Source organism: Pinus tabuliformis, chromosome X (assembly GCF_031772625.1).
Source record: "Pinus tabuliformis cultivar Carrire ecotype Pingquan chromosome X, CPIR1, whole genome shotgun sequence".
Lineage (NCBI taxonomy): Eukaryota > Viridiplantae > Streptophyta > Pinopsida > Pinales > Pinaceae > Pinus > Pinus tabuliformis.
Window position 1 is genome coordinate 1,549,103,144 of NC_142308.1, and position 72,089 is coordinate 1,549,175,232.

A 72,089-nucleotide genomic window follows, 5' to 3' on the forward strand; every position below is an offset into this window, starting at 1 on the left:
GGGGTAAACTTAGAATCCCACAATTCCTTATGGTAGACATGAATGCAAGGGATTCGGTATAGTACACTTCAAACCCATGAGAGGAAATCTGGAAGCAAAACAGATTGCATCAATGACATAAGAAACTAAAAAGAAAGGAGGATAAAATCCTCTGAGAGGGAGTTCTTTTAGGTCAGTAATTCCAAATAACAGAGGCTCCATAATAGTGGCATTAGTGGCTGCATCTAATATGGGTAGCCACTCGAATGAAAACTTGTTGATATCAGGCCTTCCAAATAGCCTACATAGCATTGCAGTAGCAAAACAATATGGAGAGGAGAGGGAACCAATATTTTACATACCATGTTTGTCCCTTTTTAATGGTTTTTCCTTTGCTAACCATCTTTTGGTACATTCCGCCAAATCTTCATTTTCTTTAGTGAATTTCTCCATGAAGTGCTTGTTGTAGCTAGCCTACGACTCTAGTAAATGATACATAAGTCTTAAATCCTATGGGGTAAATTAGCAAATAAGATCCTGGTCTCGAGACTTGAATTGCCTATCTATTATACCAGTGTTATCTAATACCCACTTGACTATGTCTATATAGGGAAGTATCTTGGGCCTTGCTGCTATGCGGTGTAGGAATGAGCATGCAAGTTCAGTAAGTGATGCTTCGGATGACCCGCGTGCATCAGCTGTAACTGTAACTTCCATAAATCTGAGGTTTTCTTCTTCTAGCAGACTGTACGTGCCTTCCCAAGTGGATATGTTGGCTTCTCTAGTAAAGGTGGTTTCTGTGAATAAGGGCGTCATCTCTGTTTTCTCAGCAACCGGAGCTTTTCCCTTCTCTCTCGTTACGTTCTGCACACTGGTGTGTATATTATTCTACTTGTCACTCCTGCAAGTTCACAAGTAAGGAACGAATAATGGTAAGTGATAAGGTGACAAGAAAACTCTTTAATTTTGAAATCATATCAAATATATCACCCTACGTGAAAAAACCTTTCGATCAGATGTAAATCTTTTCTCATAAATAACCATCAATAAACCACTAAGTTGACATTAATGCCCATAACTTGGTATCAGATTATGAGAAATATTTCATTGAACGATGAGCCATGTTGATCTGCGATAAAGAGATTTTTCAGTTTGCTTCACAATATCACAGATTGCAATATCGCTAATCTTTCTCGTTATCAATCATTAATTTCTTTATGCGACTACGAGATGTGATTTGCGAGATGCTTTATGGCATATCATAAGGTCGGGATATTTTATCTTAAGTGATGGTGTGACATATGAAATTTGCATCATGCAATGAGTCTTGTAAGGAGCATGATCTCGCATCATCGCATTTTCACAATTTTGAAAGTTTCATTATGTGCTATCATCCTCTGGCCTTTTGCGATGCGATTTTTATTGTTAAGAGAACGATTTTATTTCAAACTTATCATAATACTTAAGATTTTGGGTTTGTAAATGTTTTTCTAAGCTTATGATAGTGTGTTTTCTTCGAAGGGAAATATAGGTGCTAGTTTTTATTTTTTTAAGAAGGGTCCCTATTTATTTAGAGTTATTACTAATACTAAATAAAATGGGGGGTTGTTGCTGGCCACAGCAGTTGGCGATTCACTAGGAAGAACCAGTTATCTCTATTTATCTTTTGAATTTTCTAAAATTTCCAAAACAGAAATGTTTTAAGGACAATCAAACTTTATTTTAGAAATATAAAGTGCATCATGCTCATAGCCATTAACAATAGTTTGTTTCTTCCATGCAAATTTTGATTATTTTCTTCCCAAAGCTAGTCATTGCATAAACATCAATCACTACTTTGTTTATATAGATAAAAACAAAGACATCTCTATAGATCAGTTTTAAGTATGCTCATTTGTCGTAGGTAGAGCCTATGCTGCCAGCAGGCATTCATAGCCTCGACAAGGTTACCAGTTACCCAGCAATGACCTTGTATCCTACTTTGAGAAGTATACAATTTTCGAAGATAAATCCATATTCACACTTACTTCTTTCATTTTATTTTAATTCTTAAAGAACAATGTCTTGGTTTGGTGTCCAAAGTTTGACAGTGCCATTCACTTGATTTATAACTTGCTGAACAAGCTGGCTCGTGATTAGACCCCTTGTCTTTTGATTGCAACAATCTTGAGTCATTGCCCTATTTTGGTATGCAGTTTTGGCAATGCCAGCTAGTTATAATCTCTATGATCATGATAAGTTGGCTCTTGATGAGACCTATTATTCTTTAAGTCCATAGTGCATCATTGGATTAATATTTGAAACTTGTAATTCCCTAGGTGGGGAGGAAGTCATTGGTTCCTTAAGAATAGCTCTGGATGACAATTATAGAGTTTTTTGAAGACAACTTTTCTACAGAGAACCTTCGTTTTGTTATTGATGTTTTTCATTGACTGATATGAAACAAATTCCCACTAAAGTTTGTTTTTGTCAAAATTCGTGAGGCTGAAACTAGTAAAATTTTCAGGCTTATATCATTTGACTATATCTTTCAATAATAATGATTAATTTTGTAAATCAGTTCTATTTATACAAGCGAAAAACAAAATTTAAAAGAAACACTAATCTTTTTTGTGAAATCCAAAGGTAACCATTTACAACCTGTTTTATTATCAAAATAAAGATATAAATAATAATTTACAGGTAAAGACTCTCTTTTCCCCACTAAATCTTGCAACATGAATGTTGATGGACCTATAATTTCAACAATTTGGAATGGTCCAAGCCACATTCGTTGGAATTTAGAATGCTTGCCTTTTTCTTTGTGATCCTTATCCCATTTCAATACTAAATCTCCAATTTGAAAGTCCTTCCTAGATACCATGTTTGAATCAAAGGAAGCCTTTAATAATGCTTCATGATGAGCATGTGTAATTTTAGCCTGTTCTCGTTGCTCTTCTAGCTTAAGAATCTGCAGTTGTCTTAGTTGTAACAATGAGGATGGTGTTTCCTCAATAAATTGAACTAAGGCCAAAGAAGGAATTGCTAGATGAGTTGGGAGAACTACTTCTGTCCCATAAACTAAATTAAAGGGAGAAGTGCTAATGGAAGCCTTTTCAGTTATTCAGTCTACCCACAGAGCATACATCAAAGGTTTGTGCCAATTTTTATGATTCTAATCAATAGTTCACTTAATGATCCTAATTAGGTTTTTATTTCTTGACTCGACCAACCCGTTCCCTTGTGGGTAGTAATTGGCAGAATACTTAAGCTTAAAACCCATTTTAAGTGCAAATTCAATCATAGCATTGCCAGAAATTATGATGCATTATCAAACATTAACGTAGAAGGTAAGCCAAACCTGGTAATTATGAACTAATCTATGAAATTGATGATATGTTCAGCATTATTTGCCTTGAGAGGAATTGCTTCTACCCATTTAGTAAAATAATCTGTAGCCGTAAGGATGTACCTATGCTATTTAGAAGAGTGAAGAACGATCTCACCTATTATATACAATCCCCATTCATCAAATGGTTGATCAATATTGACTGGTTGCAATGGAAATGATGGTTTCTTTTGTCTCCTAGCAGCAGTTTGACAAACTTGACATTTATTTACATAGCTATGTTAATATTTAAATAATGTAGGCCAATAGTACCCTGCGCGCAAAATTTTTGTGAGCTGTTGCATCTCCTACATAATGTCCACTTGCTGGTCCATCATGGAGTTCCTGCAACACTTTTCAGCTTCATATTTCTCAAGACATCGAGTAAGAATAGAATCATAGTTTATCCTAAAAAGTACATCGTTTACAAGTTGATATTGCTTGGATTTCAATCTTAGGGCTCTTTTCTTTGTATAATTCAGATTTGAAGGAGCATATACATTTTTTAAATCAAACATGATATTAGTATATCTTGATTCAATATCGTTTAGTCTTACCTCATACATTCGTACCTCTTGATTAGGAGATGGTATTTCAAAAATAAGCAATGCTCCAGCCAACATCTTGTAAAAGCCTTGACCTTTTACAATATTTGCTATCTTGATCTCAACATCGTATTCTTATAGGACAGTGACCTAATTTTCTCTCTTTTCACCCACGTCTTTCTGCACTAAGAGATTCCTTGCTGCTGGAAACAACACTATTATCTTTGTATGGGTTTTCAAAAGAAAGGGTCTAAAGTATTTGATTGCTTTGAAAACATCATAATCTTGTTTCTCAACGTCCGAATAATTTAATTCAGCTCCTTGAAAATTTGAACTAAAGAAGGCAATTGGGGCTTCTACTTTATCTTGATTGGTTTGTGTGAGTATTGTAGCATATGACTTCTCAAAGGTAAATGTATAAAAAATGAAAGGATCAAAGAAATTTGGAGTTGCTAGGGATGGGGCATTAATAATCGCTTGCTTAATCAAATTGAACGCTTCATAGTCTGCCTGACCCCATTTGAAAAGTGAGTTTTTCTTGATCATTGCTTGTAATGGTGACACAATTCTTGAGAAGTCTGGTACAAATCTTTTAAAAAAAATAATTTGGCCAAGGAAGGATTGCACTGCTTCCTTATTATGTGGTAAGGATATTTTGGAAATTTCCTTAATCCTATCTAGATCAATATGGATTCCAAATTTAGACACTGTAAATCCAAGAAGTTTTCCTTCACTTAATGCAAAAAAGGACTTTTTTGGATTAAGTGAAATCCCATACCTTTGACAATGTTGAAAGATCTGCTTTAAGTCTCTGAGGTGATTACCACGTTTCTTAGAATATACTGTTATGTCATCCAAGTAAATCACCACTGATTTGTTGACTAATCCTTTAAATGTGATATCCATGGCCCTTTGAAATCTGGCACCGCATTAATAATACCAAAAGGCATCTTTTGATATGCATAACTACCCCATTTGGTTCTGAATGTGGTTTTTAACTGATCGTCAGGATGAACCAAAACTTGGTTGTAACCAGAGAAACGATCTAAAAAGGACATCAATTCTAATCCTGCAACCGCTTGCAAAATTTGTTCCATAAGAGGCAGAGGAAAATTATCCTTTTGGCAGGCTTTGTTAACATTTCGAAAGTCAATACAAATTTGAATGTCTCCATTTTTCTTTCTGACTGGAACCAAGTTGGAAACCCATCTAGAATGTCGAACGGGAAAAATAATTTTGGCTTTCAACAATTTATTGAGCTTAGACATAATTTGACTTTCTAGATTAGGATGGATTTTCCTCAGCTTTTGTTGGACTGGTTTTTCATCAGCTATCATCGGGATAGTATGCTGAATGATTGAAGTGTCGTGAGTCATAATGTCATCGTAATTCTAGGCAAAGAAACTTTTATACCGTTTTAGGAGCCGAACAAAGGCTAATTTTCCTTCTGGGGCTAGGCCAAGGCCTAAGTTGACATTATATGGCTTTGCATCTGTTCCTAGATTTACTAATTCATAGTTTAGAGTTGAACTCTGAAGTTTTGAATTGGTAGACCTTTTGAGTCTATCTTTCAAATCGTATAGGTCTTCCAACTTGACTACAGATTTTGGTATGGCATTGTTAGTGCTCCCTTGTTGTAACTGTTTTTCATGTTGGTCCTCATCAATTATCTGATTAGTGTAACATCCTTCTGATGTCAGGAAAATTACAATATCACGGTCATCGTTAAAAATTCTCCAGTTGGTAACATTATCAGGGATGGAGGGCCTAAAGATCAATTTGATTGAGAATCTATCTGGGGTATAGTCCTCTAAGGGAATGAGATTGGAAGCTACATTAGCCAGGAGGTCAGCACTAGCATTTTGGAGTCTAGGAACGCATGCAATATTGAATGTTATAAATTGTTCAGTCAAATTTTGCGCTAAAGATTAATAATGCTTTAAATGACCTGATAGACAATGTATAGTATTTCGTACCTACTTAATAACAATCTTAGAGTCTCTAAAGAGTTGTAGATACTTGATGTCTAGTCTGATTGCCTTGTACAACCCTTGTACTAGAGCTTCGTATTCTACAGTGTTGTTTGTGCAATCGAACTTGAGTCTGCAAGTTAGCATAGTTTTATTTCCTTCTCGACTAACTAATACACATCCTGCTCCTACTCCATCATTAGACTTGGAACTATGAAAAAATAATTTCCAAGACAAAGAGCTATTTACATGATTATCTACAAAATTAACGCATTTAGAACTATCTGTTTGGGGGAAGTTTTCTACTTGAGACAAAACACAATGTTCTAAAGAAGGCTAAGCAAGGAAAATTTTAAGGATGGAAAATTTTCTTGAAGTTTAAAACATTGGCGAATCTCACTAATCCCTAATATGCAAATTATAAATGTTTATTGATATATTTGTAAAATTAATCAAATTTATATTTATTTTATATATAGTCTCTCTATAATGTTGTCGATTCTTAAGGTAAAATAATTTTATATTCTAAAATTTGGGCGAATCTTCTTTTATAAAATTGGAAATTGGCGAAGATTTTTTGTGGAAAAATCATGGAAAATTAGCCCACTGGGCGAACATTAGCCCCTAAAATTTTCCATGAGGCTAAGTATGATCATTAAAATTTCCTAAGAAAGAGTCAACATAATAGTTGCCAATTATATTGTTGTTGTATTCTATAGATGCATTTTCTCCTTCCAGTTCTGTCACTATGTATTTTTGATGTCTTTCTCACTCAGACTTCATCTGATTTGGTTTACCATTGTAAGGGAGCCACATATGTGACCAATCGATTGTAAAGTATCCATGAAGCTTTTAAGACCAATCCCTGCTGAGAATTAAACCATAGAATTCAAGAATACTAAAATATCAATGACTTGACATACCTTTGGATTTGATGAGAGCCTTATGGTCACTTGATTTAGTTCACTAATTACTTCAACCTGTGATCGGTCCAGCTGAACAATGCATAATGAAAATTTTTGAGGTTGGATGTTTAACTTTTCACAAATTGTTTTAGACAAAATATTAGATGAAGCACTTGAATCTACCAAACAATTATGCAAATTCTTATTGAAAATTTCGTAAGTAAGAAGGAGTGGAGGAGTATGGGATTTTGACCTACCTCCAGTTAAAGCAATATCATGTGGGTCCACTTTATTTTCCATATTAGTTGAAGGTCTTCCCATCTCATGAGAAGCTTGTGAGATTACAATGGCAAGAAGAGGTGCAATAGATATTGCATGTAACTCTTTCAAAAGTAATTTCTGTTGATGTTTCAATTTGCTCAATTCATGAAAAGTAATGTTAGCCCTAGTCTTTTTCATGTCTTCAACGATATTATACTCCATCACATTAGAAACAATTAGTTTTTTAGATGGAGTTGACGAATCAGATTGGACTGGGCTTGTTTGAGTCGCTTTTGGTGATGATTTCTTACCTGCGACTTTATCCTTGGATATCTAGTTTGCGCTCTTCTGTTTGGAACTAGGCTGTGGAGGATCGAGTTGATTTCTACTTCTGGTACTGATTGGCGATGCCTCTTGATCCTCTTCATCTGGAAGAATGAAGTCCCACATTCCCTGTAGCTCTACAACTTCATCTTCATCAATAGATTCTTCATTGGAAGCTTCCTCTTTGTCTCCTTCTGATTCTACATTCATTATGGCATTTGGAGGCTTTGAATTAGTTAAAGGATTTTTCTATAAGGCTTGTAGGGTTTCTTAGAAGAAGTCTCTGCTTTCTGTCTTTTAATGTCAACCATTTCGTTAGACATGGTTTTTAAAACTTTCTGCAATCCTTATAAATCAAATGGGTCCTTTAATTGCTTTTTCTTAGGGTCATCTTCAAAAGTAACCTTCTTAGATTTTCTCTCATCAACAACATTTTTCTTTTCTAAAGCTAAGATACACTTTTCTACCATTATCGCTTCCTTCATGTTTTCAGCCAATGTTGTCTCGGCATCCCTATCAAGAAATATTGCTATGTTCGATGGTAGAGCAGATATGTACCATTCACTTTGAACTTCTTTGCTAGGCTTGGATGAGGTGAGAATTTTATTCAAAAGCTTGTTGAAACGTGAGTTAAAATCTCTGATAGGTTCTCTTGATTCAGTCTTAAGATTCGATAAATCATTGATCAATGTTACCATAGACCTATCATCACCGAACTTTGTCAATAACTGCTCTTCGAAAATGAACTAACTAGTAATGGACCCCAAAGGTAATGAAAAAAACCAGGACCCGGCTACTGCTTGCAAAGTATAAGTAAAATGTCTAACAGAAGCATCTTCATTTGTAACACCCTTTAAATTTATTGATAACATAAATTTATTTATGTGTTCTTCTACTAGCATGCCTACTTCAGGGTTAAACTTGGGCAGCCATTTTTCAAGATGGGCTGGTAATTGACTCAAGGGTGCATGCATTGAGACTAACCCATGATTATTCAATGGGTTTTGAACCATCATTGAACTACAAATAGAGGAAAGCGAATATGAAGTTCATTCTGGTTGGGAAGAAGAGGATATTATAGTTCCATATGGTTGAGAAGCAGATATTGAAGTTCCAGTACCTTGTTGTATGACAATTTGGAGTGGGGGAGTGGATGGTTGACTTTTCAATGGAGAAGATGAAATGGATGATGATGATGAAAGAGTCTCACTATCAGACCCTTGACGTGTCTTCCTTGCTCTTTTCCTTTTAGGTAGAGGTAACTCAGTCGGTTTGATACCAAACTTCTCACTCTATAATTTGGTACGAGGATGAGAAGGATTGTATTGTGAGGTCACACTACCTTGAGATAATTCGGATTTTTGCGGTGATATGGAAAATCCTGGAAGTTTATGGATCAAAGACTCATCTTTAGGAGGTTTGATAGTAGATCTATCTGAAATGTTTGGTTTTATGGTAGTGGTTGTTGTTTTCTCAACTTCTCGCTTAAGATTTAAAGACTCAGAATGTGATGGAGAAGTTGGGGGAGATGATGAGGGCGATTTACTCTCAGAATGGTGTTTAGATTTAGATTTGCTAGCCATTCATAGTTTTGGCCCTCCTTCTAGTGCCAAATATGTTGAAGTCCCGAAGATCGGGTCTACAACAAGGGGGATACCCGCCCGGTCTGGGCCTTGAAAGCAGTTCCTTTTCCATTTGGGATGGTGGGTCCGACTGGGGGTAATGGGACCAATTTCCCAATTTGTTTGTGATGATGCTAAGGGTTTATGTTTACTTTTCTAAAAGTTTCTAAATAAAATGCTTTTAATCTAATCCTAATCTAAAACATGCAGTTTTATTCTAATAAACATAAACATCTAATTCTAAACCATCAGGAGACTAACTCTTCACTTATACAATGTAAAATAGTTTCTAACATAAATTGGTAATAAAGATCATTCAATTGCTATGAGAAAAGAATTCATTAAAAGTGAATTATCTTGTATAAGAAATTAGCTGAAACAATTGTGAGAATCATATCGCATAACAAGTTATTCATACATTAAGCATAAACAAAATAGTCACCACTATGCAAAAGTGCCAAATGATAACTTAAAACATTCAAGCTTTCATATATAAACAACTAAACATAACATATTACTGGACACATAAGCAAAAATCATTAAGAGATGAAATTACCATCGATAACAAGTCCTACTCATGAGCTTCAGTAATATAGATTTATCTTCTCATGATTAAATATCTACTAAGAGTATAGAAATGCATTTCAGTAGAATACATTAAACACAAAGATCAATAAATCGTGTTCCATCCATTCATCAAAACCTCTTGAGAGGGTGTCGAATTGCATGTTCTGAAGAAATGTTTTTGACAAATTTCTGGACCCCTCTCTAAATGCATGAGAGGGGTTTAAATACTACTAACTAAAGACTAAAAATAGTTTATTACAAAAGTATAGGAGGCGGTTTAAATGACCATCCTCATCTAAGGCAAAAATAAATCAAAAATAAAACTAAAACTGTATGTAAAAATTAACTATGCATCTGTTCTTTGAGATTGCAAGCATTCAACATCGGCTTCAGGAGCGTTAATTGGCCAACCTCCAATTTTAGTTGTCCTACCAAAATAGAATCAGCAAGAACTGGTGCTATCCTTTTGGGGGAATTCGTAAGGCATTTAAGAGTCATATATGACTGTGCGGTTTAACCAAGTATTGGTAGTAAGAGTCCCAGTTCAACTTAGTTAACTTCTTAATTAACTCTACCCTTTCTTTAGCTCTCCGTCTCTAGCTTATCTGCGGTTTCCGTGCTTTTGGGCGAAATCCTGGAGTGGTTTCTGATATCAGATTTGCTCTATGTAGATTTTCATTGATAGAATCAATGACATTGCTCGCTACTATCACTGCTTCTTCCGCTGCCTGTTCTACCTTTTTTATCTGTGCATCCCACTTATTGAACAACATTTCTTTATGTGATTCATTGATCCTGATTAACTCTGCTTTCTTGCCTTCCTCTAATTCCTGCCATTTCAAATAATCAGAAGTCTTCTTATCAGTTGAATCATAATGGAGCCACCAATCCATGACTTTACTGGTAATTTTGTAGCTCATCTCGCAATGAGAACTCCATTGCGATATTCTTTGGCAGAGTGCATCTTGCTATTGCAAGAGTTGGTCATTCAAGTCAAGGGCTTCTGAGAAACATTATGTGACTTTGGGGACATATTTATGCATTTCTAAAATGGCCTCTAATTGATGTTCCTTTTTGGCCAAATTTCTTTGATACCCCAGCTGCATCTGTTGAATGTCCCATTGTAATTTTTCCAAATTTTCTTCCGCTTCCCAGTTAGTACTGGCCTGCTGTAACTCTTGCTACAAAAATAGGATTTTTTTCTTCTTTATCCTTAAGCAATAGTTGTACTCCAGATGCTTTATCAATAGTAGCAGAAGCATAGGCTCCTGCGATCAGGGATAACTTAGTCAAATTTTCTGTAGGATCAGTGGTAGGGTCTCGCTAAAGGACATCTAGCTGCTCTGCCTCAGGTGAGAGTACGCTGTCTGATTTTCATTTCTTTCTATGTATTCTTACCACTGCTTTGTGCTGTGGACTGTAAAATACATCTACAGTAGGGATCTATTCTATCTTCAACATTATTTCAAATGATGGGGCTATGTGAATATGCTCCTTTTCTAGAGCGTTAACGACTGTTTCAATGACCATTCCTATCATTATATGTGCGATATTCTCAGGTGTCTTCATGTTTTTCTTCTCAATATTGATTAATTCATTAAATGTTTCCCACTCTTTCTCCAGCTCAGTTCTTACTGGCTTTGTTGGTTGGATGAGAGGAGCGGGAACCTTCACTTATGTTGGTGAAAAAACTTGTTGCTTTGAGCTCTCTTTAGATTGGGCCGTATCCCTGACTGATCCTTCACTTTTATTACGGTCACTCTCCGACCGTTTATACTTTTCTGGTGATTCTTTTCCAGACTTAGATTTGGACTTGTCTATCCCCGAGCTTCCACTTATACTGATGCTAGGAGTGGGATCCCTTATTGGTTCTAAGCACAACTTGTCTAAGGGAAGGTTTGCCAATCACCATTCTCTGTAGAGTTTGAACTCTTGGAATTCCATTGGGCCAAACTGGATTTGGGCCATGTGTAAAATGTCTTTAAGTGTGCTCTTCTTCTGGAAAATTTCGTCAAAGCGATCATATTATTTAGTGAATACCTTTATTTTAACAGTCGTAGTAAAGTTCTTTATTACATCAAAGGGATCAAACTGTCTCCCTAGAAATTTAAACAATCACAGACTCAGCATGTTGTATACCTCGTGACCTAAATGAAACATCAAAAAGGCCCCACAAGCCAAAGGGAATTTTGGCCAAATGGCCTTTTTCTTGTCTTTTAATTCTTTGCTCATTCCTCCAACCCCGTAGGTTTGGTAGGCTATTTCACGGGCCATTAACTTATTAGGAACATACAATGGAAGTACATGAGGGGAAGAAATGCTTCCAAATACTCTGATATAAGTAAAAAACTCTTCTCCAAACCATCTTCACACAGGGAGAATATCAATTTCAGCTTCGGGAGAAAACCTTAGGGCATCTTTATTATACAACATTTTCTGAAGGCGTAACATAACTCCATGGAAAATTCTATAAAAATATGGGTTAAACTTAGAATCCCACAATTCCTTATGGTAGACGTGAATGGGCAAGGGATTTTGTATAGTCCACTTCCAACCCATGAGAGGAAATCTGGAAATAGAGTAGATTGCATTCATGACATAAGCAGCTAAAAAGAAAGGAGGATAAATCCTCTGAGAAGGAGATCTTTTAGACCAATAACTCCAAACAGCGGAGCCTAAGTTATCAGACAATATTTTGGCCCATTCCATAATAGTGGCATTAGTGGCTGCATCTAATAGGGGTAGCCACTCGGATGAAAACTTGTTGATATCAAGCCTTCCAAATAGCCTACATAGCATTGAAATAACAAAACAATACGTAGAGGAGAGGGAACCAGTACTGTACATACCATGTTTTCCCCTTCTTAATTGTTCTTCCTTTGCTAACCAGATTTTCGTACATTCTGCCAAATCTTCATTTTCTTTGGTGAATTTCTCCACAAATTGCTTGTTGTAGCTGGCCTGTGGCTCTAGTAAATGATACATAAGTGTTAAATCCTGTGGGGTAAATGAACCAATAAGCTCCTGGTCCAAAGACTTGAATTGCCTATATGTTATATCAGCTTTGTCTAATACCCACTTGACCATGTCTATATAGGGAAGTATCTTAGGCCTTGCTCCTATGCGGTGCAAGAATGAGCATGCAAGTTTAGTAAGTGATGCTTCGGATGACCTGCGTGCATCATCTATAACTGCAACTTCCATAACTCTGGGGTTTTCTTCTTCTAGAAAATTGTACATGTCTTCCCAAGCAGATAAGCTGGCTTCTCTAGTACAGGTGGTGTCTGTGAATAAGGGTGTCATCTCTATTTTCTCAGCAATCGGAGTTTTTCCCTTCTTTCCCATTACGATCTGCACAATGGTCTGTATATCATTCTGCTTGCCGCTCCTTCAGGTGCACAAGTAAGGAACGAATAATGGTAAGTGATAAGGTGACGCGAAAGCTCTTTAATTTCAAAATCATATCAAATATATCACCCTACACGAAACAACCTATTGATCAAATGTAAATCTTTACTCATAAATGACCATCAATAAACCACTAAGTTGACATTAATGCCCATAACTCGGTATTGGATTACGAGAAATATTTCATTGAATGATGAGCCCTGTTGATCTGCGATAAAACGATTTTTCGATTTGCTTCGCAATATCGTAGATCACAATATCGCTAATCCTTCTCGTTATCAATCATTTATATCTTTATGCGATTGCGAGATGCGATTTGTGAGATGCTTTATCGCATATCACAAGGTCGGGATATTTTATCTTAAGTGGTGGTGTGACATATGAAATCTACGTCATGCGATGAGTCATGTAAGGAGCATGATCTCGCATCATCGTGTTTTCACAATTTCGAAATTTTCTTTATGTGTTGTCATCCTTTACCCTTTTGCCATGCAATGTTTATTGTTAAGAGAACCATTTTATTTGAAACTTATCATAATACTTAAGATTTTAGGTTTGTAAATGTTTCCCTAAGCTTATGATAGTGTGTTTTATTCCAAGAGAAATATAGGAGTTAGTTTTTATTTTTTTAGAAGGGTCCCTATTTATTTATTTATTTATTTGCTTTTTTGTTGATAGGGGAATCGACAACTGGGGTAGCCTCACAACTCACGTAAGACGGGGTCAATTCTGGTTGCTACAACAATAACCCCTGGGAGAATGCGCCCGACCCTCTCCACAGCTCTGGGTTAGTTTGGGGGATTTGGACTCGTGACCTTCAGTACGGAGACCACCTTTGTAACGAACTTCACCACAATGTGATTACCAACTGGCCTACCCCCAAGGGGCTTAGGGTCCTGTTATAGACATTTTCGGGCACTGCAACCCCAATCATATATGTCCATAAACCAAGGGCTTTCGAGTCCCTAAAAGTGTTGTTTCATGCCCTAAAGGAACAAGGTCAGCTGATTACATCATCTCCCAGAAGTTCTCCAGAGGAAACTACTCAGAACTGGTCAAAACTGGACCATATAGGTTGCTTAGTGCTAAGGGTGTGATGCATCTCACCTGCCTAGTGTAAAAGGTGTGATGCATATTGGAAAACCCTACTGTTGGGTGCGATGGGTGAGAATGGACAAATGGTAGAGACAGTTTGGGAGGTGGATGATCATAGAATCTTCAAGAAACTTCTCCTGTGACACTTGCCTCTCTGAATTCGCCCAGGGATGTGTAAGATACCATCAATCTCCAAGTGGAATGAAGAACTATCAGAGAGAAGACACTAATCAAAATCCCATAAGTTGACTTACCTCCCTACAATCATCTATATATGGATCCCTCATCCGAGAGATCCAGAGGTTGGAATTTTGTATCTTGTAAGGAAGTGTTGTTGGTTTCCTGGTGGAATATCATAGTGTTGGGTGATCTAAGCTTTTCATGAGGTGAAGAAGGGCTTTCATGTTAGGAGGATGATGTTGGGTCAGATCAATGGGTTGTAATCCTCTCTTCTATATTTATATCAATAAATCTATTCAAGTTATTCTCCACATTCTTGTATGTCTGATGATATATGCATTTCTATGGTCAATATATATCTGGTCCTATATCATTTATAATTGTAGATCTCTACACTTTGAAGGTATTATGCTGCTTTGACTTTACATGTACTCTTTGAAGTGGAGTGGTCGAGGGAGAAGTGGCAAAGACCTGTCGGTGAGGAGAAGGAACAAGCAAAGAACCAAGCGCAAGATCGAGGTTGGTATTCTTTGATCCTCTCTTATCTACTTCTCATAAAGGAAAACGAAAGTAAATTTAATCTGTTTGTTTCTAAGATAGCTACCCATCTTAGTGGGACTAGCAGCTCTGCATAGACACTAGATTTCTCGATAAAAAAATGGCGACTCCATTGGGGAGCGAATAGATTTTTTGCTTATCTATACTTGTTTGCTTTATAAACTTACAGATGGAGCCTGAAGTTAAGCCAGCTAGCCTTCGAACTGAATTTTCTATGCAAGTGCAAAGTAGATCAATGTTGCTTTAGTCTATCTCCAGGTTTTGTTTATAAACTGAACAATTGATTTGCAAACATCCTAATTTCCCTAGTGGTGGCTCTAGTAACCTCATTAGATCAGCCCCTATGATTTCTATAAATTGACTATCATTAGCTCGGCCTAAATCCCTGAACTAAGCTGCAAACTATGACCAAGAACCAAGTTGAAGTATCGTCCCTGGACCATTGCACTTTCTCCTCTTGGGAATCTGGATGCATCGCACCTCTTGTGTGCAGTAGGTGCACTGCATCGTACTTTCCCTGTGTTGCAGGTGCGCTAATCAGATAAGACCTCTTCTGCTTCCAGATTTTGGTTTCTTTGTTCACTCTCTTCAGCTTTATTCAGGAGTTTTGCTATTTGTGATCAGTATATCACTGTGGAAACTCCCTTCCTTTGCATGATTCTGCCTCCATAGTACAAAGAATTGTGAATGTTTTGATGTATTGTGCGCCATTTACAGTTCTCTTTTACAAAATGTAGCGTAATCAAGCTGTCGTCTTTTGATTTGGAAGTGTTGCAAGTGTCGTTTTCAATCAAAGAAAAAATTCTATTGTTATTGATGGTCGATTATATGGTTACTCTTGTATTTGATTTGAATTAGTAGTTTTTCAAGTGTCGAAAGCAGTTTTCAATTCAAAGTCGCAAAGTCACGTCATTATCTTCCTTTCGTTTTGAAGAGAAATTTGTTAGTACTATCGCTTTGAAAAGATAATTCACATTTGTGCTTAGCATTCTTCTTGTCATTCACACATTAAGAAGGCCAAAAACAAATACATGCATGTACATTTGCATTTATACTGCTTGTTGGTTTGATTTAGAACAATGCATCTAGTGTGTGCTCTCTGCTCTATGTTGAAAGAATATCATCTCTCTTTCATTAGTAGCTAGGATTTTCATTGCAAAAAGAAGATTAAACGATTGTTTATCATCTTAGATTGAATTTTAGGAATTGTATATCTACATCACACGGTGAACCTGAAAGAAAAATTTCTTAATAAAGATCAACTGTAAAATAAATTCAATGAACATAAAAATGCTTTGGAACCTAATACACAACATTTAGAAGTCTAGGCTAGAGACGTATTCTGGCGTCGCAAAGCCTAGTAACTATTTCTTTCATTGTTGTTTGGGTGATTCCTCCTCTTTGAGATGACAAGTGCCAGTACGGACTTGTGCTCCCACGTACCATCGAGTATATATTGGGAGACCACAATAGGTTATATCCTTTATCCATAGGAAGTCGTGTCTGCTGCCCTATAGATTGCAATGCACTAAACACAACATTCAGGAAGATTGATTGCCATACCGTAAAAAGTATTCTGCAATTTTGCAATTGGTTTCGTAATCCCTCTGTCTAGATTTCTAGAGTAGTCTCTTTCGTTCCTTTTCAGACTCCCTAAAAGAAAAGGTCCATCTGAGCACTTGTCACTTTAGGCTCATTAAAAATCGAAGTCAACTAGAGTCATCTTTTGTTTTTTCTGGACGCTTAAAAATTGAAAAACAAGTAGTGTCAAAGCGTCTAAAATTTATTTTAATCGGAATAACATCACTATTCCCGTGTTGGTCTTAGGTTGAGGAAAATGGTGTCCACCAACCAAGGATTTCCCCTTGGGAGAAATCCAGGTCCTTTCTCCTCTTGGGGAGATGTTGGTGCACCTCATATGGCCACATTGTCACTTGTAGTATTGACGATTGGCTTGCCAATATTGCTCTTCTCAACCTCTGTCGTTCAAAACACTGTGATTCCTGAATAGCCAAGTCAACAACTAGATGATACTAAAGTTACCCCCCAACCTTATACTTTGTCCGATTCTCCCTCTCCTCCTTCCTCTTCGCTTGATGAAGCTGGTAAAGCAAAAAATCAAGTAACTAAGAAGGAGAGGAAGGGGAAGGAGAAGAAGGAAAAGAAGAAGAAGGAGCCAAAGGCAAAAAGGGGTAATCGTGCATCGTCTAGCGAAAATCCACACACTTCACCGTCCAAGCCTAAATCTACATGTGTCATTTGCAAAGGAGATCACTATCATTGAGAATGTCCTTGTATCCCTCAATCTTAAGGGACTCGTCTCCTCGTTTGCACAATCCAGTGTCATCAACCTCTGAAAATCATGTTGAAAGTATACCATCAACTAGTGAAAGCGAACCATTTGGACAGAAAAGGAAACCTAAATTTCCTTGTAAACTATATAGGCGATCACGTCGTCCACCGTTGTCCCTTCCTAGATGAAGAAAAGAGAGTCTTGGATAACCGTCCCACTTCACCGCTGCAGCTTCCTCTTGGATACAAGAAACTCTCGCCGAGTCCATCTCTAGTTGAAAATCTGACCAACACAACTTTGTGGTCGATTGAAACATCTATCATTGAAGATAAACCCACTAAATCCATACCAGATGAAAGTCAAAAGGTTGAGGCGGTAGTCGACCTAGTCTTATCTATGGAAGGTCCATCTTCAGATGACACAATCACTAAAGAGAGTGAGAACGACACCATTCAAATTATTTTTATAAACACAGACTCCGACGAACATGGGGGCAATCTACCCATTCCTTTACCATAGGAAGGAATTTCACCAGAGTCATATCCGGTCATCTATTTGGTCCCACCTCCAAGCAACCTAGTGGTTTCCTTCGATTGGAATCTACTAGGCAGACCCTGTCTACCCTCTAATGTACCATTCTGAATCATTATACAAGCTTACAGAATGGTCATGGTGGGTACTATCATAGATAAAGGGGATTTTGTGAGTATCCTTTCCTCAACTGCTTGGAAAGCGCTTGGTTTGCCATCGCTTATGCCTGAGATGAGAAATCTCATAGGCTTCGACAAAGGAACCAGTCAACCGTTAGGGATCCTTCCAAACGTGCCTATAACTTTAAGAAGGAAAACTTGTATATGAATGTAATGGTAGTCCAAGTGCCTTTAGATTACAATCTACTCCTTGGGCGCGACTATATTTATTGCATGGGATCCATTGTCTCCTCACTCTTTCGAGTAATGTGTTTTCCGCATGAAGGCAGAATGGTCAAGCTCATAGTCCAGCTTTCATTCCCTTGCTCACACATGGAAAATAGTCAAATACCATCCCTAAATGGTCTTTTCATGCAAGTAATGTCTCATCAATCTCCAGTCCTTCCTCCTGAAGAACGCGAGTAATTTGAGGGTCAGGACTAAAACCCAGGGAGCATGCACCCTGGTCTACTTCGGTAAGAAAACTATGGGTATAGGGTAGGTTTCTGTGAAGGATATATGACTAGTCTGACACCCGTCCATATAGGAAAGTGGGATTAGACTGGATAAGATACCTCGTTATAAGGTCCGCCTTTCCTGATAGAGAAAATATTTTTTTTACAAATTGAGGGGTAACCTGTAAAATGTAGGCCTTTCCTGAAAAAGCAAATGTTTTGTTTGCAAATTGAGGGGTAACCTCGGAACTCTACTTCACTATACCTGGGGGCATGCAAACCTTTTTGCGTGCAAGTCAAGAGCAACCATTTATTTTCTTAGTTTGTAGGTTCTCAAACCCTTTAAACTCGTAGGATTGGTCATTCCAAGTTTACATAAAGGAAGGATACGGAGCAAAGCTTCGAAAGGTGCAAGCTCCATAAAAATGGAATCTATTGATGAGATGTCCTTATTATACGACTGGCACGAGTAGTTTTTATGTGAAGTTAAAGCTCGTTAAAAATTAAACCTAAGAAATGAGGAGATGTTTCCCCAAAGTTTAAGCTCATTAAGAAATGAACAATCTCCGGTAAATAACCATTGTGAATGCATTATCATCAGCTCCTGAGCCTTGGTCATGTTCCCATCATCACCTCTGCTCTGTTTTAGCCAATCATTCACCTCCATTTGATTGTTTACCCCTTTTCGAGGAACAGCTGTGAAGAGTGATCCTATTAGCCATCCTTGTGACACTGCCATGATTGGAAAATTCCAAACCTTACCTGGAATCAACTGCTAACTAAAATTGTCACTTATTCCTCAAAAAACAAGTCCACTTTAATATCTTTTCATCTGACTCATAAAATATGAAAAGATTTCTGAGCAGTTGGCCTCTCCAGCTCGTTAAAGCTACAGGGAGTGCTATCCCTCCTCTATATTTTAATCTTTTTGGACCTGAGGGATCATTATACAAAAAGATCGAGCGCTTGTTTTGTTCGGCTCGTTAAAATTATCGAAAATTCATCCCTTTCATATTATTTTATACTTTTTCGGACTTAAGGGATTATATGATGAAAAAGGATTATTGGAGTTTCCTTTATGTTCCTTTTCAGACTCTCTAAAATTGAAAAGGACTGATTTATCTTTGTCGTTAAAACCAATAACGACAAACTTGTCCATATAGACAAGAATGAGTTTCACTATCGCTAGGCTCGTTAATACATAGCGACGGGTTTGCCTGAAGGACAAATTACAGAACAAGCATATTCTATCCTCCTCAAGCTTGATAAAAATAAAGAGGTACTGGTCAGCAATGACTGGGGAAAAATTGGGAAGAAATCTTGAAGAAACTTTATTGGTAGCAAAGTCGCTCTTGAACATGACACTTCACTCCATGTCTGAGTCGGGCTGGGTTATTCCGTTCACCGGTCATATTACCATTGGTCCACCGTACCATCCATATTTGGGGTTAATGCTACCAATCCATTTCAAGTGTCGCCAATATGTTCAAGAGAAGTCGATCAAAGAATTCACCAACCCATCTTGTGTCTCATCCGCTGCAATACCTTTACGCTTCATCCTTTCATGATTGCCACCTGAACCCTGTATCATCAGATCGTTTTCACCTCCAAAAGTCATTTTCTCTGTTCTGTGTCATAGATGTGGGATTCATTAAGGCCCTCCTAAGACGGGTCACTTCTTGTCGACATCAGCTCATTATCCAAGAAGTCGACCTAGGAACAACCCTTTCATTACTTTGAAGCTTGCATGCCTCAATGGCAAGTTTCTCACTTTCGGCGACAGGTTTACATCAATGACCTTCGACTGAGAGATTTTGCGTGGTGTTCAACGTCAAGTCTCATTTTCACACCACGCCAATTGTACTGTTGTACCTTGAGGCTCATCATCGTTATCGGTGATTCCTCTAATGCCCGTTAATAGCTTACATCATTAGCTCGTAATCAGGCGATGTCTTTCCATGTTCGACTCTAGAAATTTTTCACATGGATCGACTTGTAGTTCAAGTGAAGATTGGGTGAGTTTGAAGACCCCAGATCTAGTTTCATCTATATGGGCTGCGATATATTCAGGAAAAATAAAGACATCAAGTGTACATCATTGTTGCACATATGATCATCCGAATCATCAGTCTGCCACGCAGACGGTTGTCTATCCTATGTACATGAAAATGAATTTATAAAGTTGAGCATGGGAATGCCCACCTCAGCTAGATCATGAAAATGTTATGAAGATAATGTATTGTATTGTATCTTATTACAAGTCACCTTCTAGTTCGAAAAACCTCAGATCCTCACGATAAAGCATTTCACCCGACATCAAAAGATTAATGACTTCATGCTTTAGGGGGTAACTGTTATAGATCTTTTTGTGCACTGCAACCCCAATCATATATGTCCATAAACCAAGGGTTTTTGAGTCCCTAAAAGTGTTGTTTCATGCCCTGAAGGAACAAGGTCAGCTGATTACGCCATCTCCCAGACGTTCTCCATAGGAAACTACTCAGAACTGGTCAAAACTAGACCATACAGGTTGCTTACTGCTAAGGGTGCAATGCATCTCACCTGCCCAGTGTAAAAGGTGCGATGCATACTGGAAAACCCTTCTATAGGGTGCGATGGGTGAGAATGGACAAATGGCAGAGATAGTTTGCGAGGTCGATGATCATAGAATCTTCCAGAAACTTCTCCTGTGACACTTGCCTCTCTAAATTTGCCCAGGGATGAGTAAGAGACCATCAATCTCCAAGTGGAATCAAGAACTATCAGAGAGAAGACACTAATCAAAATCCCAGAAGCTGACTAACCTCCCTGCAATCATCTATATATGGATCCCTCATCCCAGAGTTCCAGAGGCTATAATTTTGTATCTTGTAAGGAACTGTTGTTGGTTTCTTGGTGGAATATCATAGTGTTGGGTGATCTAAGATTTTCATGAGGTGAGTAAGGGCTTTCATGCTGGGAGGATGACGCTGGGTCATATCAATGGGTTGTAATCCTCTCTTCTAATTTTTATATCAATAAACTATTCAAGTTTTCCTCCACATTCTTGTATGTTTGGCGATATATGCATTTGTGTGGTCAATATATATCTGGTCCTATATTTTTTATGATTGTAGATCTCTGCACTTTGAAGATATTATGTTGCTTTGACTTTACAGGTACTCTTTGAAGTGGAGTGGTCGAGTTAGAAGTGGCAAAGACCTATCAGTGAGGAGAAGGAACAAGTAAAGAACCAAGTGCAAGATCGAGGTTGGTATTCTTTCAACCTCTCTTATCTACTTTTCATAAAGGAGAACGAAAGTAACTTTAATCTGTTTGTTTCTAAGATATCTACCTGTCTTAGTGGGACTAGCAGCTCTGCATAGACACTAGATTTCCCAATAATAGGTCCCTATTTATTTAGTGTTATTAGTAATAATAAATAAAAGTGGGGGTTGTTGCTTGCCACAACAAGTCCTAAGCGAAAAGTTAAATCTCTCCATTCTATCTCCTCCTCCTATCCTATCTTATTATTCCCCATTATCATCCCCTTCTCTCTTTGATCTCTTTTTTCATTTAAATACACATAGAGCAAAGAGAAATTACAAGAGAGATGATTACAAAATGATTCCCATTACAAAGCTAGATTGTTCCAAAAAAATTGATCAGCAAGATCATATCTAAAATATCTCTCCATCAACATTCAACAAGAATAGGTCGAATTTGGTATTGCAACTGAAATAGTTTGGAAAATGTCGCAACAACAAATCTGAGAAAATCATCTTCGGAGAACCTTCCATTTCTCTTAATACATGCCAAATTTGGGAAAATTGCTCACAATAAAACTAATTCAGTCCATTCTGGACAAAACCCATGTTTCAAATTTTCCACATTCTTCTTCATTTGCTGGAAACGTTTAACGCAAAACTATCACTTCTTATTCTAGAAAATTTCTGAGTTGGAATATTTAATAATGAGATGGAGATCAAATTTGCAGTCTAGAAAAGATCTTGGAGGCTAAAATGGTAAGTGACATTTTGACAAATTCATTAAACCATCATTGGTAAAATCATGCATAATAGTCATTAATTTATTAAAAATAAAGGAGAAGAAATAATATTTATCCATAAGAGCATAAATAATTATAAAACGGAATTATGTGATGAAGTATGATAAATGACGTGATAAAGAATGGTAGAAATGGATGAAACAGGTGTTGAAGAGTGATAATAATAATGAAAAAATAGTGACTCAGTGTACCCCCAAACTGAATATATTGCATGTCCTCATGAAACCCAAAGCCTCTGTATTAACCAAGCAATAATACAAAAAATGTTCATCCCAACTCATGAAATGGATGGAACAAATGACTTCTTCCTCAAATAATGAATATTCAATTTTAGCAATGTTGGTGAAGGCATAACAATTTTTACATTGACGTTCAACTATATGTATATGAAGTTGCAACAAAATATGATATAAGTAATAGCAAACTTCATTTACCATTTTCTCAAAAACTACAAACTAGGATTTGCTGAAATTTTGCAAGTAGATTTCTACTATATTAATACTTCACTAATCTAAAAATCAGATCGTTTTGATGTAGGGATCATGAGATATAAGAGAAATGGTTGTAGGTGATAGTGCATGATATCTGAAATTTGACAAACTAATTTAACTTGAAATTTTCTGGGTTTGTGTATTTTAATAATACATTTTTGTTATCAAAAAATCACAAGAATTCAGTTCAGAGTTTTAAATATATATGCTAATCAATTTCTGCATTGTATAAAAATGAAATTGTATGTCTTAAACGAGAAATAAAGTATAAAACATTCATCATGTGTAGCAATTCCTCCCCCAAACTGGAGACTTATCATGCCCTCATGCAATGCTAGAAAACAAATTGAGGTGGTTGCTACAATCTGTTGAAATCTATGCTTGGTGTAAAACAACATGGAATAAGGGAGGTGTTGAGAATGAATAAGAATATCAATGGATGATAAAAAATATTAATGGCACGGTCATAATAAATAAATAAATTAAAGAAACACTCCCCAAAACTAAAAGATTCTGTCTCTAAAAAATGGGAAGCGGTAAATATGTGGGATGAATGACGGCAAATAATGCTCAATGGATTTTGCATGAAATTCTCCTAAAATCAAAATAAATCAGAAAAGTATGCTATTTTACCTCAAGTTTTACATCCAAAAAAAATGTGGAATGACATGTATGGACCGGCCTTTGTTGAAGTTGATGTAGGCTGAGTTGATGTTGAAAGCGATGCAAAAGGTGGAATCCAGGCAAGCACATCATGTCTGAAAAATTGTTCATGTTCGCAAGTTTCTCAAGCCTCTTCTATTAGTTGCAATAGTGTGGCCTTGCTGCAAATGGAGTTTCCCCCATACTTGTTGTTATCCTATAAATAAATCATTATTTTTAATGCAAATTTCTTGACTCCACAGTCTTAGATTTGAACAGCAACATATAAGCCGTATGCAAAAATTTCAATCAAAAAAAACTTTTGTATAAATGCAATACTAATGTTTTGTCAAATTAAAAAGTTATGGCAGAGTGCAGTAATTATATCACATGCTATCCCATAATGCATACCTTCGTCCAATTGGAAAATGGCATTCATGACCATAAAGCATAGGAAAAGTGTTGTTTTGATGACAAGGCAAGGGAATGAACAATATGGTAGTAAATGAAGTAGAGTACACATATCAATGATAGGACGGAAAGAGGTATGGTTACAATGAGAATAGATTGTGTAAAGATAGTTATGAATAAGGGATAGGATGCTTTGGATTGATGATAAGTTATGCAAAAAAGAAAAAGGTCAACAATATGCCAAAAATATGCTTTGATGACAGTATTCTAGCCAAGAATGATGTGATTGATCAGAAAAAAAATTCTCGTGAATAAAGGTTCAAAATAGGGAAAAATTAAGGAAATAAGTTATTCGATAAAAAGAGAGAATAGGCAGAGAGTATTATAGTAATAATTGACGATAAGATATAACTTCAATACCATAAGCATAGCCTCTATTTCCAGCAGGCATCCATAGCCTCGACAGGGTTGTTTTTTAACCCATATGAGTCAGGATTGTCAATTTATAAATGGAGAGTTCTAGTGTTGTTCTACAAAAGAGATCAGTGTGCTGGCATGGTAACCAGATAACCACATTGCGATTCACTGGGATGTAGAAAAGGTGATCAGGCTGGTTCGTGATGAAACCTCTTGTTCCAAGGATATTTTAGCTATCTAATGGATCATAACCCTGGTGTGGTGGCGATAGTGGGAATGTCACTTTACTACATCCTTATGAAAATGGTAGGCTAGCTCTTAATGAGACCCCCTATCCTCTATCTATAGGCAAAATTTTGTTGTTATTACATATTTTTATGATAAATAGAGGGAGGCTCAATACTCCTTAAGAGCAGGGATGGTGGAAGAGGTTGAACATGTCAATAGAAAAAAATATACCCATAATCTTATTTATTATAGGAAAAGAAGATTATAAAGAGCAAGGGTGGAATGAGCATGGTATTAATATGATCAGTTAGTATCATGTACAACAAAAAATGATGGAGTAAAGTAGTATATAAATAATTGTGTCCCTTTTCTTAAAAAGAATCTCTCATCCATAGGTTGTCCTATTAAAGATCATAATGTTAAGGGTATTCATCTACCTCAATAGACTCCATAATTCTTGTCCTCAAAAATGTATTGTACTTCATGCCATGAAAGGGAGTTAGAAAAATGGGCCTGAGATGAGCTAGGAATAATCCCACAAGAGGAACGAAGTGCTATTCACAAAACACAAAACTTCAAAAGAAGCAAAAATGTTGTTTCAAATATGGAACAACAGCTGTTCAAAAGTGGGAACAGCAAGACATGCTAAGAGAAAAAGGTGTTGTTCAGAAGCTTGAACAGGAAACAACAAAAATTTTGTTCCAAAGTTGGACCAATAAACACACAAAAAATGTTGTTCCAAAAACACACAAAAGTGTTGTTCCCAAAAGAGAACATAAAAAACACAGAAAAGTGTTGTTCCCAAAAGGAATAGCAAAAATGCACAAGAGTTTTTTTCCCAAAAGGGAACAACAAAAATGCAGAAAAGTGTTGTTCCCAAAAAGGAACAACAAAAATGTAGAAAATTGTTGTTCCCAAAAGGGAACAACAAAAACACACAAAATTGTTGTTCCCAAAAGGGAACAACGAAAACCCAGAAAAGTGATGTTCCCATGAATGAACAACAAAAACGAAAAAATTCTTGTTCGAAAGAGGGAACGACAAAAACTCAAAAAAGTGTTGTTCCCAAGAGGGAACAACAAAAACTCAAAAAGTTTTGTTCCAAAGAGAGAACAACAAAAACACAAAAAAGTGTTTTCCCGAAGATGGAACAGCGAAAGAAACTCAAAAAAAGTGTTGTCCCCTAGAAGGAACATAAAAAAACTCAAAAAGTGTTGTCCCCAAGAGGGAATACAAAAAAAACTCAAAAAGTGTTGTTCTGAAGAGGGAACAAAAAAAACTCCAAAAAGTGTTGTTTCCGAGAGGGAACAACAAAAAACTCAAAAAAAGTGTTCTTCACAAGAAGGAAGAGCAAAACACTCAAAAAGTGTTGTTCCCTAGAGAGAACAACAAACAAACTCAAAAATGTGTTGTCCCTAAGAGGGAACATAGAAAAAAAACTCAAAAAAGCGTTGTCCCCTAGAAGGAACAACAGAACACTCAAAAAGTGTCATTCGTTAGAGAGAACAACAAAAAAAATTCAAAAACGTTTTGTTCCCTAGAGGGAATAGCAAAAAAAAATCAAAAAGTGTTGACCCCAAAAGGGAATAACCAAAGTGAAAAAAAGTGTTGTTCCAAAGAGGGAACAACAAAAACACTCAAAAAGTGCTACTCCAAAGTGGGAACATAAAAAATGAAAAAAGTGTTATTCCAAAGTGGGAAAAGCAAAAATGCAAAAAGTGATATTCCCAAGAGGGAACAACAAAAGCGGAAAAAAGTGTTGGTCCCAAGAGGGAACAACAAAAATGCAACAAAGTGTTATTCCTAAGAGGGAACAGTAAAAAAACAGAGAAAATAAATCATATTTATAGTTTTTACAAAAATAAATAACTTTTTACAAAAATGAAGTTGCCGAAGGATTGCCTTCTGCAACTAAAGCTTGCATGGTGGGGTCCTCATTGTTCAACCACCAGTGGAGTAAAAACTACAATTTGAAGGAAGCAACACCTAAATCACAAAAACATAAGGAAAATAAAAAAAGAAATAACACTTTACTTAAAAAAACAGTATATAAATAAATAAATTAAGTTACAACACCTATGATGTTATTTCCTAAGGGAATATCAATATGTCAATGGAAAAAAATGATTTCTTGGAAAAATGTTTTGGCAGCAGTGACATGGATCTTCAAATGGAAATAAATTCATCATTTCTTCTATTATGAATCCATTAGGTAATGATTTGGGTGAAATGAACTTGTTTCATCGAAATATATTTCAAGAATTTCTCGTCCATAAATTGATCTTCTTTATTCTCCTAAGACCTACAAAAAATTAGTATCTACCTGCAATAAAACATTAAATCATGGAGAAAGAGAGTTGGCCGGGCTCCCCTAATCTAGGAATTATGAAAAAAATCTAACAAGTAGTTACTCTGTAAAACAAATCCATGGAAAATAAAAAAAATAAAATAACAAAGTAAAATTAATTTATTACCCGCGGGAGAGTAGTGGCCAATCATGTTAACCTGTAGTGTTTTAATCATAACTTCTTTGTTTTTCGTTCAATTTGAGTGATTCAAAAGATAAATGATAGCTACGTAAAAGATATATTACTAATAGAAACAAGTTTTAAAAATTCAATGATATGATATGTCAATTTTACTTAGAACAACCTACATAATGAAGTCATTTTCTATTACCCATCTTAGACCAACAATGGATATCTTAAGCATATCATTTTCGTTTGATGATGGATTGAGCTGATTAAAATTGGAAATTAAAGTATATTAATTTATTTATATCCAATAGAAACATGTTTTGAAAACAAAAATAATTGATGGGTCAAATACACAAGTGAACAACTAGGAAAACATAGTTTTAAGAGTGTTGATTTACGGTAGATAGTCAATATTTTGGTCATAACATTCTCACACATTATCGAAAAGGAGTGATTAAAATTTCCTTGTAAACTATATTCATATGGGGATATATTGTAGAAACCAATTTTCAAAATATAGTCATTTAGGCCTCCAAAAACGGATTGTCCCAACTCTGTTCCTGAGCTACTTGCCAGACACCCTATCAATATTTTTGTTATAAATTTTTCGTTTCAAATCCAAATTGAGGGATTAAAATTGGGTTGGAAAGTAGAAATAAAGGGATACTCATGATATAAATATGTTTTAAAAATATTCTCTTTTGGTCCCTCAAAACATGACTGTCCCGACTGTGTTTTCAGAAATTTCATCAAGTCCACAAGCCAGAAAATATGATATTCAACAAATTTTTCCAAATTGGTTATAAAAATAAATATGAGGGTTTTTAGAACTACTATTTTCAGTATAATACATCTACATACACAAATAAATTAAAATATTTATCACTGATGTTGATTTCCACAGCGTGTTGCAACAAAAACAACTATTTTTATATAATAATAAAAATGTATATACTTATGTCCTTATTTATTTATTTTCTACACTAACCTACTATTCTTTGAAAATTGAATATGCTTACGTATTAGAGTACTTCCGGTGGATCCATTTTCGAAATAAGGCCTCCAGTATGTACATGTTATAGAAATTTTTGTGCCTTACAGCTTTGACCATGAAATGTCCATAATCCAAGGGATCCAAAGTCCGTAAATATGTTGTTACAGCTCCTAAAGGAACAAGGTCAACCAATGACAGCTTCTCCCGGAAGTTCTCCACCAAAAACCACTCAGAACTAGTTAAATCAGGATCAATTCAGAAGCTCCACTAGCTGCCTGCGTTGCAAAGCACCCAAGTACACTGGCTAGGTGTGTTGCAACGCACTTGAATGCACTACCCAGGTGCGTTGAGCGGGAAATGACAAGTGGAAGAGTCATTCAATGAGGTGGAAAGACCATGGAAGCTTCCAGAATCTTCTCCAATGACACTTGCCTCACTGAATTCGACCAAGTGATGAGTAAGAGGCTCTCAGTCTCCAAGTGGAAGCAAGAACTGACAGAGAGAAGCCATAAGTCAAAACATAAGCTGACTCATCCTCTCTGCTTACATCTATATATGGATCCCTCATCCCAGAGATCCAGAGGCTGGAATTTTGTACTTTGCAGAGAATTGTTGTTTGTTTGAGATTGAGATTAGCACATTGGGTGATTTATGCTTTGTTGGAGGAGAGGAAGGGATTCCTTTGCTAGGAGGTAGATGCTGGATCGGGACTCACTTGGTTGTATCTCCTCTTGGACTTTCTTATCATATCAATAAAATTATTTGAGTTTCTCCTACATGCTGTGTATCAATGATGTTTTGTTATATTTGGATGTTTAGCTTAATCTGATCCTGAGCTTTTTATGAATGTATATCTATATCTTCATGTAGTTTCTCTCTCTTGTGATCTTGCAGGAATTCAGTGAAGCTGGGCCGGTAAGGGAGCAGGGAGCTGGGAGCTATTGAAGAGAGGAGCGATTGGATCAACAAACTAGCGAAAGACACATGTTAGTTACATCCTTTCTCCTCATTTACATCTCATAAAGAAGAATACTCAAGTAGTTTTCCTTGTTTGTTGCTAAGTCACTATCACACCTTAGAGTGGGATAGGGGCATCCTGAATAGATACTTTTCCCAAAAACAAATTGGCGACTCCACTGGGGATCGTATCTAGTTAGTTTATTTGTGTTTCTATTGTTGTTCTTCTCATAAACTTAGGAGTGGAGAATCGAATTACATTTGCCATTTACAAATGCAAAGTAGAGATCTGCCACTCTAGTCCACTCACTGGGCCTGTTTATGATCTGAACAAGCTGATCCACAAATGCTCTAACTGCACTTTTTGATAGCTCTTAGTCCTCCTTTAAATCATCCTTCTGATTGTACCTTATTGATAGCTTTTATCCGGCCAAAATCCATAGATTAAACTGCAAACCGTGACCCAGAACCCGGAGACAATTCTCGTTTCTGCTTCACCGCAGGCTCTGTGAAGAGACTCTGCATTTCAACGCAGGTCCCGAGAGGGCTACCTGCGCTGCAATTCAGTTTCTCTCTGCAACAGGTGCGCTGATCAACCCTTGCCCTATGCAGATGTGGTTCTTTGCATCCTTGTGTCCAGTTTTATCTCTGTTTTTTGCAGCCTGTTATCAGTGTGTGTACCTATCTGAAAACCCCTTTTCTCTGCCTTAATTCCGCCTCAGTTGTATAAAAGAAACTGTATTTGTTTTTGTGTATTTGTTACATCATTTGCAGTTTCCCATTACAAAAGTAAACTAGTCATATTGTTGCTCCTAGATCTAGACCTGTCGTAAGTGTCGTTTGATCTTAGGAGTAAATTTGTTTGCTGTTGACAGTTGATTGCGCTTTTACTTTTGTCTTTTGGTTTGAATTTGTGAATTTCTAGTGTCGAAACAAGTGTTTACTTCAAAATCATAAAGTGTCCTAATCGTCTTTTTTATTTCAAAAAGAAACTTGTTTGTGTTTTCACTTGAAATCGAATTCAAATGTGTACAACAGCTTTCTTTTTAGGCATCAATATTAAGAAAGTGAAAACAAATACATGCATTTGTGCATTTGCATATTGATAGTTTGTATGGTTTGATTTAAGAAAAGTGCATTTACAGTGTGCTCTATGCTCTTTGAGAAAAGATTGTGTCTTTCTTTTCCCCTTGTAGCTAGGATTTTCATTGTTGAAAAGAGATAAAAGCTTGCTTATCATCTTTAGACTGCATTTAGGAATTGTATCTACATCTCGTGGTGATCCAAAAAGGCAAACTTCTAAGAAATATCAACCTAAAATAAATTGAATTAACTTAGCAACGCATTGGAACTTAACACACAACATAGAGGTCTAGGCTAGAGACGTGTTCCGGCGTCGTAAAACCTGGTTACTGTCGGCCTCACTAATGGTTGGGTGATTCCTCCTGAGAGACGATAAGTGCCAGTACGGATTGTGCTCCCATGTACCGTTGAGTATATATTGGGAGACCCCTATAGGCATAAAACCTTTATCCATAGGAAGCCGTGTCGGCCGCCCTACTGATCGCAATGCACTGAACACAACATTCGGGAAGATTGACCGCACGTACCTTAAAAAGTATTGTGCGGTTTTGCGATTGGTTTGGCACACCCTCTACCTAGAACTCCAGAGTAGTCCCTTTCGTTCCTTTTCAGACTCCTTAACGGAAAAGGTCCATCTGAGCACTTGTCACTTCAGGCTCATTAAAAATCGAAGGAGACTAGAGTCATCTTTTGCTTTTTCTCAACTCTTTAAAATTGAAAAAGCAAGTTGTGTCTAAGAGTCGTTAAAATTTATTTTAAACGGAATATTCATACCCTTTTTCTTGCGTTGATCTTTAGGTTGAGAAAATGGAGCCTACCAACCAAGGAATTCCCCTTGGTGGAAATCCTAGTCCCTTCTCCTCTTGGGGAGATGTTGGTGTGCCCCATATGGCCACATTTTCGCTTCCAGGACTGACAATTGGCTTGCCGGTCTGGCTCTTCTCAACCAATGTGGTTCAGAACGCCACTATTCCTGAGTAGTCGAATCAATAGTTAGACCAGTCCAGAGTTACCCACCAGCCTTCTACTTCCTCTAATTCTTCCTCTGCTCCTTCCTCTTCGCTTGATGAGGCTGGCAAAACCAAAAGTCAAGTTCTTAAGGACAAGAAGGAAAAGAAGAAGAAAGAGAAGAAGAAGGAGCCAAAAGCGACTGGGGGCAAACGAGTGTCGTCTAATGAAAATCCACACACTGCACTGACCAGGCCTAAATCACCATGTCTCATTTGCAAGGGAGACCACTTTCACAGAGATTGTCCCTGCATCCCTCGGATACTAAGGGACTGGTCTCCCCGTTTGCACAATCCGGTGGCGTCAACCTCTGATAGCCATGTTGAAAGCACACCGTCAACTAGCGAAAGTGAAGTCCCAGGACAAAAAGGGAGAGCTAGATCTCCCTGTAAACTGTGCGAAGGCAATCACGCCATCCACTGTTGTCCCTTCTTAGACAAAGTTAAAAGAGTTTTGGATGATCGTCCGGTTTCACCGTTACGACTTCCTCCTGGATATAAAAAACTCTTTCCAAGTCCTTCGTTAGTTGAAAATCCAGCTGGCCCGCTCAAGTGGTCAGCTGAAGCGCTAGTCATTGAAGATGAACCAGCTGAATCCATACCCGACGAAAGTCAAAAGGTCGAGGCGGCAATTGACCTGGTCTTGCCTTGAGAGGTTTTATCTTCGAATGATACAGTCACTGAAGAGGATAAAGATGACACCATCCAAATTCTCTTCATCAACACAGACTCCGACGAGCACGGGTGCAATCCACCCATTCCTTTATCGCAGGAAGTAAGTTCGTCAGAGCGATACCCGGCCGTCTACTCGGTCCCACCACCAAGCAAGCTAGTTGTCTCCTTCGACTGGAACCAACTAGGCAGACCCCGTTTGCTAGTAAGCATACCATTCAGAATTATCGTCCAAATATACAGAATGGTCATGGCTGGCACCATCATTGATGAGTGGGCATCTGTGAGTATCCTTTCCTCTATTGCTTGGAAAGGGCTTGGTTCGCCATCGCTTTTGCCTGAAATGAGAAATCTGACAGCCTTTGATAAAGGAACCGGTCGACCCTTAGGGATCCTCCCCAATGTGCCCATAACATTGAAAGGGAAGACCGTTCAATGAACGTGATGGTCATTCAAGGACCCTTGGATTATAACCTACTCCTTGGATGAGACTATATATATTACGTGGGAGCCATCGTCTCCTCACTCTTTAGAGTAATGTGTTTTCCGCATGAAGGAAGAGTGGTCAAGCTCGTGGACCAGCTTTCATTTCCCGGATCACGCACCGCAAATAGTCATATACCATCCCTAAATGGTCTCTTCACACAAGAAATGTCTCAACCCACGGTCCATCCTCCCGATGAGCGCGAGTAATTCAGAGGGATATGACTGGAACCCAGGGGGCATGCATCCTGGTCTGCTTCGGCAGGAAAACTTTGGGTATAAGGTAGGTTCCGCGGGAGAATATGACTAGTCCGTACCCCGTCCGTGATTGGAAGAGGGGTTGTTCTAGAATAAGATTCTTTTGTCAAAGTTATATGTTTGGCGCTCATTGTCACTCACATTTGTTTATCTCGGTAGACATCGCCAAAGAAGTGTTTTGTTTGAAAGATTAACAGAACAATCTTTGGGTGACCTGAAAGAGGTAGTCCTCTCTCGGTAAAACAATTGTTTTGGCGGAAGTGAAGTAGAGGTAACCTTGAAACTTTGTTTTATACCTGGGGGCATGCAAACCTTTTGGAGTGCAAGAAAAGAGCGATTATTTATCTGTTTTTGGGATTAGTCGTTTCCAAACTTGCATAACGAAAGGATGCGGGGCATAGCTTTGTAAGGTGCAAGCTCCATAAAAAATGGCATCTTACATGAGACATTCTTATCATATGACTGGATTAATTGATCAGTTTTAGCACATAGTTTATGCTCGTTAAAAAATAAACATAAGATCGAGCAAGTGTTTCAACGCGCGTTTAAGCTCATTAAAAAATGAACTATCCTCTGGTAAATAACCACCGTGAATGTAACATTATCAGCCATTAAAGCCTTGGTCGTGTTTGCACCGTCACCTCCACTTTTCCATTGGCCGATCATTCACCTCCATATGATTGTTTACCCATTTTGAGGAACAACTACGAAGAGTGATTTCACTAGCCATCCTTGTGACACTGCCGTCCTTGGAAAATTCCAACCCTTACCTGGAATCAGCTGCTACCCATTTTATCACTCGTTCCTCAAAAGACGAGTCTTCTTTAAGCTCTTTTCATTTGACTCCTAAAATATGAAAAGATTGCTGAGTTTTGGCCTTCCAGCTCGTTAAAGCGACAGGAAGAGCTATCCCTCCTCTATATTTTAATCTTTTTGGACTTGAGGGATTATTGCACAAAAATATTGAGAACTTGTTTTGTTCAGCTTGTTAAAACTATCGAAAATTCATCCCTTCTGTATTGTTTTATACTTTTTCGGACCTAAGGGATTAGATGACGAAAAAGGACTTTCGGAGTTAACTTTATGTACCTTTTCAGACTCTCTAAAAGTGAAAAGGACCGAGTTATCTTTGTCGTTAGACTCGTTAAAATGATTAATAGCGACAAACTTGTCTTTAGACGAGAACGAGTTTCACTATCGCTAGGCTCGTTAAAACATAGCGATGGGTTTGCCCGAAGGGAAAATTATAGAAAAAGAATATGTTATCCTCCTCAAGCTTGACAAAAATAAAGAGGTACTGGTCAGCAATGACTGGGGAAAAATTGGGAAGAAACTCAAAGAACCTTTATTGGTAGCAAGTTGCTCTTGAACATGACACTTCCACTCCGTGCCTGAGTCGGGTTGGGTTGTTTCATTCACCAGTCACATCACCATGGTCTCGCCATACCATCCACCTTTGGGGTAAATGCTACCAATCCATCATATAAGTGTCGCCGATATGTTCAAGAGAAGTCATCCAGAGAAGTCAACCGTGTCCCATCCACTACCATACATTATACTTCATTCTTTCATGACCGCCACCCTGAACCATATATCATCAGATCGTTATCACCTCCATCAAATTCATTTGCTCCGTTCCATGTCACTGATGTGGGATACATCAAGGCCCTCCTTTGACGGATCGCTTCTTGTCGACATCAGCTCATTATCCAAGAAGTTGAGCTAGGAACACCCCCTTCAGTACTTTGAAGCTTGCATGCCTCAATGGCAAGTTTCTCACTTCCGGCGACAGGTATACATCAATGACCTTCGACCGAAAGATTTTAAGGGTCATTATCATTATCGATGATTCCTCTAGCGCTTGTTAATAGTTTACATCATTGACTGGTAATCAAGCGATGTATTTCCATGTTCGACTTCAAAACATTTCTCACATGGATCGACTTGTAATTAGAGTGAAGATCGGAAGAGATTGAAGACCCCGGATCTAGTTTCATCCATCCGGGATGCGATATATATTCAGGAAAAATAAAGACATTGACATGTACAACACTACAGAATAGATAATCATCCTACCAAAAGGATGATGATTTCATCAGAATCGTCAGTCTACCATCAGACGATTGTCTGTCCTATGTACATAAAATGAATTTATAAAGCTGAGCATGGGAATGCCCGCCTCAGCTAGATCATGAAAGCAGTATGAAAAATAATGTGTTGTATTGTATCTTATTACAGGTCTATTCCCAGCATTGAATGAACTTCGGATCCTCCTAATAAAGCATTTCACCCAATAAACGGCCTCATACTTTAGGGGGCAACTGTTATAGACATTTTTGTGCCTTACAAATTTGAGCATGAAATGTCCATAATCCAAGGGATCCAAAGTCCCTAAAGATGTTGTTACAGCTCCTAAAGGAACAAGGTCAACCAATGACAGCTTCTCCCAGAAGTTCTCCACCAAAAACCACTCAGAACTAGTCAAATCAGGATCAATTCAGAAGCTCCACTAGCTTTCTGTGTTGCAAAGCACCCAAGTACACTGGCTAGGTGCATTGCAACGTACTTGAATGCACTACCCAGGTGCGTTGAGCAGGAAATGACAAGTGGCAGAGTCATTCAACGAGGTGGAAAGACCATGGAAGCTTCCAGAATCTTCTCCAATGACACTTGCCTCACTGAATTCGACCAAGTGATGAGTAAGAGGCTCTCAGTCTCCAAGTGGAAGCAAGTACCGACAGAGAGAAGCCACAAGTCAAAACATAAGCTAACTCATCCTCTCTGCTTACATCTATATATGGATCCCTCATCCCAGAGATCCAGAGGCTGGAATTTTGTACTTTGCAGAGAATTGTTTTTGGTTTGAGATTGAGATTAGTACATTAGGTGATTTATGCTTTGTTGGAGGAGAGGAAGGGATTCCTTTGCTGGGAGGTAGATGCTGGATCGGGACTCACTTGGTTATATCTCCTCTTGGACTTTATTATCATATAAATAAAATTATTTGAGTTTCTCCTACATGCTGTGTATCAATGATGTTTTGTTATATTTGCATGTTTAGCTTAATCTGATCCTGAGATTTTTATGAATGTATATCTATATCTTCGTGTAGTTTCTCTCTCTTGTGATCTTGCAAGAATTCGGAGAAGCTGGGTCGATAACGGAGTAGGGAGTTGGGAGCTATTGAAGAGAGGAGTGATTGGATCAACAAACTAGCGAAAGACACATGTTAGTTACATCCTTTCTCCTCATTTACATCTCATAAAGAAGAATACTCAAGTAGTATTCCTTGTTTGTTGATAAGGCACTATCACACCTTAGAGTGGGATAGGGGCGTTCTGAATAGATACTTTTCCCAACAACAGTACATACCCAAATTTTAAAAATGCATGTTAATAAATAGTATGGTATGAGAAGCCAAATTCCTTTGAAAAGATGGTGCCAAAAATTGTTGAAGTATGGAGTGAGGCTGCAAACAAATGATGGAGTGAAACGAATCTTCAATATATCCCTTACTTTCTTGATTTCCCATAACCGTCATATCATGAAGTTCTTGAATTTTTTAAACAGCTTGTTGATGCATGCTAGAAGAAACCTCATTTTCTTTCATAACTTCTACAATGTTTGGATTTGAAACATTCTCAGTCTCAATATAATTTTTCTGCAATGGTGCATGTGAGATAGAATGGGTGGGAAGGGTAGGTAAATTTTGCTATTCAACACTGTAAGCATGTTGTAATGGTTTATTATGATGAGAGTGTGGAATGAGTTGAGCAGGAAATTGTGTAGGGCATCGAGCATTTTGATAATGTGGTTGATTGGATTGTGTGGATGATTTTGATGGGCAAGCAAGATGTTGTGGAAGAGTTGGTGAAGAATATGAATGATGTGTTTGTGCTACAACATGAGGGAGAGTATTGATGTAATCATAAGACGAACCATGCCAAACTTGTAGACAAGATCGGTGGGGGTTATATTGAGATTGACATGGCTTCCCTAACACATGAGTATTCCATAATGGATTGTGCAAGTAAGAAAATGGAGAGGAAGTGTTTTGAACCATACATGTAGGCTATGATTTGCATGGTTGTGAAATTGTTGCAGCTTCCCAATCTCTTTGATATGATGCTTCCATCCTAGATAAGGAAGAACATTTATCTATGGGATGCTCCTTTTGGAAATGAGGGAAAAACACTTCTTCAATTTCTTGATTTTTCTGAACCTGCAAAACATTCAATTGTGAATTTAGACAGCTAATAAAATCATATTTAAACTTTTCAAATAAAACATTGATTTCAACTCTTATGTCTCCTCTTCTTGTAGTAGACTTGGAAAAGAAATAAGAAGCTTCTCTAGAATTCTTACGAGCCTTGGAGATTCCCCTTGAATACCTTATGCATAATTCACAAGCATCATCATATGATAACTGAAAAACATCACATTTTCCTATCGGATTTAAGAGTTCTAATAATTCATCTTTGATTCCTTTGAGGAGTGTTTTTAAGATCTCTTTTTTCAAATGCTTATGCTTTGATTTTTGAAGGTTGTAATGAAATTGCTCTACATAGTCCTCCCATGTTTGGATGCAGTTCCCACCAAGGTTCATAAACCATCTGTGTTATGCTCTTAACCTGCAAAATGATACCCAAATATAGAATATACGAAGAAAAGATACCCATAACACAGAATAGCAATGATTTTATTATTCAGAGAGTAATATTCACTTGCCTCTTCGAGGGGGCAACCTCCAATAGAGCAGAGCTCGATTACAAAATAAGACATGATGCTCCTCGCAGGGAGTCTCTATCCTTTATATATGACTCATACATGCAATTCCACGGGCCAATACCGTGGGTTTTATTAATACCATCTATCTAATACTACGGCCCATTTGCAACTAACTGTGGTTCCGTCATTAATTGTGGATTAACCACTTACAATTATTAATATGGGCTTTATTGACTCTTGACTATGACGTGATCCCATTACATAAATAAGGGGGTTAGGGTGGGACGCTAACATGCCCTCCCCCTTAAGACAAGCCTTGTCCTCAAGGCTGAAGCTGCGGAAACTACTGAAGAATAGTGGCTGGTTCCCAAGTTGCATCTTCCAGAGAGGTGTCTTTCCATCTGAAGAGGACTTCCTTAATCATGCGGCCGCGCAGTTGCTTGTCTCGTGTGTCTAGGAACTATTCGGGTTGAAGCCAGATGGACCCTTCTTCGTCCAATTCAGGTAGACTCGTCTGAATTCTACAATTTTTCCCAATCACTTTCTTGAGGCATGAGACATGGAAAACTGGATGGATTTTTGCAGTAGGTGGCAAGGCCAACTTGTAGGCCACTTCTCCAATGCGCTGAAGTACTTGATATTATCCATAGAATTTGGGAGAGAGTTTCTAACACCCCTTGTCCTTGAGTGATGTTTGCTTATATGGTCGTAGTCGTAAAAATACCTGTTCCCCATCTTGAAATTGGCGCTCTGAGCGATGCTATTCTACCTGTTGCTTCATGCGGTTCTGAGCTTGATGAAGATTCGCTCGAAGATGGGCAAGCATGGTTGTGCGGTGTTGTAGGAGTTGATCCACTGCTTGTCCTTTTGAGCATCCCTTGAGATACGAAGTAGGTGAAGGCGGGAGTTGACCATATACTGCTTCATAGGGAGTCATTTTGGTGGTGGCATGAAAGTTGGTGTTATACCACCATTCAGCCAGAGGTAACCACTGTACCCAAAGGTGTTGCTTTTCTGAAGTAAAACACCTAAGGTAGGTTTCTAGACATTTGTTGACGGCTTCAGTTTGACCATCTGTTTACGGATGATAGGAAGTACTGAGTTTGAGTTGAGTGCCTTGTATTCTGAAGAGTTCCTGCCAAAAATTACTCGTGAAGATCGGGTCGCGGTCGGACACAATAGAAGTAGGCATGCCATGCAATTTGAAGATCTGATCCATGAAACATTGAGCAACCAAAGTTGGTGTAAACGGGTGGGTTAGGGCACAAAAATGAGCATACTTCGACAGGAAGTCCACAACCACCATGATGACTGACGTTTTCCCTCACTTTGGAAGACCTGTAATGAAATCCATAGAAACCTTTGTCCAAATTGATGTCGGAATGGGCAATGGTTGTAATGTGCCTGGTGTGTTGATGGTTTCCCCTTTGTGGCGTTGACAGACATCACATTCTGCTACGAAAGTAAGGATGTCCTTTTTCATGCCTGTCCAAAAAAATGATCTTCTGGTGCGAGCATATGTCTTCTGAAAGCCCGAATGTCCTGCAATGGGAGATGAGTGCAATTCTGCCAAAATGCGACTTTTGAGAGTGGATGTTGGTGATATTACGACTTTGTCCTTGTAGCGAAGAATATCATCCTACCACGAGTAGCCCTTGGTGGAATTTGGGTCTACCTGCAATTGAGAAATGAGTTGGGAGAGCCCGGGGTGTGAAAACCATTCCCTGCGAGCCTCTTCAATCTAGTCCGGAATGGGGAGGGAAATTGCTAGCAAAGTACTTTCCTCCTCAAATTGGCGAGATAATGCATCTGCTACACTATTGTCTTTCCCTTTCTTGTAAATGATCTCATAATCATATCCCAGCATTTTGGCTAGCCATTTATTTTGTTGTGGGGAGGATAGGTGTTGCTCCAAAAAATATTTAAGACTGTGATGATCTGTGCAGATTTGGAAACGTCGCCCCAATAAGTAAGGTCGCTAGGTCTCAACTGCATGTAAGATGGCCATCATTTCCTTCTCGTAGGTAGATTTGCCTAGATTCCTCCCACTGAGTTGTTGGCTTGTGAAGGCCAACGGTCGCCCTTCCTGCATTAAGACTGCCCCAATACCTGTACCCGAAGCATCACATTCAATGATAAAAGATTTGGTTAAGTCAGGTAGTGCTAAGACTGGAGTGGAACACATGTCATTTTCTAGAGCTGTAAAGGCCTGTTGTGCTTCCTCATTCCAGAAGAATGAATTTTTCTTTAGGAGTTAGGTGAGGGGCTTTGCTATGCGACCATAGTTGCAGAGAAATTTACGATAATAGCCTGTGAGACCCAAAAATCCTCTCAAGCTCTTCAAGGTCTTAGGTTGAGGCCATTCTTGCATTGCCTGGATCCTTTTAGGGTCCACCGTGACACCTTCACGCCCCACAATGTGGCCCAAATACTCTACTTTTTCCATGCCAAACGAACACTTGGACATCTTGACAGATAATTTATGCTTGCGAAGCAGTTGCAAGAGTAGATCTACATCTGAGAGTACTCTAGCCGTAACTGAGCTCTTTCAGTTGGATCTACATTAATCAAGAAATTCGAATGGGAATAACATCAACTAAGAGCACTGTAGCAGTAACTGAGCTCTTTCAGCTGGATCTATACTAATCACACTCTGTCTTAATTAGCAAGAAATAATTCCTTAACTGATAACTAATTCAATCCATGGTATGCATAAATGAAATCAATTAATAGAGTTGTGTATTACTGAAATGAGTATGCGAAATCAAAATTAAGGAAAGTAAACCAAACACAAAGATATAAAACATAATAAACTCACAAGAAATGGAAAAGTATAAAATAGGGAACAATAGTAAGATCCACCAAAGGCCGGGCCCTACCTACCAGCGGATACTGCTTAGCTACTTAAGAATATCCAAATGAACAAAAACGCAAGTTATATATTATTCATCAAATCCAAATGTCATTTACAGCACGCTATGTCCTTTAGAATAACATTCTACATATTCAAATTACAATTGAGTTCCCAAGTGAAAAGTTAAATATCTCCATTATATCTCCTCCTCATATCCTATCCTATTATTCCCCATTATCATCCCCTTCTCTATTTTATCTATGTTTTCATTTAAATACACAGAGAGAAAAGAGAAGTTACAACAGAGATGATTACAAAATGATTCCCATTACAAAACTAGATTGTTCCAAACAAATTGATCAGCAAGATCATATCTGAAATATCTCTCCATCAACATTGAACAGGAACAAGTCGAATTTGGTATTGCAACTGAAATAATGTGGAAAACGGCCGCAAAAACAAAAATGAGAAAATCGTCTTCGGAGAACCTTCCGTTTCTCTTAATACATATCAAATTTTGGAAAACTACTCGTCATAAAACTAACTCGGTCGATTTTGGACAAAACCCATGTTTCTAGACAAAACAAATTCATTAAACCATCATTGATAAAATCAACCATAATAATCATTAATTTTATTAAAAATAAAGGAGAAAAAATAATATTTATCCACAAGAGCATAATAATTATAAAATGGAATTATATGATAAAGTATGATAAATGACGTGATAAAGAATGGTAGAAATGGATGAAGTAGGTGTTAAAGAGTGATAATAATAATGACAAACTAGCAGCCCAACAATACCCACTCAGGTGTTCACTGTGTATGACCTTCTAGGAATATTCTTATCTTGGGTTCCCAACCCTAAAAGAATATCAGTACTCTTGCCTACTCTTATCTTGGATGCCCTAGACATCCTCAAAGAGCATCAGATGCTAGATAATTACCCAATCCTTCCATTCTTTCTTCTTAACTGAAGAAACAAATGTAGTGTCTATCTCTCCCTCTCAATTAGGGAAGATAATCCCATTCCTGTTAAGGAATGTACCCAAGCTTCCTCTAACCAGGAACTTGCCCAAGTTCCATCTTAATCAAGGACTTTTCAAAGCTCACTATCAAATAGGTACTCTCCTTTTCATCATCAAATCCTTCTTGTGGGTCCTTCAGCTACTTGATCACTTTCTTTCCTTGATGTCATGAAATTCATTCGATATTGTTCCTTGTAGGGCATAAACCAACAATAAATTTCCTTCTTAATTTGTCATTTCATTCCTTTATTCATGGAAAGTGGCCTTCTTGATACATATCTGGAACCTTTGTCACATGGCTACTTTTTTCTTATCATGCTTCTTACAAGAATTTCTATCCACCACATGAGTGCTAGTTGTACTTGTACTTACAACCCTTGTTCCAGTAGCCCTGCATGAACTCATCTAGATATTATTATAGAAATAAAAAATATAACATTAAATCAAACAGTACCTTATGAGATGGATTCTCATCATGACATCTTATTGGCTTGAGTCATCAAGATCATGCATGTTCATATCTCTAAGGCCTTTCCAGGTGTCAAGGGTCCTTTGATATTTTTATTCCTTTGTCAGAATTCTTGTGCCTTCTTTGGGGAGATGTCTTCAACATATTGTTGGATGTTGATTCCTAATGTCCATGGTGTCCTTTTATTCCTGATCTCTTTTCCCATATGCTTCTTTATAGGTTCCCTTGTTAACCACCTCATACTTCATATGAGGATATTTCTCACGTTGACCTTTCTCAATATGTGAACCATGCCTTCATTTATATCTTAATGAAAGAGATCTTATCTTTTTCTTGACCATGCTTCTAGGTAAATTTCCCATGCTCATTAATAAAAATTATGACATGACTTAACTAAAAAACATAGATGTATACATACCTCATCTTAGTTCTTTACTTGATTATTTCAACTTCCTTGATGTAAATTACCTTCCAACTTCTTTTGTTTGTTGCATCTTTATTTGCCTACATATCATCCTTTCTTGAATCCCCATAAGTGGAATTCTTATCGTGTTATGGAACCAGCTCAAGAAAAGATAGAAAAGATAGATGAACGCCTTAGAATTCAGCCTCTTCGAGGGGGCAACCTCCTTTACATTACATAAATGAACAATTCTTGGATGATACAAATGAAAATACCTCCTTTCTATATATAGGAGTCTAAAGGGTTATAGCATAATCAGAGCCGACATAACTATAATAATGTAAGGGCACAATAATAACAATAGTGGGCTTCTATGGGGCACAATAGTAATAATATGGGCACTACATGGGTACATCAATATAATAAATGGGTTATACTAATAACAATAAGGGGTTACACTAGTAGTATAGGGGCCTAACATGCCCCTCTCCTTCAAAAAGCGTTGTCCTCAACGCTTGAGTAGTTCTTGTCCTCGCATGTGGAATATTCAGTGGGTAAGTTCTTCCACTTGATGAGATACTCTGAAATTGATCGATTTCGTAGCTGTCAGTTCTTGTTTCTGTGACTGCTCCAGGTTCCAATATGATTTTTCCTTCCTCTTCAATTTCTGGCAATATTGCTTGAATTTGGACCTTTTGCAACTTTTGAATAAGTGGCCATACTTCTTCGTCCTTCTTCCATTCATCCCTTGCTTCGTTTATCCAATCTGGTTGGATAATATAAATATCACAAAACAATTCTTCCACATCCTCATCCTTGAAGAGTCTTCCCATTCGGTAAGGTCGCCATTTTTTAAGTCCGTGTAGTATTGCCAACATTTCCTTCTCATAAATAGCTTGCTTGAGATGTAGCAATAAAAATACCCAATCACCTACATCAAAACATTTTTCACTACGATGTTGATCTACCTGTTGTTTCATTTGATTTTGCACTGAAGTGGCGTTATCCTTTAAAAGTTGGGGAACTTTCTGTTGATGCTCGATGTGATCTTTCTCTGCTTGAACCTTTTTTTTCTTGATATGTTCTTCTATCTTTTGAGGAGTGGTAATTTCTTCCATCCCTTTACAAGATATGGTCGGATTAATTTCTTGATGCTCGATGTGATCTTTCACTTCTTGAACATTTTTCTTCTTGATGTGTCCTTCTATCTTGATAGTTTCAGGAGTGGTAATTCTTGCCAATGATTTACAAGATATAGTCTGATTCATTTCTTCTTTCTCTAGGGTGGTGTCCTGGCGTATATCCTCTTCTTTTGATGTTTCTTGATCCATTTTTTCCTCCTCTTCATATTCTATGTAAAATAATTTCTTCTCAGCACACCTATGACCTTTAGTGCATTTGCTATCACAATTGTAACAAAGCCATTTTTCTCTTTTTTCTTCCAATTGTTGTGGTGTAACCCTTGTAGGTTGTGGAAGGCTGGGAGAAACAACACTTCCATATTTATAGTTGTGAGGGGTATGCTTCCTGGTTTCCATAATTTTGCTTTCCATTATGTCACAAAGCCCTTTTACTCTTTCCAATTGTTGTGGTGTTGCTCTAAAGAAGGTGTTGCTCTTTGTATCCTCATAATGTGCTATCATTTCCTCTGTGAAAATTGACCACATAACAAGTTTTTTACGAGAAAAAAGCCCTTCATACCATAAAAATTGATCTGGTTCTAAATATGAAGATGAAATACCTACCTTTTGTAACAGTTGTACACCATGTAGATCAAAATATTGCTCCATCTGAAGTATCCAATTTACCGGATCCTTGCCATCAAACTTCTTCATCTTGCTTTTTCTTGATTTTAGGAGCTCGACCTTGAAACGATTGTAACTCTATGCTTTTCGATCTTTAAGTTCTGAAATTTCAACCTGTAGTAGCCTTCTATGTCCTATTTCCAATGCCACTAGTCTGATCCAAATTGGATTCTCCAAGAAAGAGTTATACACAATCTCCCGCAGTGACCTGATTGTAGGTTAGTTCAGTAGAGCGAACTTGTATGAAGTTCCACGTGTCACTTTTTCAAGATTTGACTCTGAAAAATATATAAACGCAAACTACAACCCGTCCTCTTTCTGTACCTTCTTAATAAATTTCAATCTGATCCCCAAAGAGAAAGTTATGACGATTTTCCCCAGATCACCTGTTTTAAATGTAATATAGGAGTCTGCAAACATATCAACTTCCTCAGATCATATCTCCGAAAATATCACGCAAAAAGCTCTGAAATTCGAACCCAAGTGTCAGTGCGATTTCTTCTCAAATGGGTTGTTTTTGCGACTTCTGAAACGTCACAGAAAAACAGTTATAGCGAAAATGCCACGATGACCTGTTTGGAGCAGCGAAACCCTAGAATCCAAAAGCTCTGATACCAAATGTTATGAAACCAGCTCAAGAAAAGATAGAAAAGATAGATCAACGCCTTAGAATTCAGCCTCTTCGAGGGGGCAACCTCCTTTACATTACATAAATGAACAATTCTTGGATGATACAAATGAAAATACCTCCTTTCTATATATAGGAGTCTAAAGGGTTATAACATAATCACAGCCGACATAACTATAATAATGTAAGGGCACAATAATAACAATAGTGGGCTTCTATGGGGCACAATAGTAACAATATGGGCACTACATGGGTACATCAATATAATAAGTGGGTTATACTAATAACAATAAGGGGTTACACTAGTAGTATAGGGGCCTAACATATCGAGACATTGGCTTTTCCTGAAAGTCATGAACGCTCTATTGAATATTTCACCAGATGGTCCTTGTAGTCCTCATCCTACAAGTTCTCCTTCTTGTGGATCATATTGGCTTTCTAAGATGATTATTCCTAGTCATGATCATTCCTTATTGATGAGGTCATTCAATGGATACATATTTCCTACATGAATATATTTATCTGAGCTATCTCTACATAATGCTCTGATATTCCTAAAGATGTCATTCTCATGCATTCTATTATACTTATACATGTTCCTATGATACCCAAAACTTTAAAGAAGACTTATGTGAAGAGTTTCATCTTATTAATAGCAAATATCCAGAGGATCTTACTTCTTCAACTTCTTATCCTCTTCTTTTACTTCTCGGGTAATGTGGGCTTCTTCCAGTTTCCTCTTATTATTGTCCTTCTTGAATTTAGGACAATCCATCTTATAGTGTTCATACCCTTGACATCCAAAGCATTGGACTTTGGACATATCTCTTTTCCCCTTGTATATGTACCAAATTTTCCAAATTTTCCTTTTCTCTTGGCCATAACAGCAAATGCTTGCTCCTTTTCTTTTCTCTTGACCATAGAAGCAAATGCTTGTAGTCAATGATTTCCTTCACAAAGAATCTTACACTTGGTATGGACGTTGTAGCTAGTAATGGATATCCTACCAAACTATTCTTTAATGCTGAGAAATTCTCTCTTCCTCAATTTTTCCCTTTTGGAAAAGGGCATGTAGTTTCTAGAAACTTTACTCTGCTATTTCTAGCATCAACAATGATACAGTTGTGATGTAGGAGCACCTCCAAATTACCAACAGTCCAATGCTTGTAAATATGTCAATTAGTTCAACAAAGGCACCAATATTGCAAAATTCACTACTAACTAACAACATATAGGATAGAGTCCTAAGAAAACCAGAGCCACTCTACAGATCGTGGTGCAAAAATCAATATGGGATAGTGGGGAGACCTACGCACTAGAACAATTTAATGCCAAGGTGAATTTGTTTCCAAGGTCTAGACTGAAATCCTCTAGGGACTCTTCTCTTATGGTGGTGGAAACATTGTTCTGGAGTATAGCTGCTGATAAGCCTATTAGTGTATAGTATGCCAATGATATCCCTAGATATTCCTTTTGGGAACCTAATGAGAAATTTTTACCGCCATCATCTGCGCCACAGGAGAGAAAAATACAATACCGAAGGAAACACAGGAAAAATAGGGCTCTTGGAATTTTTATTTTTTTTTTGAGTCACACAACTGACTTTCTTTTTTTCTTGTATACTCATTTGACATTTCAAGAATATTTGAAGCTTGTATAGAATCCGCCATTCCAATTGCAACAAAATCTTCATTTTCATGTCTACACTCTTTTTCTTGTTGAGTTGCTCTTGAAAATGCTTCTATTACTTCACTAATCTTGTCCTTCTCAGAAAAGGAACACCCATAATTCTTAGAAAATTCAGGGTCTTTAGGGAAGCTATAGCTTTGGTCCTGAATTTCCAACCTTGGCATGTGTTTTAACAGCCAGTTTGATTCTTAAGTTACCCTTTCCAATCCATCTTCAAAAATCAGTTCCTCATCCATTTTACCACACAATGAAATCTATTGCAGAGGTAAACCAACATATTTTCCTGAATATGTCTCTAAATCTTCACCTTGATATCCAATTGTTATACCTTTGGTTTCAATAAAAGCATTATCTAATGTCTTGGATTTCAAATTGCATCTCTCCCGAAGAACATCAACAAATGAATGAACACTATCGTCAAAAAAATATTCTCTAAGAAATTGATCTTGATGCATTTTTCTATCTTCTCTAGAAGAAAAGGAAAAAAACATTTCCGAGTTCACTTTACTCATTGGTGTCTCTGCATCCACTTTTTAATGTTTGTTTGGCTTAAAAACTAGCTTTTGAATTGGAAGAGTTTACATTATTAGTAACTAAACTTGGAGTATATTCATCATGTCTAATGTCATTATTAAAACCATTCCAGGACCCTTCAAGGAAATAATCATTACCACGTAAACAATTGGATTTGAAAGCCTCTGCCTACAAGTCTTGCCAATTGTCATTTTCTTTTCTACTAGAGCACTTAAATGAATAAAGCGATTTGGAACATAGTTCAACCTTAAAATCAGGAAAATCTTTTCCTGAGATATCACATACATTCTTAGTGCCCATAGTATGAGAGGAAGTAGCTTCTTCATCACAAGTAGGATGGCTACCTTGAGAGTCATTGTTGAATTTCATTGTACCTTCTTTTTGGTGAAGATATCCAGAGATATCTCTTTGTAAATGTGTCACTAGCAGAAGTGTGATCACAGTCAGTTGAGGCCATTTTCTGTCTTTGAGGATCCAAAGTAATAATCCTACCTTCTAAGGCATCAAATACCTAGTCACCATGCTTAGGATGCTTAATGTGACCATGTTGAAAATTGTCAAACTCACTACTGCTTATATTACTAGCCAAACTTTCTACATTCCTATTCATCGACAGCTTAACATCTATCCATTCATTTGTATATTTCATATTATTTTCACCAAGAAAGTTGTCTGTCTGAGTGGAGAGTCATTTCAATCCTTCTCACATGGTTCCCTTCCCACTAAAACACGTTGAAGGCCCCCTCCAAATATCCTCTCACAATTAGGCAGAGATTGGGTCATCCATTGCTAAAAGTGTTTTATATGAATGGGATATTTGGGGCATGTTCTTAAAAAATATGTGCACCATTTGAGCTAATATGATGGTTGCAATACCAAGACATGGGATCTTTCCCCTTATCTATAATATAAGGAACTAGTCTAGAGGAAACTATGAAAATAGAAGCACCCACCCTCCCACACACACACACAGACTTCGTCACACATAGCAACAACATATTCACCATTCCAATCATGTATAAGAAAGGGAAACATGAAGCCAAGACCTTTTACCTCTTAAAGGAAGAGAAAATTTGTATGCAAGTAGCAGATTGGCCATGAGGGTTTTATCTTCCAACATTGGCCTATCTGTCATCACCTGTGGTTCACCTAATATTCTATGTTGAAATATTAATCTACATGGGAATATTTCATCAAGATCCTTCTTGATGACTATAAATGTGCTTCTAATTGTAACATCCATAGCTAGGGTTGTCTAATGGAGCATGAAATATTTTTTATTGAGTAGGAGGGGGCTATCAGGGGCATGTCTGTTGTTACCTAATAAAGTCTTATGGCAGCCCATTGGCACTCCCTATGATTGGTCCTATGATTTCCACCTTGTCTATTTGACCAAGTGTACCACCTTGTTGCAACATGGTTCTTCTTTCTACACACTATGTCAAACACACCAAGCATACATTTGAAATCATTCCAAGTTTGTTGTTTGTCCAAGTGGAGAGGCATTTGTATTTTTGACCTAGTGTTCCACCTTGCGGAAGCATGATTCTTCTTTTCCCCACACTCAGTCAGACACACTGAGCATCCATTTGCAATCATTCCAATTTTTTTGTTCGTCTGAGTGGAGAGTCGTTTCACTCCTTCCCACATGGTCCCCTTCCACTTCAAACATGTTGAAGGTCCCCTCCAAATATCCTCTCAACATTAGGCAGAGATTGGGCCATCCATTGCTAAAGGTGTTTTATACCAATGGGATCATTTGGGGCATGCTCTTAAAAAAACCTTGCACCGTGCCAGCTAGTATGATGGTTGCAATACGAAGACATGGGATCTTGCTCCTTATCTAGAATATAAGGAACTAGTCTAGAGCCAATTGTGCAAATAGCAGCGCCCACCCTCCCACCCACGCACACACACACGACCTTCCTCACAAGTAGCAACAACATATTCACCATTCCAATCGTATATCAGCAAGGGAAACTTGAAGCCAAGACCTTTTACCTCTTGAAGGAAGAGCACATCTGTATGCAGGCAGCAGATTGGCCATGAGGGTTCTAACTTCTAACATTGGTCTATCTATCATCACCAGTGGTTCCCCTAACATTCTATGTTGAAATATTAATCTGCATGGGAAACTTTCATCAAGATCCTTCTTGATGACTGCAAATGTGCTTCTAATTGTAACATCTATAGCTAGGGCTTTCTAATGGAGCATGCAAAACTATTGATTGAGTAGTAGGGGGCTATCAGGGGCATGTCTGCTGCTGCCTACCAAATTCTTATGGTGGTCTCTTAGCACTACCTGTGATTGGTCATCTATTTTACTCCATTACAAATATCATTCCCAACTGTAAATCAATTAATGATTCCAGTAGAATATATTTTAGAAATGATGAAACCTTTTTAAACAATTGCTTTCCTTGTTTGAGATAGTTCATGAGTCTCATGACCAAATAGGTGCTTCTTTGAATAGAATTTACTCTTCTTTGAAAAGGTACAATTCCCCAAGTAAATTTCTTTCATGATAATTATAAATGGAACCTAGATATGCTTCTTAAGCAATTATTTCCTTATCTGTGAATTGTTGACTTTGATTCGGCATTTTCATTTATTTTTATTAAATTTAGGGGGTTAAATGAAGTAACTTTTGGATCTTTTGGAAACACGTAGGAGCTTACTTTGTGTTATTGAGAGATATATGTTCTTGACTCAGAAAATATTGAATGCTGGATTTGGATTCCTTTTATAGATCTTGCTAACTATGTTTAGTTCACAGGGAACTAGCAAAGGACTCTATTGTGGTTGGCACTACTACAGAGTCACTTTATGGTGCATGTGATTCTATGTACAAGCCGAACTTGGTCTGTATTTTTAATGAATACTCATTCTTGTGATCTATCAAGCTGATTTTTGGTTTAGATTATGAGGCTACAAATTTGTATAATTTTTTATGTCATTGCTAAACAACATGACTGAAAATAAAAGAATTGGAAGTTACAATGGTCTAACAACATTTTAAGTAGTGAAAGGTAAACACAAACAGACGCATACCTTGAAAAACATGAGTCTGTTGGGTGTTGTCACATTCTGGAAGATGTAAATTATCTATATCATTACTCCACCCTTTTGATGTTTCACAAAGCTTTGTATCTATCCCCAAAATGTTTGCATGACACTGAATGATACATACTCAATTTTGGAATTAATTTCAATTTCTTTTTTGGAGTCACACAACTCACTTTATTTTATGCTTGTATGCTCATTTGACATTTCAAGAATATCTGAAGCTTGTACACAATCCCCCATTCAAATTGTAAAAAAATATTCATAACAGAGTCTACACTCTTTTTCTTGTCGACGTGGTCCTAAAAATGCCTTTATTATTGCATTAACCCTGTTCACAGAAAGATCACACCCATAATTCTCAGAAAATTCAAGGACTAATTCGGGGAAGCTATACCGCTGATCCTAAATTTCTTACCTTGGCATGTGTTTTAACATCTAGTTTGATTCTTGAGTTACCCTTTCCAATCCAACTTCAAGAATCAGTTCCTCATCCCTATGACCACCCAATGAGATCTCTTGCAGAGGTAAACCAACATATTTCCCTAAATATGTCTCTAAATCTCCACCTTGATGTCAAATTGTTCTACCTTTAGTTTCAGTAAAAGAATTATATAATGTCTTGGATCTTAGACTGCATCTCTCCCCAAGAACGTCAGAAAATGAATGAACACTAGTATCTTCACTAAGAACTTGAGCTTGATGCATGTTGCTATATTCTCCAGAAATCAAGGAAGAAAGCATTTCTAAATTTACTCTACTGGTTAAAGTCTCTGTATCCACTCTTTAAATGTTTGTTTGGCTTAAAAACTAGCTTCTGAAGAATGATATAAGATAATTTTCACTTGCAGCAATTTGATTGAGGCTATCATTCACCTATGATTTGATTTGACTCTTGAAGTTGAAATGGTTTTTTTGAATCCATTCTTCTCTTCACCCTAATTTTTCTCTTTTAGTTGCAATTTGGAATAGAGTTGATTGTGAGGGGGCAGACTTAAGAATGCATTCAATTACCTAGTCAGATACTTCATTACCAAAACTCAAAAACAAACACACATTTACGTTTGTAGTTCAGGGGAGATTCTTCTCACCGTATCTCTATATGGTAGAGAGAATTACAACATATTTCTTCATCAAGAGTCTGGGTTGACTAGATGTGTGAATGAAAAAAGCCTTAGTGTAAGGGAATCAATAGAACTAATGGAAACACCAACAATAATGTCCAACAGTTCACTATCCTCATTTGGATCTGGAGTGTCAAAAGAAGCATCATCTGTAAAAGAAGATAAAATGAATACCCAATCCCTTGCATGAAGTTTCTTTGCAATGTTCATGAGCAAAAATACATAAACTACCAATGGAATTACAGAAAATGCTAAGAAAACTACCGAAACTACCAACCAAATTGAAAGTTCTAAGTCAAAATCCTCAGAAAATTACCATGATTGTGAAGATAATTCGGAGGAAGAGAAGTCAGATGGATTTTTTGAAGAAGGCTTTGATAGAAAATATTCAGGCGAACAAGAAATTCCTAGCTCTCTACTAGGAGGAATTATTTTAGACCAAACCTATGCTACTAGTCCTGGAAATCTAAATGTCATTCTCTTTGTGCCCAACAATGATTTCAAGCGTGAGATAGCACAACTAGAGGGGACAACTGACCTTGTTGAAGGACCTCGGAGAAAAGAAGCGGGGGAACCCATTAAAAGAGTGGTCACATACACTAAATTTGCGACACAATTAGTGAGGGCAGTCAAATCTACCGAAGGACAAACTTATCTCATAAAATATGGGAAGGTTTTTGCAGTATTAGCAAGTATAACTACACCTGATGTGAATTTCTTTTCTGCATCACACCAAGGATAGAAGTACCAACCAAAGAGGAATCCTACCATATTTATATTTTATGGAGAATTAATTTTATTCAAAGTAAAATGATGAAAATCATGATTGAAGGGAACTTGTTAGAGGGAGAGTTGCTACAGTTCCCGAATGCTTTGGAGGCTCTAGGGTTTTGAACATGGGGTGACAAGAGAAAACTGGTAACTATGGAGGGGCATTGAGGAGGGAGCTCCACTCCCTCCTACAACAATGTGGTTTCAAATAGAAGCAATGAGGTGACTCTGAACAATTTCAGTAAACGAATGGTAGTAGAGACAAAAACTGGCACTCACAAGCCGGAAAGTAGCAAATCCCCTGAAAGGGAAGGGACCCACAAGGAAGCTAAGAGGGAAATGAATCCTCAAGGTAGTAGTCAGAGAACTGAGAACATATCTATGACGGGACCCTACAAACCCAACGCTAGCATTAAACTCCAGGTGGTTTTAAACGATCCTGCACTACATGTGCACAGAGATCACATGGCGATGTATGCGGTCATTTGCAAGTTCATGGGTATATGGCCCACGGAGAAAGCGTTGTACACATGGATAAGAAACAACTGGAAACCAAAGGGAGAAATTAATCTACATCTTGGGTCCAAGGGTTTCTTCAGAGTGGTTTTCACTAACCTAGAGGACAAAGACAGAGTTTTGAAAAGAGTACCCTACTTCTATGCTGCTGCAGGCCTTTACATGTGACGTTGGGTGATGAAATTTGTTCCGGAGCAAGAAACATTCACATTGGTCCATGTATGGATTAGATTATACTCCTTACCTTTAGATTATTGGCTGCTAGAACCTTTAAAAGATATATGTAACAAATTAGCACATTTTATAAAGATACCAGAGGTGACTCTGCGAGGTAAATATACCTCTTTTGCTTGCATATGTGTAGAAATGGACTTATCAGGAGAAATCCCAGATGAAGTCATCCTAGAAGTATATGATGAGGAATGGGTACAAGCAGTAGAATATGAGCACATCCCATTCAGATGCTGCAAATTTCATGAACATGGGCACCTCTTTAGAGACTTCCCACTCAAGAAAAGGGAGGTCTACCCAAAAACCAACACAGGAAAAGACCCTAAAGGTTTTACCAAAGTGGGAGGCAGAGGGAAAGGAGGGAGAAAATGTCCCAAAAGAAACCTAGTGAGAGCAAGCTACCAAGTCATAATAGTTTTGAAATTTTATAAGAATATGGGGGGGAAAATGGAATGAACAAGAAACTAGAGGACTATCATATAGAGAAGGAAAAAGAGGATAGCATGAAAATCATACAGGAATAAAATGGACAAAAGCAGGACCAATCGAGCACTATGGAACTTGGAAGGGACCATGATATGACCCCAAGCAAAGGAGGTGTGGAGAAACAAGACCTACAGGAGATTCTCGAGACGGAGAACCTTTCCCTAGAAAAGTTTCTAGAGCAAGGAATCAACGAAGGAATTGACTCTCTACCACAAGAGGAGTTTGACAGAGTACAACAACTATTCCTACAAAGGTCTCAAACAAATGTCGTAGGAGTCAAAAGGAACCATGATAGCCAGGAGAACAGAGGGGTTAAATCAATGGAGATAATATCAGGACACTCCACCAAAAACCCAAGCAAGAAAAGAGGAAGAAAATGACAGAATGAATTGCAGACAGAGTGTGGGAAACTCATGATAAATTCAGGTATGATGAAAGATCTCACCAGTTACTCTTTTACAAACCCATCATTATGAAGCTTACAACCTAGAACATTAGAGGACTAGGGAATAAAAGAAAACAAAGAAATCTCAATAACGGAATAAAATAAGGAAAACCAGATATGGTGTTTATACAGGAAACAAAATGCTCAGTAGATAAAATTAGAGAAATGCATAGTAAATGGCTTATCAAGTATGAGTACCTAGAAGTCAAAGCAAATAATACAGCTAGGGAATTCTCACTCTATGGAATCCCCAGAAATTTGGAATCCTAGATGCTGAGGCATCCAAAAACCAATTTTCAATGGTTATCCATACTTTGGGGGACAAGGAATGTTACATGATCACAAATGTCTATGGTCCTCAACTTCTTGAAGACAAACTTAGGCTCCTCACCTCTCTAAAAGAGCTGAGAGAGAGACACCCAACATTGCCCAGGGTTCTGGTAGGGGACTTTAACATGATCAAATATCTCACAGAGAAAAAAGGAGGGACCAGAATACTCGGTAGAGACTCAATAGCATTCCAGAACTTCGTTAACAACATGAGATTGGTGGATATGGATAGAATAAATGGCACCTCCATGTGGAATAACAAGAGAGGAGGAACTTCCCAAGTTGCCTCGAAGTTATACAGATTCATAATCTCAGAGGATCTCCTTCTTTTATTGGTACCCTGAGGAATAGGCCTTTGAGGTTTGAAAATGTTTGGCTTACTCACCCTAACTTCATCACAAATATTGGAAAATGGTGGGCAGAAGAAATTCCCACCCTAGACACAAAAATGTTCCTCCTACATCAGAGACTCAAACACATCAAGATAACGCTCAAAAAACAGAACAGAAATGAGTTTGGCAACATTTTTAAAGCCAAAAGAGAAGTGGGAAAAAAATTACAAGAAAATAATCAAATTATCATCACAAAAGGCTTCATAGAGGAAAGGAAAATGCAAGCGGACTCACTTCAACAAGAATGGGACAAAAAATGTTAGCAGGAGGAAATCTTTTGGAGACAAAAATCCAGGATGCAATGGATTAGGGAAGGGGAGAGAAATATGAGTTTCTTTCACAAGTCTACCATGGAACACAGGGCACATAATCAGATCACAAAACTCATAGATCCTCAAGGAAATGTGCTAAATACTCACAAGGAAATGGAATCTGTGCTGGTTCAACATTTTCAAATTATAGCAGAAGAGACCATTGCAGACAGATCCCAATTTATTAAATATTTCACTAAGTATATTCATAAAATAGTAACAAGGGAAGATAATTATAATATCAACAGGCCAGTCGTGGAAGGAGAGGTCAATGAAGTAATCAAAGAGATGCACAATGCGAAAGCTCCAGGTCCAGATGGTTCCAATGTAGACTTATTCAAAACATGCTGGGAAATAGTCAAACATGACATTCTTGATGTCATGGAGGACTTGAGAAAATCAAGAGCAGTTCTGAGAGCGCTTAATGAAACCTTCATATCCTTAATCCCCAAACAGGAAAAATCCATGACTCTAGAAAGATTCAAACCCATAGCTTTATGCAATGTGGTGTACAAAATCATTTCCAAAGTAATTGCTAACAGACACAAACCCCTTCTTCCAACTCTTGTGTCAGAGGAGTAGACTAGATATGTGTAAGGCAGAAAAATTCTCAATAATACCATTCAAGCTCACGAAGTGGTTTATTTTCTCAAGACCAATAAGCAAGCAGGAATGATAATATAACTAGACATAGTGAAATCTTGTGACATGCTAAGCTGGTCTTATATCATGGAAGTTCTCAAAGCATATGACTTTGCCCACAATTGGATAAGAAGGGTCATGGATCTTGTTACCACTGCCATTTGTTCAATTCTTCTCAATGGATCTCCTTCCAAAACCTTTAGGCCTTCGAGAGGCATGAGACAAGGAGATCCTCTCTCCCCCTTCCTCTTCATTCTCATGATGGAAGGATTGGGCAGAGTGATCACTTTAGCCAAGGAGGAAGGGAGAATCCACAGACTTAGACTCACTCAAAGTTGGGACACATTGACTCATCAGGAATTTGTGGATGACACTATGCTGTAGGGCATACCCACAGTGAAGGAAGGAAAATCTTCTAACATCTCCTGTACAATTTCGTAATGGCTACTATTACTAAGGTAAGCCTCACAAAATCAAAAGTTTTCTTTTTCAACACAAATATTTCAATCCAAAGAAATATCTCCAGAATTCTAGGCTTTCAAAGAGATCATGTTCCCTCGAAATACCTAAGAATGCCCCTCACTGACAAACCTTTGAGTAAGGAAGTCTCAGAGTCATTAACTAATAAATTGAAGGACAAAGTCAACAATTTGACAAGCAGATCTTTGAATTTATCTGGGAGGCTAGTTCTCACAAAGGTTGTACTACAAACCATTCCAATATACATGTTTTCAACCCTTCCTGTACCAACAAGAGTTTTACCAAAAATCAGGAATATCCAAAGATATTTTCTTTGGGGTAAAGGGCAAGAGAAAAATGAATGGGCTCTGGTAGCTTGGGACAATCTCTGCAAACCCAAAACCCATGGTGGTTCGGATACTCGAAGTAAAGTTTTGGGGGAAAAACTTTGGTGGAGATGGCTAAAGGAAATAAGAAACCCCTAGGCCAAACTATGGAAAAAATAAATGCAATGGAGTGGTAGGAAATGGACCACATTCAAATGACAGGACACATCAGAGGTTCCCACATTTGGAATAATGTTTGGGAGAACAGAGCCTTAGTTCAGAAAAAAAGTTTCTAGGAGATTAGAAATGGAAATCTTGCCTGGTTTTGGGAGGAAAACTGGCAGCAGGAACACAACCTATACAGAGAGCGACTGGACATCATCAAAAATGATACCATTAACAAAGGACTGAAGAAGGTAGGTGACTTTTGGGATTATTCCAGGGACACTAGTAAATGGAGAATTTGACGTACTAGATTACAGTGAAGAGACCTCTTTGAAGACCCAAGCTAACGTTCTGGAAGTGATTCTGGATAAGAGGAAAATTTTGACTTCGACCTCGAATGATCTACTAAGATGGGGTAGAAACAACAAGGGCATCTTCAACCTCAAAGAAGCCAAAAGAATAGCCACGGGACTTAACTATCCAAGCCCTAATAAGACATGGAAAGACCTATGGAACAACCCACACTAGACAAAGATCAAACTATTCAGATGGTTGGTACAACATAAAAATATTCTAACTTTTGAAAATCTTAGAAAGAAATGTTTTGCTATTCCATCAAGATGCCAACTATGCGGCCTGCAGGAAGAAACTATGGATCACCTTCTCAACCTCTGCTCTTTCACATCAACCTTATGGAATTGGGTGGCCTCTATCTTTAATCAAACAGACAGCAACAAAAATGACATTACTGAAACTTTAAATAATTGGAGGAAAGACTTCTCGGATCATGAGGCAATCAATACAGTCTGGATTTGGATTCTAGGATTTTTGATTTGGGATGTATAGAAAGAACATAAAAACAGTATCTTCAAAGATAAATCTGGCTCAACACAAAGTACCATGGCTCAGATCCTAAAACATCTCAAAGAAACTATTAATGCACATCTAAGGCAACCTCCTGAGAAACCTCCAGGTCATCGGGATGCTCTCATTCTGGACCTGTTGGGGCTCCAGCCTCATGTCCCTTAGGGCATAAATAAGATAGCAAGGCACATATGAGAAGGAAAGGATTTCTGGCAACCTTCCCCCCCGCCCACCATGGCTTCTTAAAATTCAATATAGATGGAGCCTCAAAAGGAAACCCTGGGGACGCTGGTTATGGAGGAGTCATAAGAGATGAAGAGGGTAATATCAAAGTCATCTTTCATAGTCATTAGGGGAGTGCTACCAACAATCTGGCTGAACTCATGGCCATTGACCAATGCTTAGAAATTCCAATCGAGTACAATTTACATAATACAATCATCGAGGATAACTCAGAATTAACAATTAATTCGGTCAAATGGATAGGGATGAGCACTGCACTAGACAAAGTCTTGAAACACTAGAGACTTCTACATGTCTATGACCGAAATCAATCGCACCTCAGAATACTAAGAACCCTTAGATTTTTACATGTGTACAAAGATGCTAATAGAGTAGTGGACTGGCTAGAGAATGAAGGGGTCAGATGCACAAGAGACAACAAGTGATACTCGTGGGAGTCTGTACCCGCAGGACAACTGCATGAGGGCTACTACACTCTGGCTCGCACAGACAAGGAGCATTATAAGCACATGAAGGGGAATCAGCTAGTTGACAATTCAACAGATGGAGGATAGGGGTTTGCTAAACGGACGACCTGAGAATTGGCATTTTTGGGTCTCGCAGTGATCCAAATTAGATCCTAGAACACTGTCTAAGTTTTCATGAACTCTTCAAAAATCATGCCAAAGTTTCAAAGTCTTATAAAGATCATGCCATCGGAGGTATCCTCGTAACAGTTGCAAATTGTGATCAGCGTAGAGAAACAAGGAGCGTTAGTCAAGCACGCAGACCGTCAGCCCATGGTAACATGCGCAGTCACAAATTAGGAAATCTAGAGGCCATTTCGAGAAATGGGGGTAGTTTCTAATATACGATTACCGATTAGCAACAAGTCGCTAATCGCATATTGCAGGGAAAATCCCTCAAAGAAGGAAAGGTTGCAACCACCCGGACCCAAAAAATCATAAAATGCAATGGATATCATTATGATTCTGTCAAAAGCGGGTTCCCACAAAAACTGGTAGGAGATCGGAAGGGCTTCGAGTGGTAAGCGGTTTCAACCAAGTCTAGCTCGATGTTGTACAATCGTTGCCACGCATCTAGCAGAACAGAGATAAAATTGTTCACATCAGATGGGTAAACATCATGTTACTTATGCGCCCGATATGGATGATGAGCGTAGGATTTGGAGGCCTCATATCGACGGCGCAGACGCAACCCGATGGATGACCGGATTTGGCGAGGTTAGAAGGCAGATTTGTATAGGATTTGAAGTCCAATACGGATGATGCGTTGGCGAAAGGTCATGTTTCATTGGCATTCTTGGAGTTAACATAATAAATGGGTGTTTTTAATATGTCCAAGAGAACTGACACTCATCTATTATGAAATATTTGGCCACCTCCTTGTGAGAAATTATACAGTGATTGATTACACAAGACAGAGGGTTTCAAATGGACATAGGCAGGGGAACTGGGAAGCTTAGAAGTGGAGACGAATAGTTAGAAAGCAGATTGGCTAAAATCCACAAACTGATAGAGAGAACGGTGAGCAGAGCCGAAAGTAAGTTAAGAAAGTTGAGAGCAGAGAGAAGAAGCCAAGATGACCTACAGAAGCAAAGGCAGCATCAAGCAAGAGTTAAGATAGAGACAGATAGAGTCAGAGAGTCTGTATACTCTAGAAAAGGCTTGAGAGGTTCAAGTGTACTCCTTTTTAATGCCTGTCATGTATGAGTCTCAGATTGGGCTCATACTACTGTGACCAATAGAGGTCGATAGTCAATAAGGAGAGTCTGTGTACTCCAGAGACTTGGGGGATCAAAGTACAGTCTTTCTAATTTATATCTGTGCGTGAGACTCAAATTGAGCTCACCATTGTAAAAACTCTACATTGAAAACATAATAGAGAGGCCACCACTGAAGGCTAGACCCGGTGACGTAGCCCAGGAGTATTGGGTGAGCTCCTTATTAAACTTGTTGTGTTATATGTTTGCCTATTATGTTTTCTTTAACTACTTCATTTCCTGTGTATTTCACAATATTATCGATATGTTGCATAAAATAACATAGGCACATCCATGCACATGAGTTTGTAATACCTTAATTCATTTTCCTAGATCAGTTCCAGATCAAGTGATATCAGAGCTCTAGGTTGCTAAGGTTAGACAAGCTTGTGCTAGATTTTTTCTTGTTGAATGCTAACTAGGACAAAGCTCAAATTAGGAGAAGGAGAGTTGGTTGAAGCTAACCCAAAAATTGGAAGAGTCTATCTTAAGAGGAAAATGGCAGAAGAAAGTCCCTTGGAATAAGAATCCTTGTTCATGGACAGTTTCATGACCATGAGAGCCGTGGTAGAGGAAATGTATAGAGAATTTAAGAAAGGCCAAAGTGAAGATTCGTCAACTTCTCAGCATGACAAAGGAGTAGAAGAATCCCTCCTGAATGACCATTCTAAAGGAAAAGGGAAAGAACAAAAACTTCCCACACCTCCTGATAGTCCTGAAAAGAAAAAGAAGAAAACATCTTTAATTAAATTAGATGTTAAATTTGATTTGCCAATATATGATGGAGAGTTGAATGCAGAGAAGCCGGATAATTGGATTAGACAGATTGATGTATATTACAAGGTGTAGAGCATTGATTCAGACTGAAGTAAGATTCAGCTAGCTAGCATACGCCTTGGAGGAACTGCCTTGGTATGGTGGGAAGGCAGAACACAAGCTGACAAGAAGAAGCATGTTAAAATTATTTTTGTTTGGACTGAATTTGTTTCTACAATTAAACAGAAATTATATCCACTAGCTTACATGCAACAAGCTATGATGAGTTGGCAAACTCTTCGTCAATTGAAAGGGCCAAGTGTACAAAGTTACACCCAAGAATTTAGGAAAGGATCTCTGATTCTAGGAATTTCTTTAGACTCACCTGAAACTCTGGTGAAGTATATAGGGGTCTACACAGCTATTTGAAGCACACCATTCTCATGTTTAACCCTACTAGCGTAGATGAGGTATTTTTTCAGGCTACACATCTAGAGGATAGAGGCAAGGATGTGAACCCAGAAGTTGGGGGATCATCAAAACCCACTTCAAGCAAGAAAAACAAAAAAGAAAGCAGAAATGGAAAGAGAGGAAGACAAATATTCTACAAAAGACAAAGACTTCCTGCACCCACTGCAAGAAGGATGGGCATGATGATGAACATTGTTGGATTCTACATCTAGAGCTGAGGCCCAAGAAGTACAATGGAAAAAAGAAGAATACTGCTACAACTATTCAGAAGGATTTGTGGTCAGACTCAGGGGATGAAACAATGATCATAGCCATAGGTATAAGAGGTCAAAATTCTAAAGCATATACTAGTAATTCTACACAATCTACTGATAATGTAGAAAACGAGAGGAAAATACATGAGCTTTTTCATATTAGAGTTATTTCCAAGCATCAAACGATTGATTCTTTGTTTGATAGTGGCTCACAAGTAAACTTAATTTCTGAAGCAACTGTAAAGAATTTGGGATTACTAACCACACCTCCCAAGAAGCCATATCCATTAGGTTGGTTATGTGATAAAGCACAGCTACATATGACTAAACAATGTAAACTTAGGTTTTGTTTTGGGTCAACATTTATAGATGAGGTTGAGTTAGATATTGTTCCCTTGGATATATGTGGAATTGTTTTAGGAAGTCCTTACTTGTATGATAGAAAAGCCATTTTCTATAGGACTGAAAACAAGTATCAACTCATTAAAGATGGAATAAAATATATTGTAAGACATCATAAACTCAAGAATAATTATACTCTCATAAACTCAGGGTAGATGAAAGGAGTTATAAATTCATGCTAACAATTTTTATTGACGGTTGTAAAGGAAAAGAAACCTGATAAAACCAATGTATTTGAAGGTTGTAATGCTAAACAACAAGCTGATTTAGAAAAAATTGTTTCAGAATATGATATGTTATTTCAAGAACGTAAAGGTCTACCACCCAAAAAGGAAATAGTACATGATATTAATTTGCAGCAAGATGCTCCATTGCCTACCATCGGAATGTACAGGTTTTCCACTTTATATAATGTCGAGATCAAGAAGCAGGTACAGGAGTTGCTCGAGAAAGGGTTCATACGACATAGCACATCACCATGTGGGTCTCCAATTGTTTTGGTGAGAAAGAAAGATGGCTCATGGAGAATATGCGTTGATTACCAAGCACTGAATAAGATAACGAGCAAGAATCGTTATCCCCTTCCTCACATAGATGATCTATTAGTTCAATTGAAAGAATTTGTTTACTTTTCCGAGTTGGACTTGCATAGTGGCTACCATTAGGTCAGATTTATAGAGCAAGATGCATGGAAGACTGCTTTCAAAACAAAGCAGGGATTGTATGAGTGGTTAGTTATGCTCTTTAGCTTAACTAAGGCTCCTCATACTTTCATGAGAGTAATGAATGATGTACTCAGACCTTTTATTGATGATTTTGTCATTGTTTATCTAAATGACATTCTTATATTTAGTAAAAAAGGGAAGAACATTTCCAACATGTAAAGCAGACTCTAAATGTTTTGAAAAGGGAAAATCTTTACATTAAGCTATCAAAATGTGAATTTGGCAAAACATATTTGAATTATTTGGGTCATATTGTAAGGGGTGGTGAATTGAATATAGATCCCTATAAGGTTGCAGTCATTGTAAACTGGCCTAAGCCCAAATCTACTATAGAAGTTAGAAGCTTCCTAGGAGCAGCACTGTTATAGACATATTTGGGCACTGCAACCCCAAACTCATATGTCCATAAACAAAGGGCTCCTTAAGTCCATAAAAGTGTTTTTTCATACCTTAAAGGATCATGGTCAACTGATTACATCATTTCCAAGAAGTTCCACCTGAAAAACTACTCAGAACTGGCCAAAACTGGACAATACAAACTACTCCATGGGCAAGGTGTGATGCATACTAACTGCCAAACTAGCCAGGTGCGATGCATACTAAAATGAACTTCTGTGGGGTTCGATGAGTGAGAATAAACAAATGCCAAACATAGTTTGCTAAGTGGATGATCATGGAATCTTCTAGAAACTTCTCCTGTGACACTTGCCTCTTTGAATTCACCCAGGGACGAGTAAGAGATAAAGGAAATCTCCAAGTGGAACCAAGAACTATCAATGGAATGACACTAATAAAAAACCCAGAGTTGACTCACACCCTTGCAAGGCATCTATAAATGGATCCCTCATCTGAGAGATCTAGATGTTGGAAATTTGTATTTTGTAAGGAAGTGTTGTTGGTTTGTTGGTGAGAAGAGACATTGCATTGTTGGGTGATTTGCTTATTCATGAGGTGAAAGAGGGCTTCTACACTGGTAGGATGATGTTGGATCAGGAAAATAGGTTGTAATCCTCTCTTTCACTACTATTAATAAAGTTCTTTGATTTTTCCTCCATATAATCGTGTGTTTATAAATTTTATTGTTTATGAATGCAATTGCATGGTCAATGTGTTTCTGATTCTGTATTGTTTATGATGTTTTAGATGGAGATGATTTGATGCTTTGATGTTATTTTGACTCTACAGGCAGTATTTCAAGGGGGAAAAGTAGGAGAGGAGTGGAAAATTCTATCAAGGAAAGGAGAAATCAACCTAGGATCAAACCAGAAGATCCAGGTTGGTCATATTTTCTTCCCTATAATCTATCACACTTAAAGGAACTCTTGAAAAGATTTCATTGTTTGTTTCTAAGATACCTACCCATCTTAGTGGGACTAGCAGTTCAAATCGACGCTAGTTTTCCCTGAAACAAAATGGCGACTCCACTCGGGAGTGAATATTTTGTTTTGTTTGTTTATTGTTTGCTTTATAAACTACAGACGGAGCTTGAAGTTAGCCAGCTAGCCTTTGAAATTCCTTTGCTATGTAATTGCAAAGTAGATGAATGCTGCTTCAGTCAATCTCTGGGTTGGTTTATGAACCAAACATCTGACTTACAAAAAATTTTAACTGCCCTTGTGGTAGCTCATAACCTCATCAAATCTTACCCCTATGCTTTGTTATTACTGTCCATAATTACTCATCCTAAATAACTGAACTTAGCTACAAATTTTGAGCAAAAACCAAGCTCAGTTTCACTCCCTAGTCCATCACACTGTCTGTAGCTATGCAACCTGGATGCATCGCACCTTCCATGTGTTTTAGGTGAGATGCAACCCTATTTCCCTGTGTTGCAGGTCCGATGATTGAGTGATATTGTTTTCTTTTCTAAAAGTTGGGTTTTTTCTCTTTGTTTTCAACTTTATTCAGTAGTTTTGTTGTTCATGATAAGTACCTTCTTGTTGTAACCTTCTTCCTTCACATTATTTCAGCCTCCATCAGTTAGGAATTGTAAATGTTTTTGTGTATTTGTCAATCATTTACAGTCTTCCTTTGCAAAAAGTAGCTTAATCAAACTATCATTTTTTATGCAAGTGTCATAATTGTCATTTTGGATCAGAAGAAGAGTGTCGTAAAGTCTTCCTCTTCTAGATAGCTGATGGTACTTTTGTCATTGTACTTGATTTTGAAATTATTAGTATTTGAAGTGTCGAAAACAGTTTTAAATTCGAAATCGAAAAGTTTCGTCTTAGTCTTACTTTCGTTTTGAAAAGAAATTGTTAGAAATGTCGCTTTGAAAGAAAATATTTTAGATCTGTACTTAGCTTTCTTTTTGGCAGTCACACATTAAGAAATCGAAAAACAAATATATGCGTGTGCATCTACATTTTTACTGCATGCGAAATTTGATTTAGGAAAGTGCATTTAGTGTGTGCTCTATGCTCTCCGCTGAAAGAAAATCATAATCTTCTTTCCTTTGTAGCTAGGATATTCACTGCTAAAAGAACATAAAGGATTTTTCATCATTTTAGATTGCATATTTAGGAATTTCACCTCTACATCATGCGGTGAACCTTGAAAGACAAACTTCTAAGCAAAATCAACTCTAAAATAAACCTCAATGAACATAAAAATGCTTTGGAACCTAATGCAACACATCTAGAAGTCTAGGCTAGAGACGTGTTCTGGCATCATAAAACCTAGTAACTATCGTTTTCATCGAAGGTTGGGTGATTCCTCATCTTTGATACGACAAGTGCCAGTACAGACTTGTGCTCCCCGTACCGTCGAGTATATATTGGGAGAACACAATAGGCTGATATCCTTTACCCTTAGGAAGCCGTGTCTGCCGCCCTATCAATCATAATGCACTGAACACAACATTCGGGAAGATTGACTACCGTACAATAGTCTTGTTAGCTACCTATACCAATAGGTTTCATATTTCATGATTGGCAAGGAAAGTTCCAAATATGCTCTGCTTTGATGATGCAAAGATCCCATATTTCCAAGAGAAAACAAGCTGTGCATATAGCTTGATATAGACTCAATTTTGATGGATGGTCCAACAGCCTAATCTGGATCATGCCATGTTTTAAATTTTCAGTTGTAGAATAGAGAAAGAAGTATGTCCAAACTGTTTAATCTTGGCAGGCAAGTAGCTTAGGTAGAGAAGTAAGGCTCCCAAGTTCTTAATCTGGGACCTTGGAAGCAATAAGGGTAGCATTAGATAGAAAATCAAAAGGAAAAAGCCAGAGAAAAGAAAAGGAAAATAAGGGTCTGCAAGTCTAAGTGCACCCTCCAAGAAGAAACAAAAAATGCTAGGCAAATAGATGGGTAGGCAGATGGGGTTGCAGAAGTGTCATTCCTTACAATTGAAGGTGTTCCAACCTATTTCACAAAGCAAAATCAATGGATTGAGAAGTCCTTCTTCTCTATCAGGTTGCAGCAAAGCAAAGAAGCATGTCTAACTTCCCAATTTCCCCCTTTTTTCATTTATTGCTAACATCCCCTCATCAGTTGAGATTCATGGAAGAATTGGTGGTTTTATGGTGGTTCTTAGTCCTTTAAGAGCCACATTTCTTGTCTAAAATTCTTTTCATTTTGATCTACTCCCTAAAAACTAAGTGGTTTTCAAATAAACTTAGTGATTTCATTCCTCATTCACCTCTTTTATCCATATTAACCCTTAAATTTACTATCTAAATCCCCTATGTCCCCCTTTCCCTACTATAATAACACTATGGTGTATAAATCCCAGCATTGTATAGATATCCTCCCTTTAGCACTATAGCTGAATAAGTTTGTCAAGGGAGACATTAGTCCACCAGGGACCATGGTCAACCCTGTCATGGGATTGCTCTGACCTCAGGTTGGAGTGACAGCCTTCCCCTAAGCCATCACCTCACCTCTGCCCAATAAATTCCACAAGAACCCCCTCCCTCTGCTCAAAACCCACTCTTAAACCTCTTTTCCCCCCTTGGATTAACCTTGCCCCGAAAAAACCCACAAAAAGCACTAAACCTAAGGTTCTCCGCCCAGATTATTTAAATGAATATTTTAATATACTGGCGGGACCCCCCCCTAAACCTGCAGGATCAGTCGGAAGGCCCGCCGGCCGTCGATCGTCTGCCATTCACGATCCAACGGTGGGCAGGCAATTTCACTGTCGGATCTGCCGACATTTAGTGTCCGGGGAACGGTGGTTTTCTGCCCCATACACGGGATGCGTGGCAGGCAGCGGGGTTGTTCGGAGCCCCCCTCCCCGATACCGCCTTTCCCCAAAGGTGGTGTGGGGAAACCGCTTACCACCTCCCCCTTACGACTTGCATACGTCATCATGACGTAGCGCTTTTCCCCGCCCCTGGGTCGTGTGGCCCTCCACCTAGTCCTGCCACCTTATCCACTCGCCACCGTGTCCTGCCACCCTGGCCCACACCTCAGTAGCCACGCCACCCCCGTACCTGGGCCCACCATGACGTCATGCTGACGTCATCGGCGGGAAGGCGCCAATTACCTATTTTTCCCGAATTTGTCGTTAAAATCACGGTTTAAGCCGTTTTTATGTCATTTTCGTGCAAAAGAAGACATAGCCGTTGCAGCTGGTTCACTGCCAAAGCGCCTCCGGACCTCCAAATTCAAATTTGCAACCGTACCAACTCATAAATTCTGCCTCCACAGTTCGGCCCGCAAGATTTTTAAGCATTTTATCCAGGTATTCACCGTAATTCTTCCATTTGGCCTATGCATACCATTTCTCTGTAAAAATCACCATTAAGCACTTGTCAAAATTCCATGCAAGCTCTGCCTACTACCTAAAAGTGAACTAAGTTAACCTGCATTACCCCAGAACCATAATTTAACACTAAAAACAGTTAAAACGCGGATCAACATTCTAAATTTGTCCTCGAGGGGCCCGGCATTGTTCCCTTTTGCCAGGTGCAGACCAGCTGCAACTGCTTTCCTAGGTAAGCCTCCCATAACCTCGCATACCCCCAGCAATTCACAACCCCTGTGAATTTACCAAAATCTGCAGAGGCAAGCCTGTTTTCCCACTTAAAAAAAAAAAAAAAAAAAAAAAAAAAAAAAAACATTTCAGACATTGCCCACAGTTGGCCTATCATTTGAGCTCTTAGGAGGTTTGCAAACCATTGCTCTCATCTCACTCAAAATCAAATCATACAAATGGTTGCCCCTGCACCCACAGCTCTCAGTGTTGCTCCATTAAATCCACCCAACAAAGACTTGCAGTCCTTGCCTCTTGCTAACAAGGACTACCTGATTGAATACTGTGTGGTAAGCAGGGACTTTCTGCAGACCTTCAGGCAGTTGAGAGAGGACTACCTAAATGGTCATGATACATATGGCATATGGGAGTCTAACCTGCCATACTATTGTCTCCCCTCTATAAATGTGTTTCCTGAAATCATTCGCATATGTGCTGAAAACTATGATGTACAGCACAGAGCCATCAGCACCCCATCTAGGAGGATCCTCTTCTACATTAATCCAGAGTCCATCAACAAAATGCTACATTTTGATCAGACAGAGCTGCTAATCCCATTCTCCATGAACTATCTGCTGGACACTGGTGCCAAGATGACCAGTGAGGAGATTCAAAAGGTCACCAGGACATTCATGAGACCTGAGTGCCAGCCTGCAGGGTCACCTCCTTATTTGGATGTTTACTTCACCGAAGTAGGCAGATTGCTCCTGGACATGATTGCTTATGTGCTGGGATACAAAACCAGCGAACATGTGGATGAGACAATGCTAGTATTACTAGCTGTTTACAGCCCTGGCCAACCCCCTGCCCGCAAATATAACTTTGCCAAGTTCATTGCTAACAAAATCCACGATCAGTTGGGTGCAGTGGATAGGCAGGGGGTCTTCAAATACTCGGCCTATATCTATCACCTCTTTATGTACTATCAGTCTGAGGCTTTTCCATGCTATATCAAAAAGCTGGACTATAGAGGGGAAAGAAGGTCTGTTATCTTCTGGACCTCTGTCTACCACAAAGTCACAAACTCACCCTATTCCTATTGTGAGTTTGTTGACCAATTTGTATATCCAGTCTCTTGCCTATTGATGAGGTCCCCTCCTCCCAGGATGTCAACTGAGATACAGAAGGCTCTGCAGCTTTCCAAAAAATGTAAAATAGGTGATTGGTACCTATATGAGGATCACACAGTCATCAGAGTCTATGGCTGTGAGCTCTGTCCTTACAGACTCCCAAAGTATGTGCCCATGAGGATATTTGCCTTGGAATATTATAGGCAGTTGATTCAGTCTGACCTCACCCATTTCCACAGCTCCAGAAAGAAGGCCCACCTCAAGTTCAAACACCAGTTGGGCCCCTTCATCATGAACAAAAAGGAAGGATGGGAAGATGCTGACCTCATCCTCAAGGACAAATATAAACTATCATACAGTTTCCGGTGGGTCCCTTATGACCCTGAGGGCTTCATTACTACCAGGAGAAACAAATACAGGCTTCTAGGTTATAGGCATTGCCAATACCCACACATTGAGAAATATGCCAACCAGCAAGAATGGCTGCAGGGTACTCTAGTTGAAAAGCTAACTGAAGAAGAGATAATGCTAAAGAATATGAAGGAGCTTGAAAAAACCATTGACCTAGACTCTGTGCAGCAGGTACCTTTCAAGCGGCCTTATTCAACAGGAGAAGGGACCTCGGCCTCAAGGACTGCACCAGTAACACAAGCACCCTCCACAGCAGCACCAACTGCAGACAAAGGCAAAGGGATAATGGGGGCAGAGGAGGAAACAGTGAAAGAAAAGCCTGCCCCTCCAAATGAGAAGCATCAAGAGCCCCAACAAGGGCAGCAAACAGAACAGCAGCAAGAGCAAACTGCTCCTCAACAAACGGAGCTACCAGCAGCTCCAGTAATGCAAACTCCACCTCCACAGACTGTGCCATTGACTGCTCCTAGTTTGTAGACCCCAGCACATGAAGAAAGGGGTATGAAAAGAGATAGAGAAGAGTCCACTCCAATTAGTGGATCCTCCCAACAACCAGGAGCCAAAAGGCAAAGGCTAGACTCCCCAGAGGTAGAAGACATCACTGAAGAATTCCTTGACAGCTCAAGGAAAAACAGGGAGGGCAGCCAGCACACAGGGACAAGCTCCTTTCAGCAGGAGGAAGGATTGCAACTTGGTTTGGAGGTGTCTTCCTCCTCCCAGCAGAGCAAGAATCCCAAGAGCACTAAGGCTTCTTTCAAACAAATAAAAGCTCAGAATGATCTGCTGAGGGCTGAGGTTTACAAGCAATTTATAGATGCAACAGCAGCCCAGCAAGAAAGGCTAATGTCTGTGTATGACATTAAAGAGGAAAATGTAATCCTCAGTCACTTTAAGCCTACAATACCGCAGCCTAAGTCAGCTGCAGATTTTGTGAAGACAAGGGTGGAGGTCATGGCCAAAGACATCCATCCCATGGAACAAATAGAACTCCACAAGCAAGCTGGAGAAATGGTTTATGCAACCTTGGTGGAGAGGGCAACCATGGCCCATGAGCTGAAAGAGTCCCTGAAAAACACCAATACACAGTTGGACTTTGAGACAATGTCCTCCTTGGCCAAAGACAATAGAATAAAGTCTCTTGAGGACATCATCATTGATCTAGGACATGATCCTAGTGATCCAAAGGGTGTGAAGGCCCTTATGAAGAAGAAAGATGATGACCTGAAGGCATTAAAGAAGAGATTGAAGCTGCAGCCCACAGAGCACCCTCAAACCGCAGAACTTCAAAAGAAAAAACAGGTTGATGACCAATTAGACCTCCTAATGCAGCAAAACCAGACGATCAGGGATTTGGAGAAAGAGCTGGAAGGAGCATTACAAGATAAACAGGGAGAATCCACTTCCCAAGCTCCTCCAACTACTTCAACAACAGCAACAACTTCAGGGGCAGCAGTGGCCCCCACAACAGAAGCAGCAGGAACAACAGCAGCTCCAGAGGCCAGCACAAGTGTAGAAGAATTGACTAAGGCCATCAAGGAAATGGAGCTCCAGGCCAATTAAATAAAGAAGGCCAAGGAAAAATTGGCAGAACTGGATGCCAAATATGACAAGTCAAAGGTGACTGTAGCGGAGCAGGGCAGAGAAATAAAGGCCCTAAAATACAAGATCAAGGCCTTAGAGAAGGAACTGAATCTAGAGACTGCCATGGCCGACATAAAGAGGATTCTATGGGAAACAATTGGCCATTCCATCAATCAACAATGGAGGTCAATCAAAACAATACTTGAACAGATGGACTTAATGGGCCAAGCACAAGCAGAAATCCATAAGGCCAAGAAAACAATGGGAGACAAGCCAGAACAGGCCAACATGATGATAGACTTCCTGAACAGGCAAGAAAAGGAGGAACTGGTAGCAATAGGCATTGCCAACAGAACCGAGGCTGTCCTCACTGCTAAAAAGGTACTAACTCTCAAGAACTATGTACAAACTGGGGAGAGGAAGTGCTATGAGATACAAGCTGAGGTGGAGGAATATAAAGTCAAGATGGCAGTGCTGCAATCAAAGGGACTGCCCAGCCTCCTAAGTGGTGCAGGAAGACCGATCTCTCGAGATCAATTTGCCAACAAAATGGCAACCACTATTGCAAATCAAATTATTGCATCTGGCAGTACATCTGAGCAAAAAGGGCCCCCCACAGGATAGAGCTTGTATGAAAAACTTGAAGGCCTGTTCTTCATTGAAAATGAGGTAAATCATCTGTTTGAAACTCCTCCTAAGTTTTATAGGTATACAGAAGCATATGAGACCCTAATTAAAATTCGAAGACATCAAATGCCTAAGGAGGATTGGTGGCAAGCGATGCTTCAGATTTTGCCACGGTAGCCTCAGTTGTTCGACCACTGCCAGCTCCAGGTCACTACAAGACAAACAGCATGACAAAGTCAGAAATAAAGGCAGCTCAAAGGGTGACTCAGCATAAAGACAAATGATAGCTAGCCTAAAGTATAAGCAAATGCGCATATTTGGACAGCTTAGCCTCAGCCGACTTCGACACCCACCAAGTCATCAATTTCTGACTATTTTTGACAGCTAAAGCAATAAAGCGTTATTACAGCTTTTACTTCCTCAGCTACCAAGCTCCAGGAGTTGGCATAAACATTTATGAGCCATTAACTCCTCTTCTTGATATTTTTTACATGTAAATTTTGTATAAATACTCCCCTTAGTAACGCATAAGGGGTTGGTGATTTTTGACTCCAAGGAGAATCTATTGTATACTTTCAGTTTATCTAATACAGAGGGCTGGACCAGCTCAGTGATTTCCTGAAGTATTTGATGTATGGATGATGCTTGATGTTCTGATGCAGAATTCCTGTGCTGTCTGATGAAATAACAAGTTTTTCTCAAATCTTTGTTTCTTGTTTTCTTATGTTTACCAAACCACACTTATGTTGTTCTAAGCTAGCAGTAAAGAAAAAGAATAGTACAAGATTTGTTTCATTACACCTTGTGCTCAATTTTTACTGCTGTGAATGTTTATCTTCAAGATTAACGATATACATGAATTCTTAACTGCTCATGTGTCTAATTAATTCTATATGTCTTAATGTTAACTGGAAATTCTTCATTGCTTCTAGATTGACATTCCCACTGTCTTTTCTTCAGCAGTTTTTTATGTAAGATTCTTAATTGCCTTACATAAACTGAACACACTCACTTAATAACTATTATGAACGTTGTTCCTCAGACACAAACCTGGCTCTGCAGCATCACTAAGGTATTACACAACATCAGACAAACTAAAGGACCTCTGACTCCATGCCCAATGGACTAAGACATGCTAGTACATACCTATATATATATTAACTGGAATCATCACCAAACACATTTCAAAAACAAAACCTGAACATCATAGCTAGCCTAAAATACTACCAAAACAGAGCTAAACTTTAAAGAGAGAGCCCTCTCTGATTACAGCTTGGCTAGAAGCTGAAATCCAAAGACTGGTTAGTGGTTACCCCGGCCGTATTCCCTTGGGAGTCATAGGGAACAACCTGGGTGTTAACAAGTCCTTGGTAATTTCTCTATCATTTATCACCAAAGTGTATTTTGCAGTTTTGCGATCGGTTTGGTAATCTGTCTGTCTAGATTTCCAGAGTAGTCACTTTTTTTCCTTTTCGACTCCTTACAAGAAAAGGTCCATCTGAGCACTTGTCACTTCAGGCTCATTAAAATCGAAGTGACTAGAGTCACCTATAGCTTTTTCTCGACTCTTAAAAATTGAAAAAGCAAGTTGTGCAAAGTGTCTTAAAATTTATTTTAATCGGAATAACATCCTTGTTCCTTCATTGATCTGAGGTTGAGATAATGGAGTCTACCAATCAAGGAATCCCTCTTGGAGATAATCCTAGTCCTTTATCCTCTTGGGGAGATATTGGTTCTCCATATATGGCTACATTGTCCCTTCTAGGAATCACAATCAGCCTGTCGGTATGACTTTTCTTGACTTCTATCATTCAAAACACCATAATTCCTCAACAATCTAATCAATAACCGGATGATACTAAGGTTACCCCTTCACCTTCTACTTCGTTTGTTTCCCCTTCCCCTTATTCGTCTTCGCTTGGTGAAACTAGTGACACTAAAAACCAAGTAGCTGAGAAGAAAAAGAAAGGGAAGGAGAAGAAGAAGAAGCCAACTAAACAAGGGAGCAAAAATGCATCATTTGGCGAAAATCTACACACTAAACTTTCCAAACCAAAAACTCCATGCGCAATTTGCAAGGAGAGACATTACCATCGATATTGCCCTTGCATCCCGTGGATCTTGAGAGAATGGTCTCCTCGGTTGCACCATTCG